Raw genomic sequence first — 72,089 nt, forward strand, 5'->3', positions numbered from 1 at the left:
GACTGTGTATATAATGTAGAATATTTAATAATCAATTTTCACAGGTTAAATTAATGTTAACTAAGCTAATTTGGTGTTATCAAGCGACTTGTTGCAGCTGGATCTGTTTAATTTATTTTCATGGCTTATTTCGAACAAGTAGTGAAACCACCAACGTTTCACTTTCACCCGCCAACGTTTTAATATAACGTTTTCAGTGTTTTTTTGATTGCCGGGGAGGGACTATTAATTTCAATTTCACTGTAATATTATGTACAAAATTTAGTGTTAAAAAGTTGATGTTTTACGTTTTGTAACATGGAGATGCAGGAATTGATCGAATCTCATAAAAATTGATTCAAAATTAGTTTCTATACATTTATTAAACGATCCTCTGAAAGTGGTCTATTGAAAATAAAAACGCTGTTATAAACGGCACCAAGATGAACTCAATCGAGGACACTATTCACAACAAATAAATATCAAGTATCAAAACTGTAGGACATCCCATACTCAAGACCAAACAACATGATGTCTACTGACTCCCTAAGTCTCATCCCTATTTCAGATTATTGCTCGAATCCTAATACAAACCGGACTAAAGTCCCCAAGAGTCAATAGGTTTAAATGTAGATAGGTCCGGACCTCAACATATCCTCAGACAAGAAACCAACCATTAGATCCAGCCCAAGCAGGGATAGTTGCCAAGTTATGTCCTGATTCTAATGACTATGTCACGTGACATGCTTTATGAGGAAGTCTCTTATTTGCTCTGACTCGCATACCTCGAGTGGCGAGCACCCATCCTCGTCTTTGACTGCTGGTGATGCTCCTGTAACGTAACCATGGTAACTTACCATAAGTCAAATTATTATCGCAACTTTTAAGGATATAAGCAATGTGAATGTCTAGTACAATTTATCGATCTTCACTAAAAATTTGCCAACAAATTATTACGTAATATGTAAATGACCCCTAAGTACACTACCGAAATTCATTTCATTGCAGAGTCGGCTCTACTTTTTATTTCGACAACAGACTGCCTAATGTAGTTTTAAAAAGCAAGAAAACATTCCACAAACCATGTTCTAGAAGCAGTTTCACTAAGGGAAGATATTCACACGTCACAGCATAGTGCAACGCCGTGCTCCCTTCACTGTCCCGCACATCTGCTACACACCCTGAAATTTGCGTTTTAAATATAGATATGTATATTGTATATTGTATTCTGGTCTACAATCTACTCGGTTACACACATGGTAACATACCACAACTTCAAGGTGAAGTTCGGACTAAATTACAGATAAAAATACAAAAGTTAGTCTGTTTCGTATTAATACAAATGCCACCAGAATAACATCTCAATACCTTGGCTTAGCAACCACTGGGTTAACTCCAGATGGTTTCTATCAACGGTCCAGTGTAGTAAAGACCGTCCCTCCTTATCAACTGTCTGTATTATATCCGGAGTAAGTAGCTCCTTGACTTTAGCAACATTTCCATGTCTGCAAGCATGCCATATATCTTTATCACTGTCAGCTTCGTCTGCCTGTGGGATACTATGTTATGTTTCTTGCGAGAACAACTTTAAAGAATCTGCTGTGTTATTTACTCCATTATTTGTTTCAAATGATGTTGGAAAATAACGATTGAAAGAGATTTAGCCAGCATTATTATGGAATATTAGTCCGCTGTCCGGTCTAGTTTTATGTTTGGCAAAGTGTAAAATTGTGTAAAATTGTGTAAGAACTTGTTGAAACACGAACCTTGGGATCGTACAAGGTGCTCATTTTAACTATACCCTCATCTTGTTCTTTATTATTAAGATCGTCTTCGTCCAAACTGTGAATAATGATTACTGGGGTGAGCTACATGATATTCATAGAGGAGTTACCAGATATTAAAGAGTCTGTACCTGGTAAAGACTACAAGACGTGCACTATCTGGATAATGGATAATCTAAATAATTAATTTCAATTAATTCAACGTTAACAATAAGCCGATTAAACTTTTTCACTGTGACGGTAAATTCCCACGGTGCGCACCAGTGCAGCGCGCGTAGCGCGGCCGGACTAATTATGCCTGTGGCGCTAAGAGTATAACAGAGAAGGCGATTGGCGACCGCGCCCAATGAAGGATGTTAGAATGGCACTATTTTCCAGAGGATGTGTTCGCGGCGAGAAATTGGGGCAAGAGATAGGGGCGTGCCAAACAAATTGAGAATACGTTGCCTCCTATTTTGTGGGCTGCTGCAAAGAGATAACACCTAATCAGCAAGACATTTACCTGTTGAAAAGATCAATGTACATCAGCATAGAGTCAGATTCAGAAAGGTCACCTAAACTATTCCAAGCGTCATACTTAGCTTGCCCTGAAATGATTAGTATGGTATTAATTATAAAGTTACAGTTTAATAGGTATTCTTTAAATCATCTGCAACAAGATGTAACAAGTCTGAGCTCCTTAGTTTTAATGAACATGATTTCAGAGCCTTTCTTTTCGCGAAACAACCAATCTCTAACCTTTAAAGTCAAAGTAGCCAGGTTTAGTGATGTTACATGATCCACATGTTGCTTGCTTGTACAGCCCATAAAGCTCTAACTGTGTCTCATTTGATAGACCTGGAAATGAGAGGGTTAGTATCAACATGGGAGTGACACGTGACACGTTAGTAGACACGTGACACGTTAGTAGACACGTGACACGTTAGTAGACACGTGACACGTTAGTAGACACGTGACACGATAGTAGACACGTGACACGTTAGTAGACACGTGACACGTTAGTAGACACGTGACACGTTAGTAGACACGTGACACGTTAGTAGACACGTGTGTATTGACTTTGAAAAGAGACAAATACAAACATTGTATATGAAATGGCACCAGTAAAATGATAGTAAATACTTTTTACGGTTCTTAATAATTAAGTACGAAGAAAGTAGACAAAACAAATTAAAATAGATTAGAAACCTTTTAATTCTCTCACTTTTTCAGTATACTCTTTGAAGTCTCTCTTTAACTCATCGTCGTAAACAATTTGATGTCGTATCATCCTTTAAAGTGTGTAAATTAAGACTCAAAATTTTAAATATTTTGTTTTGCAGATATCAAATGTGACAAATTTCAGATGTGAAAAATGTCAGATGTGACGAATGTGGCAAATGTCAGATGTGACAAATGTCAGATGTGACAAATGTCAGATGTGACAAATGTCAGATGTGTGAAATGTGACAAATGTCAGATGAGAATGTACTAAAGGTGACAATACGGTGTAAAGTAGAGACAAGTGTTCTTAGTTGTTATCGGCCCCTAAGAACACTGAAAACAGAACCGGTTTCTTTAATTTTCAGTTCTGTTCAACCTGACTCATCTCGAAGATTAGTTTAGAGTGACAACAGTATAATCATGATAATTACCGATGATGTTTCATAAAGTGCTTCTCATGATCAAGTTTCACTTTTAATATAGCACTGTCAGCAAATGTTATCATCATTATATAATAGTGCCATTAGTCAAACAAAACTTTTCAACAAATAATATAAAATAATAAATAAAAACAGATACAATCCATGGTTATTGGTTATTGTGTTATTATTATATTCCTAGTTTCAGTATTACGAAATTTAACGTATTTTATGTTTAGCTGCACCATCCCAATATCTGACTGTGTGCTATAAAACACACTAAATTATCATATTATTAGATAGTTTAGCTTCAATCAATCTCGTAAAAATCCCGCTAAAATCAATCAATCGATTTTTCAGCAAGTCAATTGTCTACTTAAGAATTCGAAATATTTCATAAAGAAATAAAAAGAATTATAAGAATGATAAGGATCAAGTTTAATATTATTTTGATCGTTTTTTAAATATCATTTGAAAAATATCAATCTCAAAAACAATTTGATAGCTTTGTATGAAATAACGATAGAATACAATATAATGATGATTGATGGGTATTGTGATATTGGTCACACAATGTTTGATTGAGTATAAGTGGTGAAGTGAAAAATTTTGGGAATTCCAGCCATGCGCTACAACAGAAGTGTAGGTGCCACAAAGACGAAAAGAAAGAAAATAAAGTTCAAACTTTCAAAGAAATAAATCTTACAACTAAATAAAATAAAATTGTAGGATCAAGTAAAAATCACTGAGTTTAGTCTCATAACGCTTCACATTCCGCACATTCCCCAATCTGTGTGCTAGTGTTAGTGTTCCTTACAAAAAGCATTATAATACCCATTCTCCGTGTCATTTGACCTGTGTTCGTGTATTATTCTATCAGTTATATGATTGAGTCTCCTAGACCGTGGACGGAGTCTGGGAGACTGCTCCAACAGACTGGAAGTACGAATAGCCAGACACGTCTCCCTGATCACAATCCCCAGAATCTCCTTACTCACCACCTTCTCCTTCTCGTCAACCAGCCCTACTGTGTTAAACTTATCGTTCTTGTTCAGACTTCTCACGCTCGTTTTAAACAGCCCACTTTGTAAGGGGTGTATGAAGATTACCACACAACGAGAATCCTTGTCACAGTCGAGACCCAGGGCAAGGTTGTTGATCAGGAAGCGTCGTGTGTCGTCAAAAGATTCAGCCCAAACCACAACAATCTTACTCAGAACTGATTTTTCTTTGCCACTATCCACAGGGACCTCCCAGAGAATATTCTCTAACAAATCCCGCTGATAATAAGACCGCGCACCAGATAACGGTACACTAGCCTCACTGAACTCCTGCTCAAACAGGGGCTGGGGCTCCAGATCAGGACTACACGGGCTATCCAGATCGCCCTGTGTAGGTATTAGGTTAGGAAGGAGGAAGATCATCTCGTTAAAGCTGTCTGAGTAGTAGGGGAAGGTAGGAGCAGGGGTGTCTATGTTCTTGTTGCTCCAGTTCTCAAATGGTTGCAGTCCCGTCCAGCCTTCAAATTTACTCACGTCGACCTGGTGATTATTAAAGTAATGTTACACCAGATGGTAACACGACCTGGTGATTATTAAAGTAATGTTACACCAGATGGTAACACGAAGGTTCCACAAGCTGATAAACATAGAGGTTAACAAACATAAGCTGAAAATAACAAATATTGATTTAAATCACAGAAAAACAGAAAAGAATGTGATTTATATGTAAAACATGTAAAATGTAAAATATAATAACAGAAACACGATGTCACATACCAACTTATCCCCCAATTCCACAACAAAGTCATGGTACGCCTTGTTGGCACTGAGGAGGTTAGTGTTTCGCAGAATCTCCTTTACACTGTTCTGTCCAGTCCTCATTAGTAGCACTACCACCGTGTGGCAGTCACGTGTAGGAATGTCGTCCAGTTCCTTTAGTCTCGCTTGTAGTGCTGGACTGAGGTTAGGTGCGGTTTATTTGAGGTTAAGTGGGGTTAGTTTGATGTTAATACGAGATTAAACTTTATGAGATTGTACACGTCTTGATCTAAGAAACTCTCAAACTCTGGCCTGTTAATTACATGTTGACCTGAAACAGGTCAAACTGACCTGTTTTTGAGGAGAACTACTGAAGGAGACTGATCAGAATCATCAAACATCTTGGGAGTGAGAATACCAGAGTGCGCGAGGAACAAGCGCGCACTGTCAATGTTAGACACACATTGCGGTATTTGTAAGTCCGGGGGAGGAGGCGGGTCTGAGAGGTCACGTGTTCGCTCACTTTCTCTTTTTATTTCCTGAGTTAGGGGTGTTAGTGTTGAACTGCATCTAGTGCAAGTGATCTTACTAGTTCTTATATCTATCAGCACAAATTCGTTAACCGATTTACCACTGCTAATTCATTACCTTAAATAGGGCTCCTTTCAGGTGAATTTAAGTGAAATAAATACCAATAATTTGTTAAAGCATGTTTAAAATCAAATACAAATAATAAATAACACTATTCTAATCGCTATCTCCTAAAAGAGAATCCCATGGTAAGAGGAGGACAAGGTCGAATAAGTATCCGAGAATGTAGAGTCATGCGGAGGGTAGGCACTTGAACTCTTCTCTTCTTGTTGGAATTAGATAAAAGATTCTCTAAAGGAGAGTTAGAATTAACCCAAATATCAGGGACACGAATGACTACTCCAGGATTTAAGAAACTAAACTTTCGACACTGAAAACATTCAGATTCTTGCCAAATATATTTCGATTGTAGTCATCTCCAGTGACATTGAACCTAAAAAATGTTAAAAGGTTAGTGAAACTCAAACCGTTACAAAATTAGGAATCCGAAAAAGGTAAAAAGATCATATTAAGGTTTATGGAATATAGGTAATCCAAAGGGATTGACAGTATTAAGGCCAAAAGGTCTAAGAGAATTAAGCAAATGTATGTAGTTATTTTCTTTTACTTCAAGTGTACTGGGACTGCAATTCTCTAAAATAAAAGTTCTAAAAGTTTCATTAAAGTCTGTATGTACTCCTAAACCGTGGTCAATCAAGTGAACTCCTAGGCTATACTCATCACTAGTAATATCAAATGCTCTACCATCAACGATTTCATAAAATTTGGACCTGTGTCCGTCCATCCTTTTATGCAAGCTATTAATAGTCCTACCCACATAGTTTTTCTTACAAATCGAACACTGTACAAGATAGATGATGTTATAGGTCTTGCAACAACCAGGGGCTGATTTGATCTTTTTGCCATTTGATGTGATGGCAAACTTATTCATGACCATTTTACAACACTTGCAGTTTCTTCTGTGACAGGGTTCAGTTTTACCATGTTTAGCACCTAAGGCAAGCTGTTTAGATGTAACGAGGCGAGATCTAAGCGTAGATCCCGTTTTCTTCACAAACTGAAACAGTTTATTTTTTCCTTTCGGTGCTGTGGTGGAGTTTGTGGCTTGCTGACTCTCACTTTCACTAAAACTACGAGTTCGTCTCAAGTGACCTTCGTATTTCTGGACAACATTCACCAAGTCATTGTCACTTCCATAACTAGAGATGACTCTGATTGGTATGGCTGATAGCGGGGATTGTTCAGATTCTCTAAAGTAAGATCTCCGATTACTTCATCCAGCTCAGCAAAGTTCTTGTTGTTCTCTGCGTATCTCCGGTGTTGTAATGTCTTGAAGTGAGCGTCCAGATCGCTGCAAGAAACTCTGCAGTTCTCACAGAATATCTTCCGTTGGGTTGGTATGAGGCGAGGTGGGGATTGAGTTGTGAGGGATCTGTTCTGAGCAGTAGGTTTGGAGTGGTCTCCAGGACTTATCTGTTTAGCCCAGGGTGATCCAGTACAGGGGTGGTCTGGGAAGCACGGAACTTCGGTTCTTGTCAGGAACTGAGGCTTGTAGATCTTCTCTTCATCCTGAATTACAAGAGCTGCTCTCTGGGTGATGACAGGAGTAAGGACAGGGGCAGGTTTAGGTTTGGGAGGGGAGGAGTTGTGTTTATTCACAATGTTGTAGTCTTCAAGCCACGTTATGACAGCCACAGAAGAGATCAGCTTGGCTCCGAGAGTATGGATCTTGGTGAGAAGTCTGGGACAAATTTTAGCCTTGTTGAACACCACAACATGAGTGACAGTAGAACAGAAGAAGGGACTCCAGGGTAGGGAGATTGTTGAAGTGTAGGTTGTAGTTTCCAAACATTTTTAAAGCAATTAACTGTAGATGTTTCACTTGATGATAGTTGAAACGTTGATATCCGGTAAGAATCATAGTCACGCTATATAGTTTCTCTCAGATATATAAGAGATGTAATGTCAGACCCCTTACTGAAAGGATCAAGAAAGCAAGATGGAAGATGCTTGGGCACGTTCTCAGAAGCGGTGATGACACTCCCGCCTTCTTATCTTTCAGATTTGCATGTTTAGGATGTTTTGACTATAAAGGAAGGAGGGGCAGACCTCGTTCAAATTTATTTGATTTATTATTAAAAGACATTATGACAAAACAAATTATTGTGATTGTAAATAAAAGATTTAGTTTAAGTAATTTCAACGATTTAGTGTACAAAGCTCATGATAGACGTCTTTGGAGAGTTGGAGAAGTTATGGGTGAGTCGAGACTACTCGGCCACTCGATTTTATGATTTAATTTCTATTATCTTGTGTTTGCTGTAAATAGTTGATTAATAATTGCAAGTTAATGACGAAAGAAGAAAAACAGACAGAGAAACTAGAATAATTAAGACCTGGATGAGCTGTTACTCACGTACTCTATTGTATCACAAAACAGAATTCAGAAACAAAAACAAACACAGAAACAGAATTCAGAAACAAAAACAAACACAGAAACAGAAACAGAAACAGAAACAGAAACAGAAACAGAAACAGAAACAGAAACAGAAACAGAAACGGAAACAGAAACAGAAACATAAACAGGAACAGAAAGAAGACTTCAAAAGACCGGAGTGAGCTTTTCCTCCCATATAAAAGAGAAAGAGAAAGAGAAAGAGAAAGAGAAAGAGAAAGAGAAAGAGAAAGAGAAAGAGAAAGAGAAAGAGAAAGAGAAAGAGAGAGAGAGAGAGAGAAAGAGAAAGAGAAAGAAAACTACAAACTCTCTGAGTGAGCTGTTCCTCTCGTACAAACTCTCTGGTATCACAAAATAGAAACAGAAACAGAAACAGAAACTAGAATAATAAAGACCTGGGTGAGCTGTTCCTCCCGTACAAACTCCCTGGTATCACAAAACTCTCCCTTTTGCGGACAAGCTGTCTCTTTAAGTCTCTCCTGGACGTCTTCAAATGTACTGCGGAGGAAATTGTCAGGAGACCAGTTTATTTGTGTCGCTTCTCTAGACAGATATTTGGAAATGTGAATATGTGATGTTAGCTGACGACGTGTACGTGATGAAGCTAGCTGGTAATATGATTTAAAAAGAGATATGGGATATGGTGCCAAAGTTGGTAATACGTTTAACGATAATATCTATTTTGGCCAGACCATGACATCATTGAATGTTAGAATGGCGAAAACCAGTCGGACGTCGGTTGCTGTTTCATAAATCTGCCTTTTCAATGGCACATTGTTACCTTTCTCTTACGTATGCCTTTATAAGTTTTAAAAATATATCGAACTAATATTGCGGGGTCAATAGGATAACAGTTGTCAGATAGTTTGTGATATTTGAGGTTATTGTGATTTAGGTTTTTTAATGGGGATTTATTTTATGTCAATATTTCACTACTTCTGAGTCTTAAATCCGCAGTTTTTTATTTGACATTTCCGCTTTTAGTACTTATTTTAACTCTTTAATGGAGTTTGCATTAGATTTGATTAGATTTTGCTAATTAACTCTCGTGGCTTCTCCAGAAAAAAAGTCCGGGTAACGCCATTTCACTCAATAAACAAATCTCTCCGTTACCAATAAGCAGTGCCTTAATAGCTAAATATAACTTTATGAATATGCACAACCTACAATGCAGGTATTATCATGTAGGTCACCTACATAATACATACAATAACTAAATTACCGTCATCTTTTCCTGATTCAAGTCCGGAAGTGTCTTATAAATAACTCGGTAATTGGCAATCAGTTGTCCCGAACTTCTGTTGAGTGTTGATGGTACTAAACACTTTTATGTTGCTTTTGATAAAATGTGCATATTTTTGTGGATTTTCTTCTTTTTTTCACATTTCTTAGTCTTATTCTATGTGCAAACGTTTTATACTTTGTAAAGGTATGATAAACCTAATAATAAATACTGGACCTAAATGGAGAAATGGAAATCATTAACGATATTATCGCTAAATTTGCTGATTTTTGGAAAGATAATTGTTTTATTTTACTAATGATCATTGAAGATGTCGAGTCGAATTCTCATCATTGGAGACAGTGAAGTCGAATCTGCGTTAAAAACGTACGGTTTTGCCACAATCTTAAATGATCGATTCAACGGAGAAGCTGATGTTATTCTAAGGTTTGATTGCACACTGAGATTGTCCCAACTTAACTTCAAAATGATTAAGATTCTAGCAGTTTTGGTTGAAGTAGTCCTTAGGTTAGGTTTGGATTATTTATACTCAGAAGTAAGCCAATCAAACATTTCCTCTACCAAAATCTCTGCCCAGGAAGTTCCCTGGCTACACAACAGAGTGGATAAAACTACTTATGAGTAGTGTGGCCAGGAACTTGGGCTCTACTCCTGACTACGTTATCATCCTGTGTGGTAGAGGCGATTGCTTGCGGAGTAAGCAAGATAAGAGACCTGTCACATGTCCTGATCAGGTAACTTGGCTTGGATTCACTGGTTTAGCTAGTTTTAATTGTGGTCGTTTTATTTCTCCATCTCTTTTAGGTCTTGAAGGTTTTCTCAGCTCCTTGTTCTTGAATGTGATATCTAGAAGGTAAAATTAACAATATTGAAATACAAAGATATGGTCAATTAATAATATAGTGACTGTTATAACTTTATAATGATTTGCCAGTTCCGAAAGAACCTCTACTCGTTGGTCGACAAGATAACAAATGAAGTAGACATGAACTCGGAGCGTTTCCTATTGCTCTCTCCTTTACCCATACATACTATGAGATTTGAGGGGGATGCTGGAAACAATTTTGACGGTATTATATTATAACCTACGTCAGATTCAGGATGTTTCATATTTAGAATTTTCAATCTGATTCATTTGATTGAAAGAGTTCTTAGCGAGCAGTTAAGTTAACTTGGGAAGCTACGACTTTTATAACAGTATCAAAACTACACAATCGCTTACACCATAATTGTCAGGTCTATCAATAGATAAGAGCGCTATAAAAAAGTATACTGAAAAGACTAAAGAGGTGGCTCAAAGGGTGGGAGGACAGTTTGTGGACTCTGCAGCTCTGTTAAATAAAGCTCTTGATGCTAACGTTGGTAGAGATGGCATGACTCTATCCAGGGATGGTGAGTTAGCTTAGAGATAAGTAGAGGATAATAATAGGGTCAGTTAAAATACTAAAATACTAAAACACAACCCACCACACCCCAAACCCACCACACCCACCCCTCCCTCTCCCCCTCCCCCCCCCCCCTCCCTCTCCCCCCTCCCTCTCCTCCCTATACCCCCCTCCCTCTCCCCCCCACCCACCCCCCTTCCCTCTCTCTCCCCTCCCCCCCCCCTCCCTCTCCCCCCCTCCCTCTCCCCTCCCCGGCCCCTCCCCCACCCTCTCCCCTCCCCGGCCCCATTGAACAGGGATATTCTAAATATTTGCAACCTCTCAAACCTCACAGGTCACCTCAACTTGGCTGAAAAGCTGATAGAGCTGATTGAGTTGACAGAATCTCCGTTCCCTTCTTACGATAAAGTGAGTCATCAAATATATAAAGACTTGATAAACCTAATTTTTGCTGTTATAAACGTATCCTCACATTGGATCATTTTATGCTGGTAGTCAAAAATGTTCTGACAATCTTTAAGTACACGTATTTTAATACCAATAAGGATAGGCAGAATACAACCTAATTCAAAACTTACGTCACAGCTCGTTATTAAATCTCCTAATCCTCCCAAAGATTGGAAATGACTACGAGAAAGAGTTAGGAGACATAAGCAAGACTTTCTCTCTAGTCCAGGCTGAGAATATCGTAGCTTTCACCCACTGCACAACAGTTGATCAGTATTCTGCGTATATGAGCAAGACTCAACGAGGCAAAGTGTGAAGTGTGAACTACGTGGTAGTATCCGAGATGCTCGACCAGTAAGGGTAGACATTATGGTACACATGTTTTAAGACATTGGGTAAGGGTAAGGGTGGGGTTAGGGTCCCTAAAGTTTACCCTAACCGTAACCGGTAACCTTAACCCTAAAGTTTTCTACCCTTAGTCTTCGTGCTTCTTGGAAACTGCCCGAAGACATTTTTAAAAACACGTGTTAAACCCGATAAGAGGAAGTTTTCATGAGAAGTATGATTTCTTGAATCTTGGTAGACCGATATTCTTTATTGTTTTTGGTGTTAGTCTGAAGCAATTTTATTTTTACCATACATAATATAATATAATTAGATTTTAAAACATTTCTGACCGTGAAAATCAGATGAATTTTACTGCAACGTTTATGTAATATCTTTAAACGTGGTGTTAGGGGGTTACCAGGGTGACGTGATGATACTAGATGATGCTACCTGGTGACGTGATGTTACCTGGTGACGTGATGTTACCTGGTGACGTGATGTTACCTGGTGACGTGATGTTACCTGGTGACGTGATGTTACCTGGTGACGTGATGTTACCTGGTGACGTGATGTTACCTGGTGACGTGATGTTACCTGGTGACGTGATGTTACCTAGTATCTTCCTTCAAGTGCACGTAGTTCCTATGCAGGATATCCGGCCAGCCAATAGTACACTCCCTAACTTCAGGCTGGTTTCTGCTAGTGTTCTCTGGAACCTTCGGACGGCACACCTAAAAACATGTCTCCTGCCAATCATATTGGTACACTAATAACTACACGTCATATATAATCGAACTTATTGTCTCACAAATAGCTAGATTTCATTTTCTTAGTAATAGTTGCCATTTTCATTGAGAGATAACCAATCCCAAGCAATTGCATCACGTGCTCGTTCTCGTTTAAACGCTCAGATTCAGAATTTCAAAGTTAAGAAGTGCATAATTTTAGCAACATAAGTTCAAGTGACGACAATTACGTGACTTACCTTTTGTCGAGGAGAGGATTTGTCAGTGAGAGGGTCTTTCTCATACTTTAACCAGTGGACTGACAGACTAACATCAGGATCTCTCAACACGATGTAGAGGACCGGGGTTTTATTGGAGGTGTCCGTACCTAGCTCAGCTGTAATGGATTATAATTACACATTATGATGTGACGTCACACCACGTGACATGACGTCATGCTACCTCAGGATCTCTCAACACGATGTAGAGGACCGGGGTTTTATTGGAGGTGTCCGTACCTAGCTCAGCTGTAATGGGTTATAATTACACATTATGATGTGACGTCACACCACGTGACATGACGTCACGTTACATCAGTATCTCTTAACACGATGTAGAGGACCGGGGTTTTATTTGAAATGTCCGTACCTAGCTCAGCTGTAATGGATTATAATTACACATGATGATGTGACGTCACACCACGTGACATGACGTCATGCTACCTCAGGATCTCTCAACACGATGTAGAGGACCGGGGTTTTATTGGAGGTGTCCGTACCTAGCTCAGCTGTAATGGGTTATAATTACACATTATGATGTGACGTCACACCACGTGACATGACGTCACGCTACATCAGTATCTCTTAACACGATGTAGAGGACCGGGGTTTTATTGGAGGTGTCCGTACCTAGCTCAGCTGTAAGTGTAATGGATTATAATTACACATTATGATGTGACGTCACACCACGTGACATGACGTCACGCTACATCAGTATCTCTTAACACGATGTAGAGGACCGGGGTTTTATTTGAAATGGCCGTACCTAGCTCAGCTGTAATGGATTATAATTACACATTATGATGTGACGTCACACCACGTGACATGACGTCACGTTACATCAGTATCTCTTAACACGATGTAGAGGACCGGGGTTTTATTTGAAATGGCCGTACCTAGCTCAGCTGTAATGGATTATAATTACACATGATGATGTGACGTCACACCATGTGACATGACGTCACGCTACATCAGTATCTCTTAACACGATGTAGAGGACCGGGGTTTTATTGGAGGTGTCCGTACCTAGCTCAGCTGTAAGTGTAATGGATTATAATTACACATTATGATGTGACGTCACACCACGTGACATGACGTCACGCTACATCAGTATCTCTTAACACGATGTAGAGGACCGGGGTTTTATTTGAGGTGTCCGTACCTAGCTCAGCTGTAATGGATTATAATTACACATGATGATGTGACGTCACACCACGTGACATGACGTCACGCTACATCAGTATCTCTTAACACGATGTAGAGGAGCGGGGTTTTATTTGAGGTGTCCGTACCTAGCTCAGCTGTAATGGATTATTATTACACATTATGATGTGACGTCACACCACGTGATATGACGTCACGCTACATCAGTATCTTTTAACACGATGTAGAGGACCGGGGTTTTATTTGAGGTGTCCCTACCTAGCTCAGCTGGAATGGGTTGTAAACACTAAATAGTCGTGAGATAATGCTGTTTATTAGGAATGAACTATTTAAGGAAAATAATAAAACATAACAATATGTATATAACGACACCACAGACGTCACACCACGTGACATGACGTCACACCACGTGCCCAGCTCAAGATTTATGCGAGATTGCGAGCCAGACTCATCGCACAAAATTTGTAAATAAATGAGGAAACAGAAAAAGTTTAACTTAAAAGTTGAGGGAATTAGGAACTTAACATGTATTTTATACTCTTAACGTGTATTTTATCACTTGTTTATAGCGTGAAAACTTCGACGTAACGCGCGCGAGATTTTTGCCAGATTTTTGCGAGTTTCGTTTAAATCTCATAGCTAGGCTCACGATATCGTGAGATTCTCCGCGAGATTTCGGCACCCTCTTTCAGCACTACATATTCGGTCGCGCGCTTGCATTTTCATCGCTTTTCATCGCTATTCAATGTACTGTCTAAGTCTTAAAGGATACTAGTTGTTATAAGATCAAGATTCACAGTGGTTAGTACTATAGTTACCATGGTTACCATTAAAGGAGGTCTAAATCTCAAGGTACTATTCCTGGCTACAGTCTACTCTATCTTTCTCAGAATATACTTGATACTGCCATAGGCATAGTGAATATTTCTTCATTAAAAGTTTGAGAAAGGGTCTCTTCAACTGGAGAACTGACTTATTAATCCTAGCAGGTAATTAACTCTGGATCCTCATCACATTGATTCCATTCTAAATTCTAGCCATAAACAAAACAAACATCACCAGATAACTCCGTTTACAATAATTTGACATGTTCCAGTGTGAACGAGGCCTTCCCCGGACAAATCCTTAAATGCCAGTCTTCTCTAGATGAAGTACGAACAGTATAATCTATCGGATAACGTATATTACAAGGTGCTCTGATGATAATTTTAGTAAAATAATTAATAATTGCCAGAAGAGTGACCGCTGACGAGACTCGAACCCGAGTCTACTGCTTGACGAGCGCGCCGTAAACCGTCGTGCTACGTAAGGCTTACCAAAATAACAATATGTAACATAATAAAATTCATAAAAATACGCACGTAAATTTTTCGTTATTTATGGATCCAATAACAGTGACATACTTACAATTCTGAGAAATAAACATCGAGCGACATAAAGCGACATACTTACAATTTCGCTTACAAAGGGACTCGCGAAATCTTTTTAAATAGAAAATAATTTGTGGAGCAAGAAATCTTGCAGGCTGGGGGGGGGGGGGGTGTTGACTGGGGAGTAAATTTCGCCACTGCACGTGACACGTGAAAATCGCACTTTTAGTGTCAAAATCCAATCTCATCGCACTTTTTTTAGAATCTTGATAGGGGACCACGTGACATGACATCACACCACGTGACATGACGTCACACCACGTGACATGACGTCACACCACGTGACATGACGTCCCACTACATCTAACATCTGTAAACCTGCAAGTCCAGGAGGAGGGTTGATGAGACAGAGAATTGTGTCACTCTCAATAACCAAATACTGTAATCTCGCCTCGTGTCCGGGGTACAGCTTGGACCTGAGCACAGGAGGAGTTAGATATGACGTGACGTCACACCACGTGACATGACGTCACACCACGTGACATGACATCTCGCCTCGTGTCCGCGGTACAGTTTGGACCTGAGCAGAGTTAGATAGAATGAAAACATTAAACAAATTGTATTTATTAATTATATTATATAGAAATATAAACAATCATTCAATCGTTCGAAATTAAGAAATTTTGATTTATTTGAAACGAACTAAACGTACTACGTAGTAATAGCATCCTCACGATAATTTTAATTGGTACCACTGTGATTATAAGATGCCAGTTTAAATAACGTTTTAAATGTCTACCAATGCTCCAAAAGTTGCCGTTCTGACAAATGGTGCTGCTGGTTTAGCTGATCTCTGAGCGGGTTGTGATTATGAAGTTGTTTTAAGAGGAACTGTGCTTTATCTCCCACTCGCTTAGATATGGGTAGTTTCTTCTTGTCTTCTTTCAGTACTTTCTCGTGGGAGACGTGGTTGTAAGAGCATCTACTTGATATACCGGACTCTATTACCTGGAGTAAGGAGTATTTTAGCAAGTAACAACCAATAGAGTTAAAATTGGACCTGGCCTGGGACAACCCAAGCAACCCATAGATTTGTATCTAGTTTCATCGATACGAATAGATACCGTCAATAAACGAAAAATTTATAAATCTCAGAACTAAAAACCACAATCAGAATAAAATGAACCTGAAGACACTTGAGGAGACTAACCTGGAGACACTTGAGGAGACTAACCTGGAGACACTTGAGGAGACTAACTTGGAGACACTTGAGGAGACTAACTTGGAGACACTTGAGGAGACTAACTTGGAGACACTTGAGGAGACTAACCTGGAGACACTTGAGGAGACTAACCTGGAGACACTTGAGGAGACTAACCTGGAGACACTTGAGGAGACTAACCTGGAGACACTTGAGGAGACTAACCTGGAGACACTTAAGGAGACTAACCTGTAGACACTTGAGGAGACTAACCTGGAGACACTTGAGGAGACTAGGACCGTCAGTGAAGAGCTCAGTGTAGTTGAGACACCAGACAGTGAGACAGTTGTAAGCAGCTGCTAACATTGTGTGTAACTCCTCTCTGTGCAATGTACTCGGCTTGTTAGTCAGGCACTCTATATACTTACCTGGTTAACCATTTGTTAATTTAACTTTAAGTGTTATCAGTAGTTTCCAATCGTATTGAATATTACAAGAAAAACTTTCCTGAAACATTTGAAATAAAAGAAAACACACTGGAAAAAGATGATGTTAAAAGAAGTCTTAAATTGCTGAAAAGTAAATACATTATTTGTAGTATCGACAAAGCTTCTGGTAATTTTTCATTTATTTGTAAAAAGTTTTATGTAAAAACTCTTGTCAATGAAATGGGTTTTGATCCTAATACTCTAGAATGTATAGGTAATGATACATATAAACCCTGTAGCGAAGACGAGACTCATTATGTCAATAAAATATCTGAGAGTCTAAAGGAGAGATTTAATGTACAAGTTGAAGATAAAAACTTGCGACTAGCACGCATCTTCTGGAACCCTAAGCTTCATAAGAACCCTTACAAGGCGAGGTTCATTGCAGGTGCCCGTTTTTGCGTTACGAAACAACTTAACGTCCAAGTTAACTGTTGTCTGAAACTTTTGAGGAAATACTTCAAGAAATACTGCGAGGCAATCTACAACAACAGCGGTATAAACATGTTTTGGAGCATAGATTCCTCAAGTGAATTCCTTGAAGCTATCAAAAATAGCGATGTTTATAATATACAAGTATATGATTTTACTACTCTTTATACCAGATTAGACTTGATTGAAGTAGAGAATATGATTAATGAAGTTGTTGATTTAATATTTTCAGACCGTAATAGATATATTTGTATTTCTAAAAGAGACAGTAATACATGTTTCTTTTCCAATAAAACCTATGATTCTCATGCCTGCTTTAGTCAAGATGACCTAAAAGAGGCTGTTAAATTTATTATTTATAACACTTATGTCGTCTTCGGTGGGATTGTATTCATACAAACCAAGGGTATTCCTATGGGTGGAAATTCAAGTTCCCCTATAGCTGATCTCACTGTTGGCAAAAAGGAATTTAATTATATGAAACGTTTACTTCAGGAAAAGAAAATGGGATTAGCAAAGATATTATCCAATAATAAACGATATGTTGACGATTTATCTATTATTAACTACCTTTACTTTCATAAATTGATTAAAGATATTTATCCTAATTCATTGGAGATGGAGCGAGCTGGTTCCAATAATAAAATCATTAACTACCTTGATTTAAATATTAATATTTCCACAGAAGGACTAGAAATATCAGTGTATAACAAAACTGATGATTTTAATTTTCATGTTGTATCCCTTACATTTCCTCACAGTAACATCCCAACCGAGGTTGGCTACAACGCTTTTTCAAGTCAAGTTCTTAGATATGGCAATGTTTGCACTAGATTGGATATCTTTACCTCCCATCTTCACAAAATATTCAAAATTCTAATTGATAGAGGATATAGCCGTGATAGACTGATTAAAGGCATTAAACGTTGTCTGAGGAAATACGATAACGTTTTCAGGAAGTTCGGTATTCTAGATGACCGTAACATTATTAAAGAACTCCCCTGATATCTTTTGATTTATTGAAACACGGGTACTAACTCTGCTAAACTGAACAAATTCTGAAACTTAGGTGAATAAGTGTACAACGTGCTAAACCGAAGTTCAGACTGACCAGTGAAAATGGGCGAGCGTACCAAGTGTCATTTTAATTAGAAGTTTTAGTCAGTGATTTATTATTGAAGCTTGTAATTACAATATCTAATGCTCCTATGAATACTTTAATTAATTGTTTGTCCCGTTATTCTTTTTCCTTCCTCTTTTCCTTGTCATCCCCTTTAGTTTTAAGATTCTTGCTATAAATGGCTACAGCTAACACTATTAATGCTAAGTACCAAACAACAAGTGGGAGGTGGATCGTTGGTACCATTAAATCGATTTAACACCGCAATTCCAGTCGCAAGCCTGGGACCACTACTAGCATAGTCACAACATCTACAAAGCTGCCATATAGCCTGACTGACAATTTTCTCGACTGACTGACAATGTTTCTTCTTTTTTCCCCATTTAGAATACAAAGATTAGTACATTTTAGCTTATGATTAATATTATATTTTTACCTATAGTTTACCTAGATTATTTTACTTTACTTTTACTTCACAGAGCTAAGTGCAGTGAGTGAAACTTATAGTTAATATAAAGTCCGAGATATCAGTTTTAACTTTTTGGCTTTAATCTTGGGATTCATGCAATAAATTTTATTACTTTTGGCTTTAGGATATTTTTTTACTGGATGTTCATTTTTATAGGTTACACTGAACAAATAGAAATAGAAAGTTAAATAATATAACTGTGACCGAATTGATTAAGTACTAACATAGGTTGCTGATGATAAGTTGATAGCCACTCTGTATCCTCATATTGTACGGGAAGGTATTTGCCAGTCCACAGAGAATTCCAAATGGAACATACCTAAAACGGACTCAGTTCAATTTTAAAGCTTACCTAAATAAATTACCTTAGATAAGATATGAAAATTAGGAAGATACAAATGACTATTTAGCATTGTTTACGAATAAAAAGCAATCAGGTCATTCCCTTTCAACAAAAAAACAATGTTATGAGATAGCTAAGAAATTACCAAAACTTGATGTCCTGTTCGCTAGTTTTATCCAATATCTCACAAATCAACTCAATCATCTTCATCCAGACCCTCTGAAGGTTATCATTGAGATCCTCCACTATACTATGGTTACTGTTGGCTTTGTTCTCTAGAGTGCATTCCACGTCATCAGCTTCCCTGCTGTACTTGGTGACGGGTGAGGTCTGGTTCGAGTACTCTTCTTCTGAGTAACCTGGGAGAGTAACCTGGTAACCTGGTAATTGGTAAAGGGTGTAACCTGGTAACCTGGTAATTGGTAAAGGGTGTAAGTTGTAACCTGGTAACCTGGTAAAGGGTGTAACCTGGTAACCTGGTAATTGGTAAAGGGTGTAAGTTGTAACCTGGTAACCTGGTAACCTGGTAACCTGGTAACCTGGTAACCTGGTAACCTGGTAATTGGTAAAGGGTGTAAGTTGTAACCTGGTAACCTGGTAATTGGTAAAGGGTGTAAGTTGTAACCTGGTAACCTGGTAACCTGGTAATTGGTAAAGGGTGTAAGTTGTAACCTGGTAACCTGCTAACCTGCTAACCTGGTAACCTGGTAACCTGGTAATTAGTAAATATATACTAACCAGGGTAGTGGTGCCTCTTGTCAAGTAGTAGGATGTAAAGCCCTTTCATTATCTGTGATTTGTTTACCAGATCATCTTCCTGAAATAGTGTTTTACAGTCACGTGATACTGTCTTGTAGAACAGTAGTGATGTTCAAGTGGAAACAATTAAGTCATTAATAATTAATGACTCGTTGTGCGTTTAAAGCTAATAATTATAAATAATTATTTGTAAAGCGCTAATCATACTATACATCGATTTCTAACTCCAAACCTAAAAAACTGGAGCACAATGGATTTTAAAACTGTATTAAAGTATTAAAAATATAATTATTGAAAAATATAATTTTAAAACTGTATTAAAGTATTAAAAATATAATTATTTTAAAATATAATTTTAAAACTGTATTAAAGTATTAAAAACATAATTATTGAATCGGTCAGAACAAGTATTATAAAATAAACAACGCTTCAAAATAAAAAACATTCAACTAAAGATTGAGATATTATAATATTCATTAATGAAATACTTAGAGTTGTTACCTGAATAGAGTTCTCCAAAGCCACAATCATAATCTCCACACATTTAGACCATAACTCTCCCATTGTCTTTAGTTGTGCTGATGCGCTGTAGAGCTTACTGTCCCCTGAAAGGGTGTAAGTTGTAACCTGGTAACCTGGTAACCTGGTTACCTGGTAACATGGTAACCTGGTAACCTGGTAACCTGGTAACATGGTAACATGGTAACATGGTAACATGGTAACCTGGTAACCTGGTAACCTGGTAACATGGTAACATGGTAACCTGGTAACCTGGTAACCTGGTAACATGGTAACCTGGTTTCCTGGTAACCTGGTAACCTGGTAACCTGGTAACCTGGTAACCTGGTAACCTGGTAACCTGGTAACCTGGTAATTGTGCTGATGCACTGTATAGCTTACTGTCCCCTGAAGAAGTTAACATTAATCCTACAACCATTGTTCTGATTAAATATTGCAGCGTTCAATCTAATATAAAGCAATTTAGTAAGGGGAAAAGTGGCATTCCGTTGGATTTGAGTGTTCACAAGGATTTCTCAACGGAATATGGTAGTTAGGACCCCTACGAACATAATTAGACTTGTTGCCAATTTTGTATCTCAACGGAAACACCACTTTTACCACTTTTTACCACCTTTGTACCACCTGTCTGGTTTGCCAAATATCTTTAGTTGTGAACGTCGTAAAAGGTTGCAAATTAACCTAGAATGTTTATCTTATCAAGGAGTAAAACTTTTGTGTGAAAAATTTTTACATTGGACAATCAGCTAATTGGATAATTACCAATTAGTTAATCACCAAAAAAAGTGAAAATTTTTTATTGGCTCAAAATGATTGAAATCGTTTGAAACACGGAGAAATGTAGTTTTTAGAAAAACTTCAAAAATTTTTCACTTTTTTTCGAGACTTGGAAAAAAGTTTGAAAATTTGAAAATATTTTTTTCCGCCAAAAGTGATCGAATTGCATGAAACGTGGATAAAAATGCTTTGCAGAAAAACTTCGAAGATTTTTAGATTTGGGAATACTAAAATCATCAATATTTGAAGTTGGAGTTCAGTAAATCTCGACATATTTTAGTAATTAGGAATAGCTTAGCGGAAAGGGCTGAACCTGAAAAAGGTTAACCACACAATATTAGAGTTTCATAACTAATTACAATACAGCTTTATCAAATTCCACATAAAGAAACAGCACAAAAGGACCATTTAAGATCGAACCGATTTTACCTGCTGTACTATCATTTTATTGATTTCAATGATCAAAACCTCTGTACCGTCAATCTTGCCAATCTATACCGGGTATCTGAATGTACCGGACCTCTTATTTACCTCTATAATTAGACCCAGTTGTGCAAGAAATGCGATTTCTCACAGAGGGGTTTCTTTTAACTGTGCACTTTTTGTCACTCTCGCAACTCGCAAGAGGCCCGGTATTATAGGGGGGTATAGGAAGCGAGTGTAAATATACCTTCCATCATCCACTGTGGCTTTTTTGTATTGTGAATGCGCATGCCGCTTCGTTTGCTATGCCAGATACCTCGAATAACCCCCATATGTAATTGCCAGGGTCGGGATAGAGCTGGAGATAGCATTGAAAAGTTGCTAGAAATAGCTAGATTTAGAGTAAACTGGTGGTAGCTGGGTGGTGCTAGCATGGATGTAGCAGAACGTAGCTACAACGAAGCGGCATGCGCATTCACAATACAAAAAAGCCACAGTGGATGATGGAAGGTATATTTACACTCGCTTCCTATACCCCCCTATAATACCGGGCCTCTTGCGAGTTGCGAGAGTGACAAAAAGTGCACAGTTAAAAGAAACCCCTCTGTGAGAAATCGCATTTCTTGCACAACTGGGTCTAATTATAGAGGTAAATAAGAGGTCCGGTACATTCAGATACCCGGTATAGATTGGCAAGATTGACGGTACAGAGGTTTTGATCATTGAAATCAATAAAATGATAGTACAGCAGGTAAAATCGGTTCGATCTTAAATGGTCCTTTTGTGCTGTTTCTTTATGTGGAATTTGATAAAGATGTATTGTAATTAGTTATGAAACTCTAATATTGTGTGGTTAACCTTTTTCAGGTTCAGCCCTTTCCGCTAAGCTATTCCTAATTACTAAAATATGTCGAGATTTACTGAACTCCAACTTCAAATATTGATGATTTTAGTATTCCCAAATCTAAAAATCTTCGAAGTTTTTCTGCAAAGCATTTTTATCCACGTTTCATGCAATTCGATCACTTTTGGCGGAAAAAAATATTTTCAAATTTTCAAACTTTTTTCCAAGTCTCGAAAAAAATTTTTTAAGTGAAAAATTTTTGAAGTTTTTCTAAAAACTACATTTCTCCGTGTTTCAAACGATTTCAATCATTTTGAGCCAATAAAAAATTTTCACTTTTTTTGGTGATTAACTAATTGGTAATTATCCAATTAGCTGATTGTCCAATGTAAAAATTTTTCACACAAAAGTTTTACTCCTTGATAAGATAAACATTCTAGGTTAATTTGCAACCTTTTACGACGTTCACAACTAAAGATATTTGGCAAACCAGACAGGTGGTACAAAGGTGGTAAAAAGTGGTAAAAGTGGTGTTTCCGTTGAGATACAAAATTGGCAACAAGTCTAATTATGTTCGTAGGGGTCTTAACTACCATATTCCGTTGAGATATCCTTGTGAACATTCAAATCCAACGGAACCCTTAAATCGACCACTTTTCCCCTTACTAATTGGTCAGGTCAGTGCTGAATATCCTATCATAGGACATTTTCAGATTTCAGCTTTCCGCGACCCAAATTTCACTGTTTTGACAAATTATTTCTTGAATGACCATCTTACAAGGTCACTGAAGATGACAGAAGACACAATTGAGGTACTCAAAGTTCTATTCCCAAAGAATGCTTTGATAAACGGAAAATCATCAGAATATAAAAAGAGATTTTGGAAGATTTTTGAAGAGGAGCTTTTCTGCCGTCCCCTTGACGAAAATTTCGCGGTTTTGACTGAAATGTTTACCAGTGACCAATCAGTGAGTACAGTGAGAGTGACACAAGTCAAGGTACTAGAGGCAGTATATCCGGAGGGGGAATAATCCCGCAAAAAGAGTGTGATTAAAACGTAGTTAAACGGTTCCTGATTTGTCCAGGTGTCAGGATAAGTGATTACCAGTTCAGCTCTTTATAGGACTGATATCATGTATCGAACAAATTATAGTTAACCTACTGATATCACGAGAAGTAGTTGATCTGTAACACGTGATTGGGTTGAATGGACACTGTCCTAAGAAGTGTTAGCTCGCACCTACCGCAGATGTTCTACTTTTATTGAAGTTTTGATGCCATGATAATTGTTGTGCTCTGTCGAGTCTTATCTTGATGTTGTGGGCGTGTTGCTGTTTGTCATTTTCGTAATTTAGTCCTTATTTGATAAGGATACTACTACAAGTGCTACATTTAATAAGAATACCACTACAAGTGCTAATACGCTGGGCCAAAGCCGTATGTTATTATACTTAATTATCAGATTGTTCTATTTTATTCGCAAGGCACCATCAATGCTCGACCGGGACAGCTTTTTTGGCCGGTATCGGGATTGGCACTGGCAAAAAGCGCCGAAGGACCGGCATTTTTGGGTTTTTTAAATAAGTTGTGTAAAAAAATCTTGTTAACAGCATGTTAAATAACAGGAACCAGATCTTCAATGAAATTGATCAGATGTTACAAAAATTGATCTTTGTTAGTTTTTACCCTGATCTCAAAAAATGAACAATAGTTCTGTTTCTCGCAGAATGGGGGGGGGGGGGTCCAACCCGATCATTTCCGATCATTCCGATCCCGATTTTGGCCTCATCAACCCTCATATCGGAAAAATCGGGAAAATTTAAATCTTCCCTCTGAGGTTTCTAGGCGATATAGGTAGCTATTTCTGTACTTAAATATGACAAGAAATCGATTGGTGGTGGTCCCAGAACCCCAAAATGGTATCTTGTTCCAAACAAGAATCGTTTCGTCCGAAAAACAACACAATGTCGTATCAACTCTTGTTTGACAGAAACATCCACCCCGGTCCACAATTGAAAGAGGTACGGTTGGTAATAACAATCGTAACAAATAGCGAACGCTTTAGTAACTTTTGATTTAAATTGTCTCCACAATTTGTAACAGGCTATCTGCAGAAATGGGTAGCACGGTTAATGACTATGGTCCTTTCTCAAACTTCCAATCCTCAGTTAGATACAAAGAATAGTCTACACAATTTTCAATAACATTAAAAGGGATGAAAATCACTTTATTTATCAAAATCTTTATTTATCATGTAACAACTTTTCCATAGTACTGGAGAGTAAAACTCTGTTAAACAAAAAAATTCTCGGGCACATTTTGAGTCAGTAACAGTAACATGTCAATATGTTACAGACTCAAATGCGTTTAAAAACATTTTAGTAACAATAAATTGTGTAAACTGATGAGGAGGAGGAGGAGGACTGAGGAGAAGGAGGACTGAGGAGGACAGAGGAAGAAGACTGAGGAGGACCAGGACGAGCACTAGGAGGATGAGGACGAGGACTAGGAGGATGAGGACGAGGACTAAGGACGATGAGGACGAGGACTAAGGACGAGGAGGAGGACGACTGAGGAGGAGGACTGATTAGGAGGAGGACTGATTAGGAGGAGAAGGAAGAGAAGAAGGAGGAGGAGGATGAGGAAGAGAAATGAGGAGGAGGAGGAAAAGGAGGAAGACTGAGGAGAAAGAGGAGGACCGAGGAGGAATGAGGAGGAGGAGGACTGAAGAGGAGAGGGAGGACTGAGGAAGAGGAGCAGGATTGGTGTGGAGGAAGACGAGAAGGAGGAGAAGGAGGAGGACGAGAGCGAGGACGAGGAGGAAGACTGAGGAGGAGGACTGTTAAAAAGGAGAAGGACGAGGACTGAGGAGGAGGACTGAGGACGAGGAGAAGGAGGACTGGGGGAGGACTAAGGACGAGGAGGACTGAGGAGGAGGACTGAGGATGAGGAGGAGGACTGAGGATGAGGAGGAGGAGAAGGAGGACTAGGGAGGACTGAGGAAGAGGAGGACTTAGGGAGGACTGAGGAGGAGGAGGACTGAGGAGGATGATGAGGAGGAGGACTGAGGATGAGGATGAGGAGAAGGAGGACTGGGGGAGGACTGATGAGGAGGAGGACTGGGGGAGGACTGAGGAGCAGGAGGATGACTTAGGAGTAGGAGGAAAAGGATGAGAGGGAGGAGGAGGACTGAGGAGGAGGAGGAGGACTTAGGAGTAGGAGGAGAAGAAGGAGAAGGAGGACTGGCGAGGAGGAGGACTGACGAGGAGGAGAAGGACTGCGGAGGAGGAAGAGGACTGAGGAGAAGGAGGAGGAGGAGGACTGACGAGTAGGAGGAAGAGGAGGACTGAGGAGGAACAAGATGAGGACTGAAGAGGATGAGGAGGATGAGAAGGAGGACTGGGGGAGGACTGAGGAAGAGGAGGACTTGGGGAGGAGGATGAGGACGATGAGACTGATGAGGACGAGGAGGACTGAGGAGGAAGACTGAGGAGGATGAGGACGAGGACTAAGGACGAGGACTAGGAGGATGAGGACAAGGGCTAATGAAGAGGAGGAGGACGACTGAGGAGGAGGACTGATTAGGAGGAGAAGGAAGAGGAGAAGGAGGAGGAGGATGAGGAGGATGACTGAGGAGGAGGAGGAGGATGAGGAGGATGAGGACTGAGGAGGACTGAGGAGGAATACTGAAGAGGACGAGGACTAAGGACGAGGAGGAGGCGGAGGACGACTGAGGAGGAGGAATGATTAGGAGAAGAAAGAGGAGAAGGAGGAGGAGGAGTAGGAGGAGGAGGAGAAGAAGGAGGATTAGGACTGGGGGAGGACTGAGGAGGAGGATAAGGAGGAGGAGGACTAAGGACGAGGATGAGGACGAGGACGATTATGAGGAGGACAGAGGATGAGGACTGATGAGGAGGAGAAGGAGGAGGAGGATGAGGAGGAGAAGGAGGAGGAGGACTGGGGGAGGATTCAGGAGGAAGAGGATGATGACTGAGGAGGAGGATGAGGACTGAGGAGGAGGACTCAGGAGGTGGACTCAGGAGGTGGAGGAGGATGAGAAGGACTCAGGAGGAGGAGGACGACTATGAGGAGGAATGTCTATTGGAATGTCCAATTAGTTCGTTTTCTCATAACAATATAGCATATGTAGGGGTTTTTTATCACTTCCTCACTTCTGAGAGGTTTTAGAGATCGATTCTCTAAAATTTCTCAATTTTCCGATTTTTCCGATTTTTCCGATTCCGATTTTGGCCTCATCAACCCTCATATCGGACATCGGGTTGGACCCCCCCCCCCCCCCCCCCCCCCCCCCAGAATGGTACTCCTTACTTAGCTTCCCTTAGTACACTTACGAAGTTCATTTCGTTTCTTGGCGGATTCATAACTGCTTTCTATTTTAACAATAGCATGGACTGCTGAATGATATTTTGCAAATTATAAAATAACCAATACAATACGTATCATAATATGACCAATATCTGATATTTTCGCTGCACAGAAATTTTTACTACGGGTATATGGCCCCCAGAATATAGGTGGCCCCCAAAATATAGGTCATGTTAGTGGATACAGTTCTAACCAAGATAAGCGATACTAATGGGATCTGTTACTGCTAGGTTGGAGTAAAATATGTAACTTATGTTTCTGGATAAAAATTTTGGACCTACATGAGGTATTTTGGTATATTTGGTCATGACAGCGAAAGATTTAAACGATGTTGTCATTTTCTAGAGGGGTAAATATGGCGAAAAATTGTCATGACAAAAATCTGTCCAACACATGCCATTAAGACTACTGGTATGAGTATAAGTATTATTTTAAGCTATCTTTTCATCGAGACATCTGCAAACTGACAATTTGGAAAAAAGTTATGGCCACCACAATTTTACGGGCCCCCAGAATATAGGTCTATACGACCCCCAGAATATAGGTTGGTCAAAAACCCTGAACATGCCCAAAACCATGCTTTGGGATGCTCTACTTGTAGCTACTAGTCTCCTGAACCCACATATCAAGTTTTATTAAAATTGGATAAAAATTGGCCGAGTTATGGGATAAAAACAAAAACCATATGCCCATATTTGGGCATACGCACCAAATTTGATCGATTTTGGTCCATAAATTGGTCAAATATCAATATTTTTGAATGAAACCAACTTTATATGGAAGGTAAGCATATATTACACATTCTCTATGATTATCAGCTCAATATATACCTAACTGTGGATTCTGTGTTCAAATAATCGCAAAAAATGAACAAAATCGCCCATATCTCAAACTGACTTCGCTCAAAACAATAGAACTCAATAGGGTTTCAATATTTTCACATGAAATTTTCAGAATCAACGTAGAATTGTCTCATGACCTTAAGTTTTGGGACAGAATTTTGAGTTAGGCCTTTAAAAAAATTTGGCGGCCAAAAATGTCTGATTTACAGTCATTGAGGTGCACATTGTATTGATACAGATAAAAACAGCCCCCCTCAATCATATCTAGGGGCACTCCTTCAATCTTATTTAAGTATTTAGTTAAGATCCCTACTAAATGAGTTCATGAAAGCTTTTTAACAAGTAAAATTAAAGATTTTACTCATTACGGGTATATGGCCCCCAGAATATAGGTTTTAAAAAAAAAATAGCGACCAAGATTCTGCATTTTCTCTGTCACCCTGAGCATTAAGGAATGTGGGGTAGTGATGAGAAACAGTTAAAGAACATATGCTGAAGAGATGGCATCATCAAAATGTATGAAGGTGGAGTATTTGAGGACGATTTTTGCATACCTATATTCTGGGGGCCGTAGTTTTTGATTTTTTGCTATTAAGTATACTCTAAACCATTTCAATTTAGTATCTGGAGCCATTGGCATCATCAATACAGTCTCAGCAACATATTCTGACTGCATATAACTGTCTGTGACAATTTTAGAACAACTTAGGAACAGATGTTTGGACCTATATTCTGGGGGCCCTGTTAAAAAATGGTATTTTTACAGGTGAAAAAAAAGTACACTTAAAAACCTAATAATTATTTTCAACTACCCAAGAAACATTTAAAGGGTTATTATGTACATATTTACAGCCCTAAACATGCTTAGAAGTAGTTTTAACACCTGTTTCTAAGTGCTCAAAAAACGACCTATATTCTGGGGGCCATATACCCGTAAGAAAAACCTTTCTAATTTTTTTGTTAAGTAGATCCACCTTGTGATAATTATTCAAATTTCACAATTCTCAGTCCTGAGAATGATCCCCTGATCCCAGCTGGCAACTATTTGATTGGCTGTTAGCTAGTGTGAGTCACGTGACTGTTTGGTGAGTCACGTGACTATTTGGTGTGAGTCACGTGACTGTTTGGTGAGTCACGTGACTGTTTGGTGTGAGTCACGTGACTATTTGGTGTGAGTCACGTGACTGTTTGGTGAGTCACGTGACTGTTTGGTGTGAGCCACGTGACTATTTGGTGTGAGTCACGTGACTATTTGGTGTGAGTTACGTGACTGTTTGGTGAGTCACGTGACTGTTTGGTGTGAGTCACGTGACTGTTTGGTGTGAGTCACGTGACTGTTTGGTGTGAGTCACGTGACTGAAAAAAGGATATAAAATAACAGTCTTTACAAAACTTGACCATATTTGATATTTTACACAATGATTACATTAGGAAGTGCACTAGATAATCCGCCTCATTATTTATTGGTGAATTATTGCCGGGACCGGGATTCCAAATAAAGGCTGATTTTGACCGGGACAGCATTAAGCCTGGATTCCGGTCGAGCCTTGGGCACCATTGCACCATCTTCATGCAATGGCACTCTGCGCAATGAAATTATTGCTCACTACGCTTAAAGCAGGATATTTCACTGAACGCTTTTTGATTTAATACAATTATAGTTGATGAGCAACAATAATTGTCTCCTTAATTACGAAACAGTTTACCCAGGACAGTGTTAGCAGCTAATAATAATTGTTACAGTTTGTTGATTATCTTGTTGATACGGCGCAAATCATACATAAGGCATTCCATTAATAGCTAGACGATCAAAAGGCCGATTTAAATAAAAGCGAAGAAGGAGCTGAGTTTGTTACGTAGTGACGTAATTTCATTTTACCATTAAGTTACAGTAAAATGAATAATTGATTAATGAATAATTTGTAATAATGCACAATATGACTTGAAAGGTGATAATTGGTGAATGCTGTCACTGGTTAGATATTAACTTTGGTATTCTGTGCTTAAATGATAAATTGGGTGCAGCTAATTTCTCAGCTGAGTTTTCATTTCTGGCGATTAGGAGCTCAACTAAACACCTTATACCCTTGAAAGCGTCTGGGTTCTGACAACATAACGGTATTTAAAACTGTGGTTTTTGCATAATAATGTTAGCCCTTGACATCCACCTGCACCTGGCCCGGGGGGGGGGGGGGGGGGGTCAGTTAATCCGTGCGTTACCAGACCTCAAGGTGACTTAATTGTTCGTTTTTAGCGGCTCTTCAGCCTTAATATAAACAGTTTATGGCACCATTTGTTTAAATTTTACTTATCGTATTCTGAGATATCAGTTTCATTTACAATCTCACGTTAAAAGCTGTCTGTTTATTCTCTTACGTGAGCTTTAAAGGTGCATTCGTAGTTTGTTGTGTTCCTCTGAACAATGCCTACTGTTTAACTTTAAACTGTTCAAAGTACTTTTTAAATTCATTGATTCATTCTGTAGTATTTTTCAACTAACACTTTGCAAGTTTATCATGAACAAAGAATAAATCATGGGGTACCTCATTGAGAACCACACATGTGTAACTCAAAGTCAACCTGTTTGTCTCTTCAGACTTGTTAATGTAAGTATTATTTAGGCCACTTTTTTAGTTTTAAAGAATTTCTATGGCATGTACGTTTCTTGTGCATTTGACTGTAATCAACGCGGAAGTTATATTTATTAATATTATGATAAACTGATTCCAGGCAGAGGAACCTAATTCCTCACATTATAATATTCACTACGCATTTACCTATTCCCTATTCTCAGGGCTCGATACTAGCAGTTATAGGACTCCTCGGCATCATCTTCAGCAGCTCCGTCATCTACTTCCTCCACCCCCGGAGAATCCGCCTGTGCCAGAACCTCTTCATCATAAACGTAGCAGTCAGTGACGTCATGTTGTCTATCGTAGGACTTTTCAGAGGTCTTGGTATTATAAACAGCAAGTTTGTGGGGTCACCTGATCACAGCACCACTCCCTACTGCGCGGCGTACACTATCTTCCTCAACTCGTTTGCAAGTTCTGGTATGCCAGCGCTGCTTCCCCTCACTGTGGACAGAGTTATAGCTATAACACTGCCACTCCGACATAATTCACTTGTGACCAAGAGGACCAGTGCGGTCATGTTTGTGGTAAATTGGTCACCTATTTTTGCTCTACTATTTTACGACACAGTGGCTTATACCACTGGTTCCATAACAATAGAGTACTACGACAAATACCACAGATGTGTGATATCAGGACGAAATAACTACATCGAGCAAGTCTGTCTCATCTTCGTTCCCTTCCTCCTGATCCTCCTCATGTATGGCATCATGCTCTTCATCATCGCCCGGAAGAGAAGACGGTGTGGATGGTTCCTGATGACTTCTACTGGTATCATAGCAACCAGCTTGCTGGCCTACTCCCCTTCAGTGATTGCTAACACGTGGGATGTCCCTCTGAGTTACGAAGTGTCACAAATACTGACTGTTACTGTTTATTATATTAATGGTATCGTTAATCCTATAATATACGTCTTGACTCATCCTGTGACACGGAAATATGTTACGAATGCGAATATTTGGGGATTTGGTGTTAGAAAACGTAATAGTAATTTTGTTACGTCAAACTGCTTGGTAGTTAATACGGTGTGCTTGCCTAATACTACCACTCAAGTTTGATATTAACGACTTAAAAACTTACAATTACCTGATGCATTGAAATGATTGTTATCTAGTACAATGTCACTTATTTTTTAAATGGTGTTTGTAAAAGTTCAACTTAGGAATGCCGGTGTTTTGCTTTGGAGGGCCTGTTATTGAATTTCACGTAAAGGAAGGGCCAGGGTGAATATTACGGTGCAGTGGTTTCCACGAGTTACTGTGTTATTTAGTGAAAAGTCCACATTTAATTTTTTGTTAATTAATCAATGCATGTAACTGTATTTTAACTACCCTAACTGTAATCTATTAACTATTAACTATTAATCTAAAATAAATGATCTTTACTTTTGTTGACCCTAAATCAAAACATCAAAAATCGCATAAAATCAATAAGTAGCGGAAACACAAGACTTCGTTATCTGTTCTGTGTATTTTGATGCCTCTGATCCGGATCAACTCCGTTTAAATAAGACATTGGTTTCAAAGTTAACCTAGTTGCTCATCTCTTGAAGAAGAATTGCAGTTTATATTACCCAACCTAACCACTGTTATTGAAATCCTCCTCCACTCCTTCCTCAAGTAGTCCATCCTCCTCCACTCGTCCCTCAAGTAGTCCATCCTCCTCCACTCGTCCCTCAAGTAGTCCATCCTCCTCCACTCGTCCCTCAAGTAGTCCATCCTCCTCCACTCGTCCCTCAAGTAGTCCATCCTCCTCCACTCGTCCCTCAAGTAGTCCATCCTCCTCCACTCGTCCCTCAAGTAGTCCATCCGCCTCCACTCGTCCCTCAAGTAGTACATCCTCCTCCACTCGTCCCTCAAGTAGTCCATCCTCCTCCACTGGTCCCTCAAGTAGTCCATCCTCCTCCACTCGTCCCTCAAGTAGTCCATCCTCCTCCACTCGTCCCTCAAGTAGTCCATCCTCCTCCACTCGTCCCTCAAGTAGTCCATCCTCCTCCACTCGTCCCTCAAGTAGTACATCCTCCTCCACTCGTCCCTCAAGTAGTCCATCCTCCTCCACTGGTCCCTCAAGTAGTCCATCCTCCTCCACTCGTCCCTCAAGTAGTCCATCCTCCTCCACTCGTCCCTCAAGTAGTCCATCCTCCTCCACTCGTCCCTCAAGTAGTACATCCTCCTCCACTCGTCCCTCAAGTAGTCCATCCTCCTCCACTCGTCCCTCAAGTAGTCCATCCTCCTCCACTCGTCCCTCAAGTAGTCCATCCTCCTCCACTCGTCCCTCAAGTAGTCCATCCTCCTCCACTCGTCCCTCAAGTAGTCCATCCGGAGGAAACTTTGATGCAATGAATATTTTGAATATGTCCTACCGGTAGGATATATTCGAATTTCAGCTTTCCACTAGACCCAAATTTCACTGTTTCGACTCAATTTTTCTTGAATGATCATCTTACAAGGTCACTGAGGATGACAGAAGACACGATCGAGGTACTGAAAATTCTATTCCCAAAGAAAGCTTTGATAAACGGAAAATCATCAGAATATAAAAAGAGATTTTTTTGAAGAGGAGCGTTTCTGCCGTTTCCTCGACCGAAATTTCGCAGTTATGCTTGAATTTTTAACCAGTGATCAATAAAAATCTTTAAAGTGAATTTTTCCACAGTTTGAATACAATATCGTTCCTGTATTTTTACAATAAATATGTAGTTATCTTAGATAGAATAAACAGTACCTTCTAGGTCCTCTAGTGTGATAGTTGGATAACGTAAAGGTAAACAGATTATAGACAGTAAGATCTCTATAGCATCCCTTCTTAGCTCCTTAGCTGAGAAATCGTTCACGTGGTTACCCAGCACTAGTTCTATCATACTGGAGTAATAGATATGTGGTTAGTTTAGAAAGTAGGTTATTAATGAATAATTATTAAAGTTTTTAGTTGCCAGCGGTTAAATATCGACAGCTTATATTATTATTACTGAGAATTTTGATTTCGATTACGCTTTAACATATTGTATACGTAATTTTTAACTTATAAATTATAATCACAGACTATATTATTATAATATATTAATTACTATTATAGTATTATATATTATAATATATTAATTTACCTGATGTAACTGGACACGAGAGCGTTGATTCCAGGGAGATCCACTTTAAAAAGTGACCCAGACTGCTGTAGTATCTTAACAAGAATATCATTAGTTTTATCTTTAACGTGTTTATCTCTCTCGAGCTGCCTCTTCCCGCACTTCAGTCCCTGCATCAGTCTGATAACGAACCTGAGGATTATCAGTTACACTGTCAGCTATATTATCAGTTACACTATCAGCTATATTGTCAGCTACATTGTCAGCTACATTATCAGCTACATTGTCAGCTATATTGTCAGCTATATTGTCAGCTATATTGTCAGCTATATTGTCAGCTATATTATCAGTTACATTGTCAGCTACATTGTCAGCTATATTATATATTGTCAGCTATATTATCAGTTACATTGTCAGCTACATTGTCAGCTATATTATCAGCTTATTGTCAGCTATATTATCAGTTACATTGTCAGCTACATTGTCAGCTATATTATCAGCTATATTGTCAGCTACATTATCAGCTACATTGTCAGCTACATTGTCAGCTACATTATCAGCTACATTATCAGTTACATTGTCAGCTATATTATCAGCTACATTATCAGCTATATTATCAGCTATATTATCAGCTACATTATCAGCTATATTATCAGCTACATTATCAGCTACATCATCAGCTACATTATCAGCTACATTGTCAGCTACATTATCAGCTACATTATTAGCTACATTATCAGCTACATTGTCAGCTACATTATCAGCTACATTATCAGCTACATTATCAGCTACATTATCAGCTATATTATCAGCTACATTATCAGCTACATTGTCAGCTATATTGTCAGCTACATTGTCAGCTATATTTTCAGCTACATTATCAGCTATATTATCAGCTACATTATCAGCTACATTATCAGCTACATTATCAGCTACATTATCAGCTACATTATCAGCTACATTATCAGCTACATTATCAGCTACATTATCAGCTACATTATCAGCTACATTATCAGCTACATTGTCAGCTACATTATCAGCTACATTATTAGCTACATTATCAGCTACATTGTCAGCTACATTATCAGCTACATTATCAGCTACATTATCAGCTACATTATCAGCTACATTATCAGCTACATCATCAGCTACATTATCAGCTACATTATCAGCTATATTGTCAGCTACATTGTCAGCTATATTGTCAGCTACATTATCAGCTACATTATCAGCTATATTATCAGCTACATTATCAGCTACATTATCAGCTATATTGTCAGCTATATTATCAGCTATATTTTCAGCTACATAAATGTCAGGAAATGTCTCACAACTACTACAAAACGAATGAAACTATCTTCATTAGTCCATTCTACCAATTCATTCGTTATGAATGTTACTGGGGTAATCAGTTACAATACTCTTACAGTTGGCGTACTAAGAAGTATAATAATAAAATAACGAACCTTATCATGTACGTCTCTTCAAAGGGATCATTATTCCGATTATGAGAGAAGATGTAGCACAGTGTACCCAACGCCTCAGCGCTAGCTCCATAGAACTGGTGATTGTGATCAATAGTCCCAATAATAGCGGTACAGTCAAACAGCCACTCTCCAAACAGACGCAGCACACTATTACCAGTGGGTATGAGTTTACTGTCCAGGGGAACGTCCCGGTGTTGTCTGGTGTTTAGTTTAGAAGGTGCGCTGTGCGCGGGGGAGGCGTATTGCTCGTATATAGGCCTTTTGTTGAACATGAGAGCTTGTGATGCGGCAAGTTTGTCCGGACTTTCTGGTCTGTCTCCGTCGTATTCAGTGTTGTGGGGGAGTCCTACTTTGAGCATGGTGTTTACCATGCAGCTTATTCCTTGTATCATCTTCAGACAGACTGCTGGGTAGGCAGGCCGGGCTTGCTCAACCCTGGGGTAGAAGTACGTTGTTAATAGGGGCGAGGTAGATAATACGTTAAAAGTTGAGGATAAAGTTGATCTAGCAATACATCGTCAGATATATCTTATCATCGTAACAAATTTCAGGTAAAATCATGTTTGAAATTATTGAAAGCGATTTATTTAAGAATAGAAGTAGTTATATAAGTTTATAAACTACTTATAAATAAGTTAACAGGCCGATAAAGAACAGACCGACTCACAAGAATTCTCTCTTTTCAATAACGTTTTTATTCTTGTATTTACCAGCGCTATTACAGCTGCTCTCAACTCGGTACCACCTTACTGGAGAGTTGGTGTTCATCAACTCTGCTGGGTTACCTAACAGCACGATAAATCGTGCCCAACATTGCAGGAGATTCTCATATTCCATCATGGAGATTATCTGAACAAATATCTGTGAGGGGTTAGAGACGGTTGCAATGGAATGTCATAACGATATTTACCATGGCAACTACAAATAGCAATCTACAAGAATCTGCAACAAACAAGGCACTGATAAAACTGAGTTATTATTGAGTGAATATATTTCCATTTCCCGGTCTCTAAAAGTCTATTTCATACTAACAGAAGGCAACTTCATGTGCTCGTGCATCATGTAAGTGTTCCTGGCTTCTGAACCACAATGTTGGCTGCCGTACATTCTCTTTAGGTGGTGGACTGTCAGGGTCTCACATATTGCCTGTGTAGTTGCAATCAGTTTACACTCTGGCTGAGATTAGCATATAGAAAGAAACCACTACATTAGCCTTATATAACAGTTAGTCTAGATTAATAGTCTAGATTAATAGTCTAGATTAATAGTCTAGATTAATAGTCTAGATAATACAGGGTGGGCCAAAAGTCAGTACCCATACGTTGGGTCTTATACCACCGCCGTGTTTTATATTTGAGAGTTGTTGCTTTGCAGATGGTATACTGTACCTACTTGTTCGAGGATTCCATCACCAAAATTCTAAAATTCGATTTTTGGGGGCCACACCTAATCAACATTGAATTGCTTATACTGGTGTTTGTGAACATGTTCTTTAGAGACGGAATCTCTAAAGAGACTCCGTTGTAACATATTACAATATTATGTCATTTAATTCGGAATATAATCTGAAAAGATGTATTATGTACTTTCCACTCGCGGCAGACCGTCTCGATGTGAATGATTCCTTTGCAAAGCAGCTCAAACTCCTGCCACAACTCAACCTCTGGAAAACTCCTAAACAGTAAAAACTTTTTACATCAGATTTTAAACCTTGTACAAAATTAAATTTGTTATTTTGAAGGAAGCTAATTGAGTAACCACAAAGGACATAATCTTTATTTTAATGTTAAAAGTTCTTCTTTATTTCTCTTACTTACTCGTGGGATGCAACAATGAAAGCGTTGATTAGCAGCTTAATTGCTTGTTCAGCAACTTTGGGAACACTGTTTGGATGTACGTCTGTGTAAAACCATCGGTCCACTATGTACAACAGCATCTACGAAATGTTCATTTGTTGAGTAAAAATAGAAATATCATTCAATTAGTTGAGCAATTGACAAGATTTAAAATATCTACGAGCAAAAATGTAGATTCCGATGAATGATCTAGAAATTTTGTTAAATTTTACATATTGTATCTTTGTATGACATACCTTCAGAATATTACTCCATAGCCAAGGGAAACTTTTCCTGCACAAGTTGCTATTGATATCATCTCCAATAGATTCACCACTTTTCTGTAAACGTTAAAATTGTTCATTAATTCAACATTTCATTTTATCTAGCATGTTTCGTTTTATAAATTTTAAAGTTTATTACATTCAAGCGAAACTTAGCATGAAAATATTATATTTCGATCAAAATTTAGTTTAATTTGTCCACATAACAGTTCGATGTTGTTCAATGACAATCATTGAAAATACGAAAAAAAGTTAGCATAAGAATTTTGGATTGTAAGGAAAGTTTTGAGGCAAAATATATAATTAAAATGATATTTACTAATGCGTCTCCAGCATCTTTGGGGATGTCTCCAACTAAAGCGATTGTGTCAAATATGCTCTTGAAAAGTATGATGATTCTGTCTCCATGCCTAGTTTCTGCATGGGCAGTATGAGGGTAGATGTTGAACAACAACCCCAAATCCTGCAGAAAGAATAGGTTCAATAGTAGGACATTAAACTTCACGCACTGATTGAAAAGCCTTACGATGTGTGTTTCCCTTCGTGTCCAAAACATTATATATGATTGAAAAGTCAGTATTTTGTAACACAATTTTAAAACCAAAATTGTCTCTAAATTGTGTCAGACACTTAACCATGAAAACTCACCCCTAGCATAGCTTTAAATATAGATTCAGTGTGTTCAAAGAACCACTCTGGTAAGCCATGATAAGACGTTGATAGAGAGGCCTTGTCGTTGTATCTAAAGTTAGATGCTTTCAACTTGGTCAACCAGTGTGTGTAAATGGAAACACATCTCTCGAGGGTGTCAATGCAGTCATCTAACATGAGACCATCATGAATGTAATTCATAGCAATTTCCAGCTGAAAAAGAATTTTTTTTAAAAGAATTTTATCATCATAAATCAACTTAGTTTATGCTCAAATTTGTATTTAAGAATTTTTAAAGAATTTTATCAATAATTTATTCCATGATTACCTCTTGTACGCTTCGAACTTTAGAATGCCAAAAAGAATTATTGCAAGTGAGAAGGGCCTTGACAGTTTCATCTGGCTTATCAATGTGTGTCTTTTCAGAATGGGGTGGATAGGGCCAATAATTCTCAAGCGTCTTTATCTTTACTTCTTTGCTGACACCGCGAATCTTTTCTGCCCCTGTAGAATAATGATTGTGATTTAAAACGCATAAATAAATAAACTGACTTACAAATAACATGTTGAATTCCATTTTAAGGGATAGATGTTTTCCAATCGGATATTTAAGTTAATCCTTGGCCTAATCAAAAAGTTCTCAATTAATCGATTTACTTACTAGAAACCAGGCGATCATAGGTTCGCTGCTTCTCATGCTTGTCAAAACAGCTTTCAAGAATAATTGGCTTTGTCATTGTTCACAAACGTATTGAGTTTGAACAGATACATTAAGACATGAACCCTGCATTAATATAATAACATCAGAATACCACAAATCTATTAAGGGGGGGGGGGGGGGGGGGGGGGGCCGGGGTTCACCCTGATTTTTTTGTGAAACTTGGTTTCGAGATAGCAGTTGACCAACAAACTAGAACCGGTGACCGAACTTTTGAGGGGGTCCCCGACCCCAACCACCAAACGGTGCCCGCGGGGCAGCCACGCCCATATTTGGTTCAAATTAGGCCCAATTTAGCCAAATACCCTGAACATGCCCAAAACCCAGATTTAATGTGCTCTACTTGTAGCTAGTGGTCCCCTGAATAAGTATATGAATTTTCATCAAGATTGGGCAAAAAATGACTGAGTTATGAGCCAAAAACCATATGACCATATTTGGGCATACGCACCAAATTTGATCGATTTTGGTCCATAAATTGGTCAAATATCAATATTTTTGAATGAAACCAACTTTATATGAAAGGTAAGTTTATACTACACATTCTCTATGATTATCAGCTCAGTATCTACCTAACTGTGGATTCTGTGTTCAAATAATCACAAAGAAAGAACAAAATCGTCCATATCTCAGTTCGCAATATTTGCAAAACTGATTTTGCTCAAAACAATAGAACTCAATAGGGTTTCAATATTTTTACATGAAATTTTCAGAATCAACGTAGAATCGCATTTCGACCTTATCTTTAAAAAAATTTGGCGGCCAAATTCCAAAATTTGCCAGGCATTTTTCAGAATTTGGCCGCCAAATTGTTTTAAAGGCCTAACTCAAAATTTCAATACAAGAGATAAGGTCGAAATGCGATTCTACGTTGATTCTGAAAATTTCATGTAAAAATATTGAAACCCTATTGAGTTCTATTGTTTTGAGCGAAATCAGTTTTGCAAATATCGCATACTGAGATAATATGGACGATTTTGTTCATTTTTTGTGATTATTTGAACACAGAATCCACAGTTAGGTAGATACTGAGCTGATAATCACAGAGAATGTGTAGTATAAGCTCACCTTTCATATAAAGTTGGTTTCATTCAAAAATATTGATATTTGACCAATTTATGGGCCAAAATCGATCAAATTTGGTGCATATGCCCAAATATGGTCATATGGTTTTTGGCTCATAACTCAGTCATTTTTTGCCCAATCTTGATGAAAATGCATATACTTGTGAAGGCCAAGGGGACCACTAGCTACAAGTAGAGCACATTAAGTCTGGGTTTTGGGCATGTTCAGGGTATTTGGCTAAATTGGGCCTAATTTGAACCAAATATGGGCGTGGCTGCCCCGCGGGCACCGTTTGGCGGTTGGAATCGGGGACCCCCTCAAAAGTTCGGTCACTGGTTCTAGTTTGTTGGTCAACTACTATCTTGAAACCAAGTTTCACAAAAAAATCAGGGTGAACCCCCCCTTAAGTGTAGGTTTTTCAAACAATAAATATTTGTAGTATCGGTGTCACTTGTGGTTGTAGCTGGGTAATTGAATAATTTGAACTGTTCTATTCATTATGCTATTCATGGTACCCAATCCATGTATTGGTTTTGTATATTAGAGCTTTAGCCCCAGGTAGGTTGGTCTGCACGGAGCCCCACAGTTTCAATTTATTGTTTAACTAGCCGTACAGCAAGGATATCCACTGTGTTCACCAATCACCAGGTTAGGCACATAACCAACACTACCTTGCCAAAGTCAGCTATATACTATGGTTTTTCCAAAGTATTTCCTTGTATTTGACTTTCGTCAAGAAAGTACTGTTACTTTCGGCTCGATGTTATATAAGCTAGCCTTTATGTGGTCCGCAGGGCGGATGAACCGCCAGCTATGTATACAATGTATAATAATAATAATAATAAGGCCCCCGCTCAGAACACCAGAGCTAGTGAGTAGTGGGTCCGAGGCTGATACTCGTGGTCAGCACCCCCGGGGTCGGTAACGGCAGCAGTCCATTGGATGGCTGCCGGCTAGAGCTACTCACTCCCTGGCATTGCCAGATGTCTTCTTCCTGAGGTTCAGTTATAGCACAAAGTTTAAACTATTAACACTGTTAGTTCCCCCGTTACTAGTCCAAGTAACGGGCTAGAACTTGACCAAACAGCTGGTGAAACACCTGTAGACCACCAGAACCTCAGGCTCTTATGTCCCTTCTCAACATCACTTAATGCTATCATGAGATTTTGTACTTGCTAAATATTCATGTTTAGGAGGGAAAAAGAAAAGAAAATTACAAAAAAAAGTTAAAAAGAAAAAAAGAAAAAAAAAGCACAAAATGGAAAAACCAAGAAAAATATCTGTAACTGAGACAGCAGTATTTTAGGATTTTAAGATAATATATCTCCTGATTTTTATTCGATATCATAGCAGCACAGACTGCTGGTACTGAAAGAATATCATTCCTTTGGAAATACTACTTTCTATAATGTTACCATACCCAGCACACTCGAATAATTATAACATTGTAATCATATTATTATATTTCATTGTATATTATATTTCATTGTTTTGTTTTTACTTGTCCCCCGGTTAATTCCCTTTCTTGCCTCTCGTTGGTGAAAATCTTTTATCCTTCTGCTCTAGCTCTTGGTTTCTTGACTAGGTGCAATTGACACCTAGTGGTTTTCTTTCCGGGCATGGACTGACCCGCAGATGTCCCCCAATCTTAAGTTGTGGACTCGTGACAAAAGGATGTGTGGCCATGGGTTAAATGGTTACTAACGGGTCTACTACCCAGGAGGTAGCTACCTGGGGAGCTGGGCGACGCGGGGCAACGCTCAGTGCTCTGTTTTCCCTGCCAACTCTCTAGGGGGTATTTCAAGTCCCCCAGTTATGATATGAATTCTCTCTCAAATTTTTCAAACTCTCCTACTCTCCCTACTAATGGGTCAGATCAGAGCAGGATCAACAACCTAACATCGCCCCTCCAGCTCGCCGTGAGAGGAAGGCTCGCACTGAGACTTCCACTCGTCACACGTGGAGCAAGGAGGACAACATACAGCTCATGACGCTGTATTACCAGAGCCAACCATCCCGCTCTGGTTACAGAAGGAGACTCCGGTCACTGTGGGATGATGCCGGACTCTTCACTTGTACAGAACAAAGATTGGCAGACCAAGCAAGGTCAATCAGAAATAATAATCTCCTCTCAGACATAGAACTACTGGAGATTCGAGGTACTCTTCCACCTAGCGTAGTGGAAGAGGCTCCAACAACGACAACTCAAGCTTTACCCACAGTCTCCCAAGCAATCAGGACGTTGAGGGATGAAACTATCCCAACTGTTGCCGCCGAAGAACTCACCCCCACCGCAACGGTACCTGATTTTGACAAGGAGGCAATCATTGAGCGGCTAAAAACCCTCTTAGAAGACCCTTCAGTGATAGAAACCAAGCCCCTGAGACATGTGAACAGAAAGAAGCTTATGGAGGAAACATCTCTCATCAACTCATGTATAGCAGAGATTCCTACTTCTTCAATCACTGAAACCAACACTTTATTGCTTGCAGGAGCACATTTAGTCAGCGAAAGACTTCATGAAAAACCTGCAAATAAGAATGCAGAGAAGCGGAAAACTCCGCTATGGATAAGAAGAATCGAAGATAAGATTACCCAGGTGAGGAAAGACATCTCTTATCTTGAGGAGAAGAAGAAAGGTATTACCCTTAAACAAAAAATACTAGAAGGGCTCAACAGACGTCACCCCCTGTTGAAGAAAAAGGGTATATCATGCATCATTGAGGAGCTCAAGCAACGTCTTCGTGCAAAAGCAGCTAAGATAAAGAGATTTAATAAAAGATGCGAACGATACCACCAGAACAAGTTGTTTGGAAACAACCAGAGGCAGTTCTACAGAAACCTTCAAACAAACCCTGAAGAACAGGATATCTCCCACCCTGAGGCTGACAAGGATTCTTGTTTGAAGTTCTGGAAGAACATATGGGAGCAGCCGGTTGAACATAACAGTGATGCTGAATGGTTACCGGATGTCAGAACAGCACTAGCCTCAGCAGATGAACAGCGACAGTTCGTTATAACTAACACCCTGGTTGCAGATAGAGTGAAGAAAATGACCAATTGGTCCTCTCCTGGTACAGACGGACTGCATGCTTATTGGATAAAGCACTTTAAAGAACTCCACAATAGGATTGCAGATCAACTTATGAATTGCTTAACCAACGCTGATATCCCAGACTGGATGACATTGGGACGCACGTACCTGCTCATAAAGGACCACTCCAAAGGACCCATCCCATGCAATTTCAGACCTATTACACATGCTTATCAGCTATGTGGAAACTGTTCACTGGTCTAATCTCAGATTCCATATACAACCATTTAGACCAGCAAAAACTCCTCCCCACTGAGCAGAAAGGGTGCAAGAAGAAGAGCAGAGGATGTAAAGAACAGTTAATGATAGACAAACTCATTCTGAAGAACTGTAAACGAAGGAAGCGGAACCTGAAGATGACGTTTATAGACTACAAGAAGGCGTATGATAGCGTCCCACACTCCTGGATTCTGTCTTGTTTGACCATGTGTGGTATCTCTTCATCCATCATAGACCTGTTTGAAGCCTCCTTCAAACAATCGTATGTTAACCTGATGCTTGGTAAAGTTTCCCTTGGGAGAATTAAAATTAATAGAGGTCTATTCCAAGGAGACTCAGTATCACCTATTCACTTTATCATTAGTCTTATACCCCTGTCCATTCTTTTGAATAAGCATGATATAGGATATTCTCTGGACAGAAAAGATGGACCAAAAGTGTCGCATAGGCTATACATGGACGACCTCAAGTTGTATGCCGAGAGTGAAGACGAAATGCAAACACTGGTTAATACCACAGCAGAGTTCAGCAGTGACATAAAAATGGAATTTGGGCTAGAGAAATGTGCCGTGGTGAAGGTGAAGAAGGGAGCAAGAGCCGTTTTCGAAGGCATCTCCCTACCCACAGGTGAACAGATCCATGAGTTGGAGGACGAGGGCTATAAGTATCTGGGAATACTAGAAGCCAATGATATACTACACAAAGAGATGAAAGCACTGGTTACAAAAGAGTATATCAGAAGAGTTAAAAAGGTTTTAAAATCCCAGCTTCATGGCAGGAATAGTATACAAGCAATTAACACCTGGGCTGTACCTGTGATAAGATATGGAGCTGGAATTCTCTCATGGAATGCTGGAGAGACCAAAGCCTTAGATGTCAAGACCAGGAAACTGATGAGGATAAATGGAGCTCACCACCCCCAAGGAGATGTTGATCGGTTATACGTAAGCCGTCAACTGGGTGGCCGTGGGCTACATAGTATAGAGGAAGTCGTAAAGAGAGAGGAGAATGCACTCACCACTTATGTGGTGAGAAGTAGAGACCCAGAACTTATTGCTCTGAAGGACTACTTTGTCAAAGACAAGATACTCTTGGGTGAAGAGATAGAGAAAGATATCGACCGAACACAACGCGAGGAAATCCGCAAGGAGAAGTGGACTGCTAAAGTGATGCACGGACAGTTCCCAAGGCAGATGATGGGTATAGCGGACCCGTTAACCTCTTGGAACTGGCTCACTCAACAAGACTTGAAGAAGGAGACAGAAGGATTGTTGATAGCAGCCCAAGACCAAGCACTCAGGACTAATTATGTGAAGCACAGGATTGACAAAACACCTGGCTCTTCTCCCCTCTGCAGACTCTGCAGAAATCATTACGAGACAATAGACCACATACTGAATGGGTGCCCAAAACTTTCACATACAGAATATAAGTGTCGGCATGACAAAGTAGCTGCCGCATTGCACTGGAGTCTGTGCAAGGAATACGGCTTCCCACGCAGTAAAAGGTGGTACGAACACCGGGCAGAGAAGGTGCTGGAGAACGAAAAAGTCAAGATATTGTGGGACTTCCATGTCCAGTCGGACCACGTTATCGAACACTGCAGACCGGATCTCCTCCTGGTAGACAAGGTAACCAACGCAGCAACCATCATTGACGTTGCAGTCCCAGGAGATACCCGGATCCTGGATAGAGAATAAGAAAAGATACTGAAATATCAAGACCTAAAAAGAGAAATTAAGAAGAACTGGAATTTACGAAAGGTCACAATCGTCCCTGTGGTGATAGGCGCATTAGGAACTATCACCATTAACTTTCGTAAACACCTCAACGCAGTCCACTGCAATCTGAGCATCTCTAATCTCCAGAAGACAGCTTTGCTTGGATCAGCCAGAATTCTCAGGATGGTCTTAGACATATATGATATTATTGAGAGTATATTACACTGTAGATACTCTATATTTAGTTTATTTTTCACTGGATACTGTAATAAACACTTTTTACCTGGTCCTCTTATATCTCTTCCCTTGCTATGCAAGCCCTGTCTCTTGTTTATACAATTTTTAACTCGTATATTGGGTAGACTGTGTATTTGTTAAATGTATTTTATATTATACAGTTTTGAGTACAAGTAATTATTGTTATTTACTGGACTAAGGGGTATACATGTGTTGGAGTTTTTCTCTTATTTTTCTTCTCTTGCTCTGCATGCCCTGATTCTTGTATAAACACGATGTTTGCTATATTGTATATTCTTGTATTGATTGTGGTATTTTGTGGGTCAGATTCAGCAATACCCAATGGGTACTTGCTGAATCACTGTTTTATACACTCTGTAACCAGTTCCTGTGTTCCGTCCCTTGCCCTGCAAGCCCTGTTTCTTGATTATACAGCATTTATTTATTTTTTTTTTTTTTTATTTGAAAATTCAATTAATCATTATATATATAAATCAAGCGTTACATTTCAGCCATGCAAAATTACAATGACATATTTTGATATACTAAATGATAAATGGTACTGCAATATAAGTTGCTTAATGTTTGGCCGGATGACAACTAACGAGAAAAATAAACTTGATTATATAATAATTAATTCGGCTGAACCAACACATAGCAAGAGCCACATTAACGTTGGGGCCGTCTACCAAATTTGAATGACAAACATTAACAAGAAATCAAACATATCATAAATAATTATAAGGATTTTGTTCATTACAATTCCGTCACAACTGATAAAGAAAAAAAGAAAAGGACAAGCAGATAGGAAATTGGACGGACAGAATTGTAACCAACAAAAACAAATTTCTGAGACTCATAAGACTGATGAGCTAATCTGGCCAGACTGTATCGGCAGCCCAGAGGTACTTGATCAGTTTGGCCTTAAAAGTAGAAATCCGCTCTGACTGCCGGATACATACTGGTAGACTATTCCATTTCAGCATAGATCTATGAAAAAAGCTATTTCGGAAGGCATCCGAGCAGGGCACAGTGGTACTCATGTAAGTTGAGGTATCCGACATATCAATTATTTGAGCATTGTGCCTAGTGTATCGGGTGCCCTCTGGACGGCATAGGACTATATATGTAGGGAGCGAAACTGGAATTATGCTATTCACTATTTTATAGAAGGTCATAAGATCGTTATAAATAAACTTCTGTTTAACAGGGAGAATATTTAGTTTCTTTTGCTCTGTAGCAAGTTTATCGTCATTATAACTGGAGTAAGGTTCACCATTGATCCATTTAATAGCCCTCTTTTGGATAGCAACAAACTGTTGAAGATGAGTTGCAGATTGAGGGGACCATATGACAGAACAATGTTCAAATATAGACCTAATTAACGCTAAATAGAACGATCTTTTCTGCCTTTTATCAGTAGTGAAATGACATGTTCTCTTAAGTAGTCCAAGTCTAGAGGTAGCTTTGGAAACAAGCGCTTTACATTGTGCACCCCAATTAAACCTGGAGTTTATTGCGACTCCTAAATCTGACTGAGAGGGCACAAAGTCAATATCACTTCCAGAAAGTTTATAAAAGAAGGTATTGAATGGCAAGTTATCCAGCACGTTTCTTTGCAGGGACACAGAGAGGGCTTTGCACTTTTGTGGGTGGAACTTCATTCGATTTCTCACTGACCAATCATATAATCTGTTGATGTCATTTTGGATTATGTGATGGTCAGGGTAACCAAGGATCTCCCTCCAAATTTTAGTGTCATCTGCATAAAGGGCGATATTGGTGCCTTCAGAGACACAGGAGAACATGTCATTTATAAATATTACAAACAATAAAGGGCCAAGTATAGAACCTTGAGGGACACCAGACCGAACTGGTAGAGAAGAAGACGTTTGGCCTCCTATCACTACTTGTTGTTGTCGCCCCTCAAGGTAGGACTTAATAAATTTAAGCATTAGTCCATCGACATTAAAAATATTCTTTAATTTACTTAAAATGAGGTCATGCGAAACGCTATCAAAGGCTTTCGCAAAATCAAAATATATTATATCAGTCCTGGACCTGTTATTCAATGCAAGTGCAAGATTGTCCGTGAAAGGTATCATATTGGTAATATCGTGTATTACACTGTAGTATGTAATAAACATTTGTAGTAGTGTAGGATTGTTTGAATTTCTTTTTGCTAGGTTTTATAATATTTATTTGTATATTTTGTGATTGTTTCTCCCGGTTTTCTTCCCTTGCGTAGCAAGCCCTGTCTCTTGTAAAAACAACCTCGAAAGATTTGTAGATACACATAGGGGGGGAGCCAAGTGGATATTTGTAGATATTTGTAGATTAATGTAGAATGGATAATCCACGAAAAAAGTGGATGACATTCTACAAATTTATACATTTATCTCCAAAAATTCAGTAGAATTCCTGGGCACATATTTGAGATTACATTTTTTGTAGATAAATGTAGATATTTGTAGATTATTGTCAATGGATAATTCACGAAAATTCTACAAATTCTACAAATTTATACATTTATCTCCAAAAATTCAGTAGAATTTCTGGGCACATATTTGAGATATACATTTTTTGTAGATAAATGTAGATATTTGTAGATTATTGTAATGGATAATTCGGGGGGGGGGGGCAATGGCATAAAATGGCATAGAATGGCATAAAATGGCATAAAATGGCATAAAATGGAGACTTTTTCTATGGAGAAAATGGAAAAACCCATGAGTAATTCTCCATTTTCTCCATTTTATGCCATGAATTTTGTCTTCGAAATTTCATCTTTAACACCATTTAACACCTAAATTGGACATCCTAACATGTTTATTTACGCTTACTAGGGCGTAACAAGCTTATGAAAGCTCATAGTAGGCTACTAGATGCTTATACTAGGTTAGTAGAGGCACACTTCAGGCAAACTCATAATTACTCAAGCCTAGTGTAAAGTTATTTCTACAGGCTACAGCAGGAGTGAGTAATAGGGGAGAGTAATAGGCACTGAGAAGTGAGACCTACATCCTCGACAGTCGAAACAAGCTCGCACTGCAAAGGGGAGGCCTGCCTTCCGAGATCGCATTACCAGGGGAAAGCCTCGAGTCCAAATTTGTGTATCGAGGGGTAGGTGCAGACTTCGATAAACCGAAAAACCAAAAAAATATTTTCGGCTTATAATGAAGAGGGTAGCATGAAACGTGGAGAAAAGTGTTTTTTAGAAAAACTTTGAAAAATTTTGACTTAGAAAATTTTCGGCCCGAGTCATTCTCGATACGTACCTCTCGTATCGAGAGCTCCCGATTCCGAGCTCGTGTTGCAAAGGGGAGGCCTGCCTTCCGAGATCGCATTACCAGGGGGAAGCCTCGAGTCCAAAATTGTGTACCGAGAGGTAATTTTCTAAGTCAAAATTTTTCAAAGTTTTTCTGAAAAACACTTTTCTCCACGTTTCATGCTACTCTATAATTCATTATTTGCCGAAAATATTTTTTCGGTTTTTCGAAGTCCACACCTTCCACAATTTTGGACTCGAAGTAATGCGATCTCAGAAGGCAGGCCTCCCCTTTGCAACACGAGCTCGGAATCGGGAGCTCTCGATACGGGAGGTACGTATCGAAAATGACTCGGACCGAACATTTTCTAAGTCAACATTTTTCAAAGTTTTTCTGAAAACCACTTTTCTCCATGTTTCATGATACTCTGTTCATTATTGGCCGAAAATATTTTTTCGGTTTTTCGAAGTCCACACCTTCCCCTCGATACACAATTTTGGACTCGAGGTAATGCGATCTCGGAAGGCAGGCCTCCCCTTTGCAACACGAGCTCGGAATCGGGAGCTCTCGATACGGGAGGTACGTATCGAAAATGACTCGGACTGAACATTTTCTAAGTCAGAATTTTTCAAAGTTTTTCTGAAAACCACTTTTCTCCATGTTTCATGATACTCTGTTCATTATTGGCCGAAAATATCTTTTTTTTAAATAATTTTTCTCGAAATTCTAAATTTTTCAGGTTTTCAATGGCATAAAATGGCATAAAATGGCATAAAATGGAGACTATTTCTATGGAGAAAATGGAAAAACCTATGAGTAATTCTCCATTTTCTCCATTTATGCCATTGGCCCCCCCCCCCCCCCCCCCCCCGATAATTCACGAAAAAAGTGGATGACATTATCCAAATATCTACAAATATCCACTTGGCCCCCCCCCCCCCCACATAGTCTCTACACCTTTACCCTCTGGTCCCTAGGGTCAGCTGATCCCGGGCCAGAGGAAAACTACAGACTGCCAAGGTTTGACGCCTAGGCAGTCGAGACCTCTTATTGAGACCCTTTATAATAATAAATACAACATTTATAAACCGCCTTATAGCTAAATCATATAACTCGATATAATTTAATCCTGGAGATAAACTCCAGTGCTTTCTAAAGCGGCTCTTACATTAACTGAGCTTAGTTTAATTGAAAATTAGACATGACAAGTTCATTTTACCTATGTAAATGCAAAATCAATCAAATGCTAGAGAAAAGAAGTATGTTTTAAGTTTGGTCTTGAAAGATGTAACTGACTCAGCTGATCTTATGTCGTATGGCAAGGAATTAAATACTTTAACTGCACAGTGACTAAAAGCTTTCTCTGTGTTTACATAGTTAGGAGAGGGCGGAAAACTAAGGTAAAAATAATCATTATCAAGACGTACATTTTTAAAACTTTGCTGCCTAGGAGATATCAACTCTTTTAAGTAAGGAGGAGCTATATTATTTAAACACTTGTAGGCAAGTAGGGCAATCTTAAAATCTATTCTAAATCTAACTGGTAGAAAATGAACTTTCTTAAGTAGTGGAGTAGTGTGTGCCTTTCTTCCTCTCCCGAAAATAAATCTTACAGCAGAATTTTGCACCTTCTGTAAACGACTTAAATCATAAGAGCTCAGTCCAAAATATACGCTATTGCAATAATCAATTCTAGAGAGTACTAGAGCATGAACAAGCTGAATCTTAAGGTTAAAAGACAGTTTTGATGCAATAAACCACAAATTTCTGATCTGAATATTACATGCTTGAACCACTGACGTAATCTGATCACTCATTGAAAGATAACTGTCCAAATACAGCCCAAGACTCTTCACAGTTCCACTAACAACATGTGGCTCTTGATCCTTAACAATCTGTAGAGAGGCTGGAATATTTGTTGAGTCAAATTTAGAGGATATAACGATGACTTCAGTCTTAGAAGAATTCAGTTGAAGGAAATTGTTTGTCATCCATTTCTTGATATCAGACATACAGTGTTCCATATTGTGCTCTAGCTGTGATGGGTCATCAGAATCAAGAGTGAAATACAGCTGGGTGTCATCAGCATACAAATGAATACAGCACCCATGCATACTTGCAATGTTCTCAAGATCTTTGGTGTACAATATGAATAGCAGGGGGCCAAGGATTGAACCTTGTGGCACACCTATCTCAAGAACAGTTGCTGAGGAAGACGAATCCTTGACTTTGACACAAAATGAACGGTTAGCCAAGTAGGACCTGATCCATGTATATGTAAGAGCAATGCCTGTAATGCCATAAGCAGATCTTAGCTTCTTGATTAATCTTGGGTGATTGACAGTATCAAAGGCAGCACTCAAATCTAGAAGTAAAAGAACAACTTTAGTTTTCTTGTCAATAGTTATCAAGATGTCGTTAAATGGATTCTGGTTGTTGCAGTTTCACAGCTATGAAACTTCCTATAGCCGGACTGAACTTTAGAAAGCAAGTTGTTATCCTCAAGATAACTGGTGAGCTGTATAGATACACACTTCTCAATGATTTTTGACAAGAATGAGAGATTGCTAATAGGCCTATAGTTAGATAGAGATTCACCGTCAAGGCCACGTTTCTTCAAACTTGGACGAATGAGAGCCTCCTTAAGTTTTATAGGAAACTCACCTTTAACTAATGATTCATTGACTATAAATGAGATCAGAGGAAGGAGTTCTGGGAGACACTTGATGAGAATCTTTGTAGGTATGGGGTCAAGATCACAGAATTTGTTAGACATATTCTTTATGATGCTTACTAGTTCTTCATCAGACACATGACGGAATTGTACTATCTTTGGGCTATTAGAAAGAGGAACAAATTCATCTGAGTTAGGAGTATCTTGGGATTGTTGTTCTAAATAAATGTTGTTGTATATGTTGTCGACCTTTGATTTAAAGAACTGTGCAAAGTTGTTAGCACTCTCAAGATTCGAAGAGCAAGAAGGTGTAGTAGTACTAACTTTTTCTTTATTGAGCAACTTATTAACGATGGAATAAGTCTTTTTAGCATCACCTGCACTATCTTGTAACCTTGTTTTGTAGAAGTGATCTCTTGTGGATACAATGACTGAGGATGCTCTCTCTGATGCTTTCCTGTACAGTCGTTTATAATCTGGGCAATCATGATTCTTTTGATACAGTCTCTCAATCTTTCTTCTCATTGCTTTTGCTTGTTGACAGTGTGTAGACCACCATTCAGCGTTATGATCTTTTCTTGGGATGAAAGTTTTTTCTTTAGCATGCTTGTCCAAAATACTGCTCAACTCAGACTCATAGATATCAACTGCACTATCGAGGTCATTGAATCAATCAGTGTCACATAGTTTTGACTTAAGAATGTCCTCAACAAAAGCATCTAGGTCTAAGCAAGCAATGTTTCTGTAAGTAATTGGTTCTAGAGTGCCTATGGGTGCTGGAGATACATTGCAATTGAAAGCAACAAAGTAGTGGTCAGACGATGTGCCAGAATCAGTAATGACAGGATCTAAAACTTCAATGCAATCGTGAGTAAAAGAACCATCCCTGGTAATTACAAGATCTAATATGCCCCCATCTCTGTGTGTTGCAGCTGAAATTTGTTGCACCCACCCACAAGACCTAAGTAGTGAATTAAACCTTTGTTTTGTATATTTAACGGCCCCAACGTTAATGTGGCTCTTGCTTTCACCTAACCATGTGCTTTCGCGCCACTTCGGGCGCGCTTGTTTCACAAGTCAAGAAAAGCACCTATCCACGAACCCCGATGGGAAGGTTCGTGCGCGCGTGCGCAGTGCTGACAACAGCGTCTATGTAGCGCAGGTAGTCTTGGCACTTCTCCCTCCAGTATGCAGTAAACACTTTTCAGGTTTCTATAGTGCATAGTGACAGTGTTTAGGGGTTAATTAGGTATAAACTACAGTACAGCTGTACTTACACCTACATTCACAAGCATGCAAGCTCACCTGGTCCAATGAGCGGGAAACGGAGGACAAGGTCTGGTGACGTCATAGTCACGTGACCTCATAGGCTCATAATCACGTGACCTCAGACCCAATCAATGATCAATTAGGTTCGGGCATGGTCAGCCCACTGTCACTCGATCTTGAGGTGACGCACGACACCTCGTTTATGCAGTCAATGTCTGAAAGGCTACACACGTCGCATAAGAGGACAAAAGCGCGGGAAATTTTGGCACCACTGTAGAGTGGTGCCAAAATCGTTGGGTGTGTTCATGGCTAGAGCCCTTTTTACCGCCGTGAGGCGGGCGCGCGCTACTGCAAGCGCAAGGGCTCTGGATAGAGCAAGCTCTTGCTATGTGTTGGTTCAGCCGAATTAATTATTATATTTAATCAAGTTTATTTTTCTCGTTAGTTGTCATCCGGCCAAACATTAAGCAACTTATATTGCAGTACCATTTATCATTTAGTAATCAAAATATGTCATTGTAATTTTGCATGGCTGAAATGTAACGCTTGATTTATATATATAATGATTAATTGAATTTTCAAATAAAATAAAAAAATTAGAGTTTTGTATATTAGAGCTTTAGCCACAGGTTGGTTGGTCTTCACAGAGCCCCACAGTTTCAATTCCTTGTTTAACTAGCCGTACAGCAAGGATATCCACTGTGTTCACCAGGTTAGGCACATAACCAACACTACCTTGGCAAAGTCAGCTATATATTATGGTTTTCTCGAAAGTATGAGAAAAGACCATTTTTGAGAAAAGACAATTTTATTATTTATCACCAATTCAATACACAATTTTTTCCCGATCCATGACCCAAAGCAAAGGTGCCGAAGGCACGACAGAGTCAAGGACAAGGGTTAGCGATCAAGGTTTTTTTTATATGGTAGCTTGGCGACCGTGCCTGCGAGCGTGGGACCGTACGTGCCTGCGAGCACTGTTATCGCCCACGTGACTACCTGCGCAAAGTTATTTTGCGTGATAATCTGAATTATATAATTATTGGCGCGCGGCGCTAAACCAACCAAGTACATTATTAATTTCATCATGTGCGTATCCCACTAGGCACTAATTGATAGCATATTATTATTATTTTGAGTTAGTATTACTATTTTGCACAGATCCGTGTCAGGTTGCGTAAACAATAAACATATGGTTACATAGAAGTATACACGATTTTCAAATTCAATATAGAATTATATTAACTGGGTGGCGCTCGGCAGTCGGCATGTCTCTTCGCCATATTTGCATGTTTATATAAACAGTAAAGACAGGGTCGTCCCCAGGTTGTATGGAATATGATAAATACGCCATCACGGATCGGGAAATTGAGCGGCCATCCACAAATGAAAAGCGGCCGCATTTCTTGTTGTATTAGAAAATTCAATTAATTATCATATATATAAATCAAGCGTTACATTTCAGCCATGCAAAATTACAACGACATATTTTGATACACTAAATAATAAATGGTACTGCAATATAAGTTTCTTAATGTTTGGCCGGATGACAACTAACTAAAAGAAAAAATAAACTGAACAAACACATCACACATAGCAATGTAAATAAAAATATATGCAAGATGTTCCATTATTTAGGATGAACTTCCAAACATGGACGTTATTTGATCGCCGTTTTGGGTATCAGTGTAGTAAAATTTTTGTAGCACGATGCGTTACTGTGCCGCGACACTCAATTATGTGCACTCAATTATGTGCACTCAATTATGCTTCTCGATCAGCGAAATGCGCTACTGTGCCTCGCCGAGCTGCGATGAATTTCGACCGTTGTTACTGGTTTGGCCCAGCGCGCGCTACTTCGCAGCACTTGCCATCGAGAAGAAAGCGGCGCGCGCTACTTCGAAGAAATTTAGACGATTGTAGCGAGATGCACTACTGGTCCGCGCCGCGCATATTCTCGTAGATCGGCGAGATGCACCACTGGGCCTCGCCTTATAGGTTTATAACCTACCAGGACGCGCACCGAGTTGGATTCGTCGACGGTCCAATATATGGAACAGATATTTTACGAGTATCACCCGTTAAAGCCTCGCCGAGCTAGGAAAGATTGACATCAAAAATCAATTTAGACGAGTAACTTCCGTCAACTAAACGATCAATTGAAATCGTCGATTAATAAAATTTAAATTTTGTTTTATTAAATACTCAAAACATTAAATGTTAAAGTAGCTAATCTTAAATTTGATCCTTCGAACAGCTGTTGAGCTGAGCAATGAAACGCAAACATAATCTTAGCAAAATGAATATATTTCTTTTATCTTCAGCATTTAATCAGTCACATAATCTGAGAATATCAATGGTTAGTTTGAAAATGTCAAAAATTCTCATCAAAAAGGTAGTAAAGTCTCAAAAAATTAATTTAGCATCTCGTCAAAATGGAATAGTTTAAAATCGGAACAAAATTAATGGCATATACTATAAAATGTGAAGTCTGCAGTAGTTCATTAAATCAAAAAGATGCAATTCAAAAATGTTAAAGTATGAAGTAGCCCTCAATTTTTAAATGAATTCTTTGTATTTGCCCGACAAGAAACATTTTGATGATTTTCAAACTAAACTTTTTGAAAAAGTAATTTTTTATGATTGCAAGGCGATCTCGGAAGCGGGTGGGATTTGTTATACGTTATATGACCTGCCGCGCAAGTACGAGTGCGCGGCTCCCCCTCATGTATCGTAAGAACGATAATGGAACGACCGTGGGGGTCACGACGTGATACAAAGCGGAATTGGGGAACTTAAAGGCGGAGGTGGGGCGGATTGTGGTAGGTTCACTTTACACTTCTCCAAGTCAGTTAATAGAAAACGTAAGACCGCCATAAATGTTGACTATTATTTGTATTTGATCACAAGAGGGGTAAGGCAAAGTGCAAAGAAACTGCTGCATATAACTTAACGCATAACGGGTGATATAGTACTCGTAAAATATCTGTTCCATATATTCCAGGATATCTAGGTTCCATATATTCCAGGACCGTCGACGAGTCCAACTCGGCGCGCGTCCTGGTAGGTTGTAAACCTACAACATATAACTGATGCTCAAGCTGCTGCTGTCGCGCGCGCGCGCCCATAGCAGTAGTGAGCAGCAGTGAGCAGCAGTGAGCAACATAACAGTGAGCAGCAGTTATTTGATTCACGATTTCAATCCTTCCTAGCTCTGAGCTCGGCGAGGCCCAGTGGTGCATCTCGCTGATCTACGAGATCAGAATATGCGCGGTGCGGCTCAGTAGTGCATATATTTATAAGCGTGTCTTCACTGCGCAATGCCGAATGCACGCCGGGCCACAGGAGGAGCTAAGTGCAAAGAAACTGCCACTAACTGCTACTAACTGCCACTAACTGCCACTAACTGCCACTAACTGCCACAAACTGCCACTAACTGCCACAAAATGCCACTAACTGCTACTAACTGCCACTAACTGCCACTAACTGCCACTAACTGCTACAATCGCGCCCACGCATTTGCGCGCGACAGTAGCAGTTAGTGGCAGTTAGTGGCAGTTAGTGGCAGTTTGAGTTAGTAGCAGTTAGTGGCAGTTTTTATGCGCGTCGGGATTTCAAATCGAGCGCTCATCAATTTTTATAATAGCAAGTCCGCAGCGTTTAGAGCTGCATTGTTGATTACTGGGCCGCGCTCACAGCTCAGCCTGTCATTCCGCCGAATCTCTATTCATTAATGAACATGATAGCCTGAGGTCCCCAGGTAACATTGTTGACTAAACCAAAGTGTGCACGTTGCGCTAGATGTCAAATGTTGCAGATAGCGTATACGTTTTTTAAAACTATGTTTTGATTTGATTTAACTTAACTTGTAGTAAACGGTCGGCCGTTTTACAACACGTCAATATGACTGCTTGTGTTACTGTTAGTTTCGACATTAAATATTTTGTTCTCGCATGAGTATATAAATGTTTTATATGAATTATGAAATGAGAAGTCGTGTATTGTGTAATAGATTCAGAAAACTCGTAAATGTGCAAGTATATGAATATTTATATCATATCCATTGAATTATAATTATATTCATGGGACCAGCAAAAGCTCACAGTTAACAGCATTTATTTTTATTTATGATAAGATGATAAGTTCGTTATGAGCAATTTTTAATTTAGTTCGTATCAGGCTAGGAGTCTAGTAATCGAGTTTTATTTGTTAATTAAAAAAACTTCTCTACGGTATTAGGTAAACTGCTGTGATAGATCGGAGCGCAGCAAAAAATTTAATATGTAATAGCTTGTCCTGGACCGAATTCTACCAAATATTATCACTACAAGTATAACACTTTTCGGATTAAAAAGGGTGCTGTCCAAACTATGAGTATGTTAACAGTGCGCGGTGATATGATTGAAGCTGAAGTCAGCACTAAAAATTAAAGTAGATATTATTATTAGAAAATATATGAATTTGGGACAAAATAATTTACTATCGAAGGAAATAAATATTAACTTTTTGATAAGAAAAGCGATTACTAACTACACACTACAGTTACACAAACACTGCATGGCAATACGATTACAAATTGTTTAAATGTTAAATCCGGGTATCGCTATTAGTATTGTGCTATTGTGCCAAAATTACAATATTATATGGTCAATCGTAATCATTTGCAATTTGGAAGACCCCTCTGCTGATATGTAAACGACCCCTTATATTAACTTGATTATAGCAAACCGCGTGATGTTTATTGATCATCAGTTCGATATGACGATAGTTATGAGAAATGCTACAAAACTACAATTTCCATCACCAGTTTTAGAACTAAACGCTTGATTGACGGTTCAGAACTTTATTTGAATAACAGGGCCTCCCACGGATTAAACAGTTTTGTGCGGAGAAAGAAGTGAAGAGAGTACGAAGCCAAAGAGTTCTCCGACAATTGTTCCAGCTAGCCTCACCGCAGCAACGCCAACAGCAAGCAGGGACTTATCCATGCAACCTATACAACGCTGACCAAGAATGGACATGCCACGGTACCACTATAATATTTGCTTCGATTCTCCGTGATAGCACTAGCAGTAGCAGAATTTGCTGCTTGTAATTCCTGGGCGTTGCTGAACCTGTCATTCCGCCCTATCTGCTATAGGCATATTTTTAATCGCCATAATATGTTCAATGTTAAATCAATGTGTTTAACTTAATAAATACAAAAGCCTGAGCGAGGTACCGTTCCCAGGTAAATTCATCTTTGCAAGTTGAATTTGCGTTTCTGAAACCACTCTCTGCACTGGTAATTGTATTTAAAAGGGAACACAAAATGATGTACGTGACCAAAATTATTCCCCGCGCGACGCAATTAGATTCTCTTTCAGAATTAAGTTTCAGTTTCTGGGTAATTCGCGCGTAAAATCATATTTGCACGTGTGCGTTCCATGTTCTCAGAATTAGGCAACGGTAAGTTTAATCTTGAACTTTAACTGTTTTGAAACAGGTGCTGTTATTTCATGCTGGGAATCCCAAAAAGTGCTTGATCGGCCAGTTCATAATTGTGTCTTGCTAAATACTTGGTTAGTTTCATTATGCTTCGACTAATCATCACTGTTGGATTGGGGATGGTATTCAACTGTTGAGGGCCTACTGTAACAGCCATTGATACGCTTATAGTTATCAGACAGCAACTAACTGATATCCAATGGGTCTCAGCCATAGAACAATACAGGCTCAACGGTGGCTCGGAAAAGTATAATCTTCATGGTCTTATATATGATTTTGGTCTATTAGAACGAGTTTTAAGTGAAATATATCCTCCAGAGATGATTACTAATATAAATAATACTTCAGTTCGTGAAACTGACTTTTTAGATATTTATAGTCTTAGGCCCGTATTCACCAACCTTTAGGTCATACTTAAACAGCGTTTTAAGTATGGGGTCGCACTTAAAAAGGAGTTTAAGTGGCAACTTTAAAAATGGTATTCACCAAATTCACGATTAAGTGTCACCCTTAATTTTTAAGGGTGACACTTAAAATCCCTTAAATTTGGTATTCACCAAATCAACTCACGCTTAAGTTGGTACTTAAACTCACACTTAAAACGGATATTTTTAAGGTACACCTATATCAACCTTAAACTACAGACCTCCTACTTAAAATATTACTTTCACAGTTTACATACGTAGCAGTCACACATATACATCATGTGTTTGATATTTCCGACACGAGTTTTGATACTTTTGACCCTCACAAAAATTTTAAATAGTTTGATGAGTAAATGTAATCGTTAAAATCTGAAGTTTATTATTTATTATATACTAGTGCCGTGTGGAACAAAGAAAAACTATAGTGTTTCAAGAGTAAAAGTAGTAGTAGTGTTTAAAAACAATCTTAATAAAAATAATAAAAATTACGATTAATCCGTTATGTCTCCATTCTCAAGCTCCGCGAGAAGGCCAGCCGAGAAAGGCAGATCGGTAGAGGTGGCTGTTGGTACCAGGTTGTCCCTGTGGACCCTTAGAATCTCCAACCAAAGTTCGTGCCTTTCAGCCTGCTGCATTTGCATTTGCTGCATCTCAATTTGCTGAATTGCCAGAATCCCCATTCTTGCTTGATGAAGCTCTTCTGCCCGATCCTGCAACAGTTCTTCCCTATGTGTTGCCTTGGGTTGAAATGATGAGGTAGGAGAATTTCTCTGCCTCTCGTTCTTTACCTCCAACGAGGGTTTCCTCTTTGAGCTTGCTGGGATACCGATGCTCGAACTTGTTGCTGGAGTGCTGGGGCACTCTTGCTCCTCTTCGCCCAGGTTTATTACCTCTACATCTGGTGAGGGGTCAGTATCTTTTAGACTCCCAAGGGTGGAGTCAGAGTCAGACTCATACTTGAGAATTTAGTTAGCCATGATGCAGTGCATCATGGCTAACTAAATTCTCAACTTTATAATATCAGTTGTGTGCATCAGATGCACACAACTGATATTATAAAGTTTTCAAATTTGTGTGTGGCGAAATTACCCTGATCTTCTGATCCCATTTGTTTGGCGAAGTTTGGCGCGAAATTCGCGCGCGGCTGGCAAAGTCACGCACGTGTATTGGCGAAGTTCGACTACATTTCTACTTCATCCCGGCGATGTTACCCACAGCATGGCGATGTTACCCCAGCGACCAAATTGCCCATTGTAACACGCAGGCTAGAGCTAGATAAGTAAAATTGGCAGGTATATCAAGGAAATATAATTGAGTTTCAAGTGGTATGGTGCTTAGCACCGAATATGGTATAGTTTCAGAATGGCGAAGTTACCCCGTATTGCAGGGTAACTTCGCCCTGATTTCAGTGGAACCAATCTAGCTGACTATTCATGCCTGGCTGATGTGGTTCATACGAAAACATTTGCTTTACCAATCCTGTTCATATGAGCTATAAACTTTTTCAAGTACTCGTGTCGTATTTTCTAAATAACATGAAATATCTGTAATACAAGGCGAAGTTCCCCCATTCTACGGTACTATATTTCATGTACACATCTATTTTCCTAACAGTCTAAGTTAAAGCCTAAAGTTACCGGTACGTGACAAGAACTGCATTAAGTGCACACGTGCGAATTTGATTTTACGCACGAATTAGTTTTAAATGTTAGACCAATTAGATTTAGAAATTGATCTAATACACAACTTTACTTCTATACACTTCAGTGATTGGGCTGATGACTCCAGTGAAAGGGCTGGTGACTCTAGCGAAAGTGCTGGTGACGATGAGAAAGACCATAAACCAGGGATTCCTTCGGGAGCATGTAAGATTATATCCAAAGTTTGTTCGCCAATGGGGTGTGTCTGGGTGTCAAAGATCTTCAAGGTGGGTGCTACTTGTGATGAACTCTAGAAGGATGGGATGGTAATACTCGGTCTGGCCGTCTGGAAGCCCATAGAATTCCAGTTCAGAAACTGAGTAAGGAGGTGCGGCTACTGATGAGAAGCCTCCTTTATAAAGTTTATTTGGGTTAGAAACGACATCTGGGTCCCTACCCTCGCACAAGGTTATTCTCAATTTTCTTGTTGTGTTCCACAACTACCAATAAGTATACTTACCTTTATGTACATTGTACATGATATCTTTCTATAACCATATTCTCTATACAATATTGTTTCTCCTATAATTATATATCGTACATGACAGACATAAAATTTATCCTGACTGCCATCTTCTGTGTTCTCAGTTTACAATGGTTTCCTGCGGACCCTAATTCTTTCTTACAAAAACGTAGTCTGTGCTATCAGCTAGTTATAAGTGTCCAAGACTACAAATAATGTTTTTCTTCTATCCGCACCCCGGGATCGAGATGTAAGCCTTCTAAAGAATTACCTTCAGCAGCTCCATAACTTAAGGTAGATACCATACTATACTATTTGTATCACGTCGCGATCCCCACCGACATGTCATTACTTTCTCTTAGTAGATCTTGAAGTGAAAATCTTTTCCGGTTTTAGCGTTGATGTCGCTGAAAATTTCCGTGGTTGTTAGACTTGCCAAAAGCAAAAGTTCTTACTTCTTTCTCATCAAGGTATTCCATTAGCGTTGCATTACCATTAGCCTTAGGTAAAGGTATAAAATTCGATAACTGTTTTATCGTCTTATCGGTATCCGCGTGGTTTTCTGATCTAATTCTACCGGCCGAATGGCAAAGCGATAAACATTATTTTTCATAACACATCCGCGTTTTCCAACCAGTTTAAGTTAAATAAGGCATACTTGGTCAGTTCGTACAAAAGTCGTAAAAAATTCGTACAGTTCGGCACCTTTTTTCAGTTCGGGATTAGTTCGGGAAAAATTCGCCTCATAAATTTTCGAACTTGGATTTAATCGAAAGAACTTAAATTAACTCAGATGTCAGGCCTTTGATAGATAAGTACCTTTTCAAACGACCGGTGCTTTTAGCGAGGTTAAAATACTCTTTATCTACCAGTACCATTATCACGAAATCAGATATGGGTCAAGATTTATTTTATGGTTTAAAATCATTAAGAATTTTGTTCAAAGAAAGCGACCACTAAAAATAATTTCATTTGATTTTAATTGGATTTCTTTGCGATATCACTACTAATATATCATAGAGATCAGGATTGATGCTACAGCACTCATTAAACGATTGCATTTTATAAACCAGATTTTAAAGTTATTTAATTGAATTGAAAAGCTGTTTCTAAAACAACCGTTCCATAGGTGCACAGCACATCGAAAAGTAGAAAATTCAGTGCTGAACTTTTATAGATGAACGTGCAATTTAAAAGAGATCGACAACTTTGTAAAGCAGATTATAATGACATATAGTACTCCCACTCCCGATACATCTCAACCTGTGAGAGGGTATATTCTTGCCATCAGTTTAACTGCGTCAAACTTACGATGGTCTAGACGCGATATTTTCTCCTGCGTGGTGCTATATAACGAGAATTACATAACAGAGATTTTATTTTATTTTATACTCCAAATAGTCGGCATCAGTTTGTGACTGACTTTTATACCACTGTACATCAGGGGTCGCTCCTATAATGAAATTTACCAAGGCAAGAATGCCTCCCTCCGTGACAAGTAACACTGTTCACTACATCCCAAGACTGAACATCACTGAACTTTGAAATGTTTTGGGCTGGGAAAACTATGTGCTCTATATAAATATAATCGCTGCTATTGACTTCTTCCTCGCTATAATCGGTCAGTATTATTAACGAACGAATCTAGTATATATTATAACCAATATATACTAATAATCTCAATAGATGTGTGTGTGTGTGTCTGTCTAGTGTCTGTCTGTCTGTATAGTGCCCAAATAGTGCCGACAAAACTCTGACGAAGCCAAATGATTAAGGTTTTTCAAATCGGTCGGTGGTAAGTGGTTTAAAATTCGGTAAAAATTCCTCAGCAGCTTTTTAAAATTCGTACAGTTCGGCACCTTTTAAAAGTTCGTACAGTGCGTACTGACCAACTATGAAATAAGGTTAACGGTGACCAGTCCTGTGGACAATGACATGGAGCCTATTACGTATGACTATAAATTTATAATAATGCAATTTACAGTTGCATTTTGACGTACTTTTGGGAGTACCAAAAGCGCGCAAACTGAATATATTTAACGCGCGAATCTGTTTTTGAAATAATGAATAAACTGAAAGTGAAAGAGAATCTAATTTGTAATTACATCGCGCGGGGAATAATGTTGGTCACGTACGTGTAATAGTAAAACTATACTATAAGTATACGAATACCTTATCGGACCTTATTTGGACGGACATTACATGAACGGACACAATTATGAACGGACATTAATATGAACGCTCGAAGGCATTCAAAACCATCAAAAATCCGAATTTTGTTCAATATTTTTTTCAACGTTTTTTAAATTTCAGCAAATGATTTTTAAATCCATTTTTTATACAGTAAGTAAGAAAAGCAGTCATTAAGCAGTAAAAATGTTAAAATATTTGTACATGATCAGTGTCTAATATCACATATCATCTTCATCAAATGGGTTTTCGTGCATGAAATAGTCCATGCTTAAAACATCAGTGATTTCTAGCTTTATGGAAACCTTTTTTAAAAATCAAACTACCCCGGTCCTGCATTTCAGTGTTACTGTTAACTTTTACAAGCTATTCGGCGTGAAGTGGTTTTATCTTAGACAACTTAAGGTTAACCTTAACATCACGTGGAGCTTTCCTAGCATTGTTTCATTGCCGCCCCCGAGTAATATGAACTATAACAACGTCGGACAATGTCCTTGGCAACACGATTTACCGTGATATCTAGAGGCTGGAGCAAGTTTGTCATGTTGGCGGGGACTAGTTCATGAACTTTGTTGTTGAGTGCCATAATTTCGTTGACTTTTTTCCGCCAAGTGACCCTTTTTTTATTATCTAGACACTTATTTTACTTCGGAGTATTCCAACAGCCATATTGTTACACAAGTGCAACCAGCCAATTACAGGAAGCCGAAGGATTTGTTTTTAGCCAGTGACGGTTAAGGTAGTGTGTACCATACTTTCTTCGCCCGAGACTTTGCTGCAATGTGCAGCTCCTCATTTAACCCTCACACCCGATTTCTCGAGTATTCGGCTGAGTACACCGGGGGGCTGCATAGACCACTCACGATCCTTAGCTGAATGTCAACGACACTCACCCCACGACCAGGCAGGCAGTGGGATTTGAACCCGCAACCTCACGATTGCAAAGCTGGCTAACCAACCTCACGATTGCAAAGCTGGCTAACCAACTGCGCTACCTGGCCGCATCATATACTAGTAGTTTTCTGTGCCTCCGGCAGACCAAGGAGAACCTTTCCGTCGTTAACTTACGGCACAATAAAGTTCTCAAAGTTGTCATATTCTGGACAAAAAGTTCGAAATGGAAAAATTTTTGAAAAAATTTCAACGGACTTAAACTTGGACGGACATTAATTGAACGGACTTTATTTGAACGGACATTAAGATGAACGCTAGGGCCTCCAGCGTTCAAGTAATGTCCGTCCAAATAAGGTCCGATAAGGTACCTAACGATTCCCTTAAAAATAAGGGTAATCTATAAATCACTTTGACGCGGGACTGGGAAGCTATTCTCGCACATAACTTAGGAATCCAAAATTACTAGGTCTAGAGAAGGTTCCAAAATCAAACCAGCAATGATAAGTTTAACTTTATCTTATTGAACTTTATTTAATTTTAATTTTGAATGGACACAAATTCAGATTGAACGCTTGAGAGTCTGAGAAGAGGCCCCAGCTAGGGCATAGAGTACATATATTAATATCCGTTTAACCTTAAATAGTCTGCCCATTTACGTTCAAGTCAACGCCCGTACGTAAACGTTTGAATGCCTCCGGGCTCCGAGCGTTCATTTTGATGTCCGTTTTTAACTTTAAATGGATACAATGAGATAAAACTATGTTGTCGGAATTAGACAGTAAATAAACAATAATGAATAAAAATAAGTCACTTATAGTATAGCAATAAGCAAATAATAATGAAATTATTGCTCCTTAATTCGTGAATTTTTCGTAAGACGCAAACTTGCGTTAACATAAATAAGGTCTCGCTGCTTGTTAACTGTGAGGCGGTTTTTTTTGTTAATCGTCCAGTCGTACAAGCTCCAATTCGTCTCACAGGGTGAGGCTGATGTCGATTGCGACAGCGCTTTCATTGCAAAACTCTGTAGTTGCGAGTTCGGGTACCTCGCAACCGAAGTTGCTCCACCAAGAGACTGGACCGTCAGAATCTTGGCTAAAACTTGAGGCAGCGTCAGTAGAGAATAAGCCTCTTTTCTCTCGGTAGAACGTGTACTGCGAAAGTATCTTCTTCTTTGTTGCGCCGTCACACCACGTGTCCATGACATCTAGAAACTCCTTCCAGACATCCTGATTCGTGTGTTGATCATATCCCTGATATATAAGCCGGGTGAACACAAAACCCTACTGAATGTAGGGGGGAATGGAGCTCGAGCCACCTTTTGTTGGCAAGACTAACCATATCGCTTTTATAGTTTCAATTGCGAAAAGCAAAATTTGCTAACTTTAAGGTGAACAGATAATATTTGTAATAAATTACACCGATGAAACCAACAGGAATCTTAAGACTATTGTCTGAAAATTTAAGCAAGACTATTATCGGCTCGAGAATTGAGCATAAATAGTCGACTTCTATCCAGAAACACTAGCGGAGTTTTAGGGCCTGAAACGTGCATGCATGCGCGCTAAAACTCTTTTAGCTCATCTAGAACATGTAAAATTGCGGTAAACGATGGCGTGTCGACGTGTTAATATTTTAAATCTGATTAACGTTCCTTTATATATGTTCCGAACGTTAAAATCTTTTAGCGAACGCGTTCACAAACTATTTTTAGTGAGCGTTCCGTACGTTCACTACAACTAAGCCGGGTGTCTATCAAAGTAAATACTCATACTTTGACTCTTTGACAATGACATCAACTGTGTGGAACCCGATATCCTAAAAAGAGTAGATATTGGCAATATAATCCTTAATCTGTTTAACCGTGCTACTGCTATTAGTATTGTGGATGGAGATTGGAGATGCTCCCGCCCATTCATGCATGGCGGATTATCAATATTGTCCCAATTATGTCCAAAATAGGAAATCTCACCGAGGCTGACAACTACATTAAATGGATCACCATCATCAATTGTCAGCAAAACTCTCAACCGCATGATCCTTATCAGTTGAGAGAGACCCGCTCGGGGTATTCTGATGAACATACTGACAGCATGCCTACGGTATCCGTATAGTATTCCAAGGCCCATAAGTTAGGCTGATTCGACACTATGGAAAAATTCATTCTTGCAGGAGTTATGCAAGGGAATACGCTACCTGTTTGTCATTACTTATATTGAAGCTGTGCTGTGCAAAAGTCATAGAAGGTCGTGATCTTGGCTTCAAACCCGTTCTAATAGACCAAAATCATATATAAGACCATGAAGATTATACTTTTCCGAGCCACCGTTGAGCCTGTATTGTTCTATGGCTGAGACCCATTGGATATCAGTTAGTTGCTGTCTGATAACTATAAGCGTATCAATGGCTGTTACAGTAGGCCCTCAACAGTTGAATACCATCCCCAATCCAACAGTGATGATTAGTCGAAGCATAATGAAACTAACCAAGTATTTAGCAAGACACAATTATGAACTGGCCGATCAAGCACTTTTTGGGATTCCCAGCATGAAATAACAGCACCTGTTTCAAAACAGTTAAAGTTCAAGATTAAACTTACTGTTGCCTAATTCTGAGAACATGGAACGCACACGTGCAAATATGATTTTACGCGCGAATTACCCAGAAACTGAAACTTAATTCTGAAAGAGAATCTAATTGCGTCGCGCGGGGAATAATTTTGGTCACGTACATCATTTTGTGTTCCCTTTTAAATACAATTACCAGTGCAGAGAGTGGTTTCAGAAACGCAAATTCAACTTGCAAAGATGAATTTACCTGGGAACGGTACCTCGCTCAGGCTTTTGTATTTATTAAGTTAAACACATTGATTTAACATTGAACATATTATGGCGATTAAAAATATGCCTATAGCAGATAGGGCGGAATGACAGGTTCAGCAACGCCCAGGAATTACAAGCAGCAAATTCTGCTACTGCTAGTGCTATCACGGAGAATCGAAGCAAATATTATAGTGGTACTGTGGCATGTCCATTCTTGGTCAGCGTTGTATAGGTTGCATGGATAAGTCCCTGCTTGCTGTTGGCGTTGCTGCGGTGAGCTGAGGCTAGCTGGAACAATTGTCGGATAACTCTTTGGCTTCGTACTCTCTTCACTTCTTTCTCCGCACAAAACTGTTTAATCCGTGGGAGGCCCTGTTATTCAAATAAAGTTCTGAACCGTCAATCAAGCGTTTAGTTCTAAAACTGGTTATATATATTATGGAAATTGTAGTTTTGTAGCTTTTCTCATAACTATCGTCCTATCGAACTGATGATCAATAAACATCACGCGGTTTGCTACAATCAAGTTAATATAAGCAATAAGGGGTCGTTTACATATCAGCAGATGGGTCTTCCAAATTGCAAATGATCACGATTGACCATAGGCATATGATATTGTAATTTTGGCACAATAGCACAACACTAATAGCGATACCCGGATTTAACATTTAAACAATTTGTAATCGTATTGCCATGCAGTGTTTGTGTAACTCAAGTTAGTAATCGCTTTTCTTGTCAAAAAGTTAATATTTATTTCCTTCGATGGTAAATTATTTTGTCCTAAATTCATATATTTTCTAATAATATAAAATTGGTTTAAGACCAATACAATGTCAAGAAGTCATGTGGCATGTAAGGCGCCAAAGACAAATTGCTAAAAGGCGCGGCGCAACTGCTGAAAACTGCCACTAACTGCTACAAACTGCCACTAACTGCCACTAACTGCCACTAACTGCTACAAACTGCCACTAACTGCTGCAAACGGCGCGCGCAGTGCGTGGGCGCGATTGTAGCAGTTAGTGGCAGTTAGTAGCAGTTAGTGGCAGTTTGTAGCAGTTAGTGGCAGTTAGTAGCAGTTAGTGGCAGTTTGTGGCAGTTAGTGGCAGTTAGTGGTAGTTAGTGGCAGTTAGTAGCAGTTAGTGGCAGTTTCTTTGCACTTAGCTCCTCCTGTGGGGCGTGCATGCTGCTCACTGCTCACAGTGAGTAGCAGTGAGCAGCAGTGAGCAGCAGTTTCTTTGCACTTTGCCCCTCCTGTGAATCATCTGATCTTTAAACCATGCACAGTAAAAGTAAAACCTATTTCTTTAGGATGATGATTGACCATTGTTAATGATCAGGCCTGCAGCGCGCGCTACTTCGAAGCACTTGCCGGCTAACATTTCAAAAGTGATTAAGCACGCTCGATTTCTTTACTCGTTGTCATACGTTGTATGACCCGCCGCGCACGAAGTGCGCGGCTCCCCCTGTATCGTCAGGACGATAAAGGTGAAACGACCGTGGGGGTCGCAACGTGATACAATTTACTCGAGAATGGCGAAATTTGAGAAATTTAAATTAATGAATTGTATGACGTTTTTATTACTTGCTGTGAAGTCCGCAATGCCAATTAAATAAATACACAATTAAATAAATACACAATACTATGAGTATGTTATAAATATTCAATGATTGTTTTTTTACGAAAAAAAAAAATATTGACATTTCTTACATTTGACAATTAGGGCCAGAAAAGGGGCTGTTGATACTTTAATAGTATTAGTACATACTTTCCTGGAACAAATCAACCGTATTTTCATAAACACACCGCAAGAATTATAGGTCAATTGCTATAAGTATATCGTTGCTCCGACCTGGCGTCTAAAATCTTGGGCAGTATTTCTTGACATGCCAGTTCCAAACTAAGCCATTTTGTTTAAAGTCGGCACATATAATCAAGGCCAAGGTGCAAGGAAAAAAGAGGACCAGTCCAGTCATGAATTTACACGATTACAAATGTAGACCCTCTTCCATAGACCACGTGCTAGACTAATTAGAGGTGCAGGCACAGTGCACACGTACCCAATTTGATAATTGTATTAAGATTTAATTTAAAATAACTCATTATCTCAACGTCCGATCCCTGTAGATAAGAATTGACAAATGGGCAATTGAATTTAAATTAATGAATTGTATGACGTTTTTATTATTTGCTGTGAAGTCCGCAATGCCAATACACAATACTATGTTATAAATTATTCAATGATTGGCTTCTTTTACGAAAAGTAAATTTTTTTGGACATTTCTAACATTTGACAATTAGGGCCAGAAAAGGGGCCGTTGATACTTGAATAGTACATACTTTCCTGGAACAAATCAACCGTATTTTCATAGACACACCGCAAGAATTATAGGTTAATTGCTATATCGTTGCTCTGACCTGGCGTCTAAAATCCTGGGCAGTATTTCTTGAGTCTTGACATGCCAGTTCCAAACTAAGCCATTTTGTTTAAAGTCGGCACATATAATCAAGGCCAAGGTGCAAGGAGAAAAGAGGACCAGTCCAGTCATGAATTTACACGATTACAAATGTAGACCCTCTTCCATAGACCACGTGCTAGACTAATTAGAGGTGCAGGCACAGTGCAAACGTACCCAATTTGATAATTGTATTAAGATTTAATTTAAAATAACTCATTATCTCAACGTCCAATCCCTGTAGATAAGAATTGACAAATGGGCAATTACATTTAAATTAATGAATTGTATGACGTTTTTATTATTTGCTGTGAAGTCCGCAATGCCAATACACAATACTATGTTATAAATTATTCAATGATTGGCTTCTTTTACGAAAAGTAAATTTTTTTAGACATTTCTAACATTTGACAATTAGGGCCAGAAAAGGGGCCGTTGATACTTGAATAGTACATACTTTCCTGGAACAAATCAACCGTATTTTCATAAACACACCGCAAGAATTATAGGTTAATTGCTATATCGTTGCTCTGACCTGGCGTCTAAAATCCTGGGCAGTATTTCTTGAGTCTTGACATGCCAGTTCCAAACTAAGCCATTTTGTTTAAAGTCGGCACATATAATCAAGGCCAAGGTGCAAGGAGAAAAGAGGACCAGTCCAGTCATGAATTTACACGATTACAAATGTAGACCCTCTTCCATAGACCACGTGTGCTAGACTAATTAGAGGTGCAGGCACAGTGCACACATACCCAATTTGATAATTGTATTAAGATTTAATTTAAAACAACTCATTCGTCATTGTCTCAACGTCCGATCCCTGTAGATAAGAATTAACAAATGGGCGATAAGAGGTGAACAGGAGCGTGAAACCGCTATAAGTATAAAACAAAGCATCTGAATATTATTATTAGACGGATTTTAATTTTTGATCTTTATCAGAACGTAAATTTTAAGTCATTCCGATTGAAATGTTTGTTGGGCGGTCCCCAATTTCCGGCACCTCTTCGTGCATAAGTCCTTACGACCACAACCAACAGAGAGAGAAGGTGATGAGCTATGAAGCTGCATCATGTCACGACTCCAAGAACTCTCCTAGGACAATCCCGATACAGAGTCCCACCATATCTAACTCAGGTAAGAAGCAACGTCTCGAAATTGATTCATGTGGAACTAGTGACTACCTTACTCGGGATTATTATAACCGGGATAAAGTGGTGGGTTTTGGAAGATTCCGCCATATTTTTCCCGGTCAAAAATTTTACCAGTCATAAAAAAACCCGCCGACTCAGATTATGGGGTTCCAAGGGGGTGGTGATCATCATATTTTACCTGAAGTCTCATATGTGCTAGAGAAGACTTTTGAAGCAGTGGAAATCAGATTTCAGGGTGGACCGTGATTCTCACTTTTCTTGCCCATGAAGTGAGTAAACTGTGCCACTATTTCATGGTCCACGGTGGATTGATTACTGGAGCAGTTGAAGATGCAAAGCCAAGACGTTCCCCAATACCAAGCGGTGGGCAGGAAATTAAGCTCCGGCTGACCTTCAGAGCAGTAGCCCCATTAGCGGACAAAATGAAAGTCTTGTTAAGACAACAATACAACTTCGAATTTGACGGTCAGCAGCAGGGGGATATCAATAATGATAATGGAGGGGACATTAGCGATAATGAGAATGAGAATACGCTTTAATGAAGATTTGACTTATTATTGTTATAGATTTATTTTCCTTTAAATACTAGACGTGTCTTTTTTTCTATTTCTGAGTAATATCAGTAACTGTAAATTGAAATAACTTCTTTAACAAGTAACAAAAACAGAAATTTCGGTTGAAAATTTGTTGACCTCTGAAAAAAAAATTGAAAGGTCGGCCACCGGTAAATACATGACCGGGATAATTTGGCGGGTTTTGGGAAAGTCCGCCATATTTTTCCCGGTTATTAATTTTCCCAGTCATAAATTAACCCGCTATAATATTCCCGAGTAAGGTAGGTTATCAATTCATCTGATATATGCGAATATGCATCGCAAATTGAATCTTATGATGTCAGAGTTTTAACGGTTTTTCTTGGAAATGGAATCGAAAATCTTGACAAATATAGAATTATATATATCACGCACCCCGGCCCTCATTACTTGGAAATTTAGCAGACTTTCGCAGTTCACTATTAGTTCACTGTTTATGTTTTTCTTCCAGTTCCAGTCTCAGGTTTATTTGAATCAAAGGCTCACTGTAACGGCGGGTACAGTGTGAACAAAACCAAACTTCAGTGTTCAGGACATAATTTCCGATCTGAATTTCCATGCATGTTATTTTTGTCAGAATTTCATCTATTATTATTATTATAAAACAGGATCTTACCGACAAAAATGATTCTTAAAAATTCCTTAATGCGGTAAACTGTACCCTTGAAAAAGATTTTCCCAACATCTGTTGCATGCAGCTATATCTTTAATTTCGTTCAATTCATACAAGTTGTCCATTTGCAAACTTCTACTATTTAAATCACTTCTTAAAACCGATAACAAGTTCATTCTAGGTCTCCCCAATCTTCCAATGAATAAATTATCTGATTCAATAGCAAATGAGAGAGCCGTTTGGGCTGGGGTGTTCTCCATACTCCTGAGAATGTGTCCAAACATTTTCCACCGCTGGTGTTCAATACGCTTGGATAACTTTTCAACTTTGCACCTTTCATACAATGCTTTGTTGCTTATCATACCTTTAGGCCATTTGATGTTTAAAATGGACCTGAGGTGTCTACGATGGAGTGTGTCCATTTTCTCCATGGTTGCTTTCTTAGGACTCCAACTATTTGAGTTGTAAATCAATACAGATACAACTTGAGCATCGTATAACCTCAGCTTTCTTTCAAGGGATATTTTCTTACCAGACAGCCAAACTTTTTCAAAGTTCTTAAAAGCAATCTCAGCTAGGATTCTTCTTCTTTGAATGTCCTTCTCAGTACACAGTAAGGAACCTAGTGACTTGTTACTTCTCCATGGTTCGTTATTAGCTAATGGCTGACCGTTTGTATCTTTATCAGATTTTGTCGCTAGGTAGAAGGTACTGAATTCAGTTTTACTTTCATTTACTTGGAGGTTCCAGTCTTTGAGAATCTCCTTCACTGTAGGAAGGAAAATTCTCAGTTTCTCGATGTCCTCGTCAGCAAAGTCACAATCGTCTGAATATTCCCACTCAGTTGGAAAACCTAGTTCTGATACTGGTGGGTTTGGTCTCCCAGATACAGCTCTGAGGTGGTGTAAGGCTGCTGCAAGAATAAGTGTGAATAGCTTTCCAGATAAACTGTCACCTTGAAAGGCTCCGAGTAAACTTTCAAACTCTTCCGACAGTGAGGAGTTAACACGAACTCTAAGGAGAGTATTCGATAGAAGGTATTGAACTAAACGAATGTCGTCCTCCGAACAACCAGCATCTTTCAAAACATTGATGATAGTGTCCCTTTTCACGGTATCAAAAGCTCTACTCATATCAATACCCATTTTGCTAAATGTCCATTTCTTCCTCATTACAACAGATATGAGCATTCTCTGAGCCCACACAATGTCAGAGCAGCTCCTACCTCTCTTGTAAGCACTCTGCCATGGCATGGTGTAGTTGTCAATTCTACTCTCAACCCGTTTTAAGGCAATTTGAGTGAGCATCTTCCTCGATCCGTTT

The 72,089-nt window shown here is 39.0% G+C and overlaps 4 protein-coding genes across 9 annotated transcripts in view; 2 read left to right on the forward strand and 2 right to left on the reverse strand.

Annotated features, from left to right (window-relative positions):
* Window positions 1-321: 321 nt before the first annotated feature.
* Window positions 322-3,033, reverse strand: LOC134822289 (acyl-CoA-binding domain-containing protein 6-like). Its single transcript, XM_063833206.1, has 7 exons — window positions 2,952-3,033; window positions 2,502-2,600; window positions 2,266-2,350; window positions 1,746-1,821; window positions 1,348-1,528; window positions 1,062-1,160; window positions 322-811 (listed from the first exon to the last, which is right to left on the reverse strand). The coding sequence occupies exons 1-7, from the start codon at window positions 3,031-3,033 to the stop codon at window positions 714-716; spliced, it is 720 nt and encodes a 239-aa protein (XP_063689276.1). The 3' UTR covers window positions 322-713.
* Window positions 3,034-3,396: 363 nt separating this feature from the next.
* Window positions 3,397-38,505, reverse strand: LOC134821801 (ral GTPase-activating protein subunit beta-like). 4 transcript variants are annotated; one of them, XM_063832582.1, is made up of 25 exons: window positions 38,367-38,505; window positions 38,034-38,209; window positions 37,703-37,918; window positions 37,374-37,517; window positions 37,028-37,111; window positions 36,753-36,871; window positions 36,522-36,609; window positions 35,968-36,081; window positions 35,603-35,784; window positions 34,915-35,370; window positions 33,470-33,640; window positions 33,091-33,227; window positions 20,444-20,547; window positions 19,922-20,000; window positions 19,329-19,542; window positions 19,065-19,159; window positions 16,605-16,759; window positions 15,930-16,138; window positions 15,509-15,606; window positions 12,579-12,715; window positions 12,206-12,324; window positions 8,587-8,689; window positions 5,497-5,684; window positions 5,164-5,344; window positions 3,397-4,926 (listed from the first exon to the last, which is right to left on the reverse strand). In XM_063832582.1, the coding sequence occupies exons 1-25, from the start codon at window positions 38,440-38,442 to the stop codon at window positions 4,189-4,191; spliced, it is 4,383 nt and encodes a 1,460-aa protein (XP_063688652.1). In that variant the 5' UTR covers window positions 38,443-38,505; the 3' UTR covers window positions 3,397-4,188. The 4 variants fall into 4 exon arrangements, with proteins under 4 accessions (XP_063688652.1, XP_063688653.1, XP_063688651.1 ...); XM_063832583.1 differs by having other exon boundaries at window positions 3,509-4,926; window positions 19,329-19,533; window positions 38,367-38,493; XM_063832581.1 differs by having other exon boundaries at window positions 3,509-4,926; window positions 19,329-19,533; window positions 35,603-35,796; window positions 38,367-38,493.
* A 2,657-nt stretch (window positions 38,506-41,162) lies between these two features.
* LOC134821593 (uncharacterized) lies at window positions 41,163-44,501 on the forward strand. Its single transcript, XM_063832294.1, has 3 exons — window positions 41,163-41,176; window positions 41,364-42,497; window positions 42,665-44,501. Exons 1-3 carry the CDS (start codon window positions 41,163-41,165, stop codon window positions 44,499-44,501), a joined length of 2,985 nt encoding a protein of 994 aa, XP_063688364.1.
* A 24,819-nt stretch (window positions 44,502-69,320) lies between these two features.
* Window positions 69,321-72,089, forward strand: part of LOC134822282 (uncharacterized) — a 5,997-nt gene continuing 3,228 nt past the window's right edge. For all 3 annotated transcript variants that reach the window (XM_063833191.1, XM_063833192.1, XM_063833193.1), the window contains exon 1: window positions 69,321-69,543. In XM_063833191.1, the coding sequence (XP_063689261.1) occupies window positions 69,378-69,543 (166 nt within the window). In that variant the 5' untranslated portion in view covers window positions 69,321-69,377. The remainder of the gene's footprint in view (window positions 69,544-72,089) is intronic.

The sequence above is a fragment of the Bolinopsis microptera genome, chromosome 10 (assembly GCF_026151205.1).
Source record: "Bolinopsis microptera isolate Bmic1 chromosome 10, MBARI_Bmic_1.0, whole genome shotgun sequence".
Lineage (NCBI taxonomy): Eukaryota > Metazoa > Ctenophora > Tentaculata > Lobata > Bolinopsidae > Bolinopsis > Bolinopsis microptera.

Coding starts and splice junctions, on each gene's coding strand:
- LOC134822289 (XM_063833206.1), bottom strand. CDS start 3,033: ATGATACGACATCAAATTGTTTACGACGATGAGTTAAAGAGAGACTTC. Junction 2,351..2,501: donor TGGCTACTTTGACTTTAAAG/GTTAGAGATTGG, acceptor TAATCATTTCAG/GGCAAGCTAAGTATGACGCT. Junction 812..1,061: donor GAAACTGCTTCTAGAACATG/GTTTGTGGAATG, acceptor GTTACGTTACAG/GAGCATCACCAGCAGTCAAA.
- LOC134821801 (XM_063832580.1), bottom strand. CDS start 38,442: ATGACAAAGCCAATTATTCTTGAAAGCTGTTTTGACAAGCATGAGAAG. Junction 20,001..20,443: donor CTTTGGAGAACTCTATTCAG/GTAACAACTCTA, acceptor ACACTATTTCAG/GAAGATGATCTGGTAAACAA. Junction 16,139..16,604: donor GTCTCCTCAAGTGTCTCCAG/GTTAGTCTCCTC, acceptor TCCTTACTCCAG/GTAATAGAGTCCGGTATATC.
- LOC134821593 (XM_063832294.1), top strand. Junction 42,498..42,664: donor TCAGCAGATGAACAGCGACA/GTTCGTTATAAC, acceptor CTGATATCCCAG/ACTGGATGACATTGGGACGC.